This window comes from Saccopteryx bilineata, chromosome 4 (genome assembly GCF_036850765.1).
Source record: "Saccopteryx bilineata isolate mSacBil1 chromosome 4, mSacBil1_pri_phased_curated, whole genome shotgun sequence".
NCBI lineage: Eukaryota > Metazoa > Chordata > Mammalia > Chiroptera > Emballonuridae > Saccopteryx > Saccopteryx bilineata.
Window position 1 is genome coordinate 218,785,992 of NC_089493.1, and position 72,089 is coordinate 218,858,080.

Here is a 72,089-nt window from a genome sequence, read left to right on the forward strand (position 1 = left end):
AGGAAGCCTGCATGGATAGAATAAGTTTGGGAATGTGCTGAGCTTCTGCATTCTCACACTGCAGGAAGCCTTCCAACTATCTGCATTCCTCCCATGATGCAGTATTGCTGTCTGGGTAAGTAATAAGACATATTCTGCTTCTAATCAGGTAATTAGGGTGATTAAAAACTCATTTAAACTTATTAGTGAACTAGGCATGGCATCATTGAAATGCCCTGATATTTTAAAATTTAAATTCAGTACAGTCAGGCTGTAATGCTGGTGGTTGAGGCCAGACAGGTTTCCATTGAATTCGGGCAGACGGTAGAGGAACTGCGGAGCCAGAAAGCGTGGGGTCATACCCGTTTATGGGAGGCTCACAAAGACAGGCACGTGAATAAACAACACAAAGGAAAGAACTAATAAACAAAGGAAACTCTGCTATTTGTAGTGAGGACAAGGGAGCAAGGAAAACTGCACCTCATGGTGGCAGGAGAGCAATCTGGAAGAATCACCATAGCCTTCGGTAGGCTCTGCACACGTGCCTCTGCCACGTGCTCACGCACTAGCCAAGCAAAGTGCTTGCAGCCGGTACACCGGAGAGCAAGACTAACATAGCTATCCCACACAGCCTGAGAGGTTAAAATGAGATGAGTACTGTAACTTTTATTCCTAACAGGTGACACGTAACATTTTAGAATTTATAACAAAGAAAAAAATTTTAAATCTCTTTTCTTCATTTTTATTATTCCAGCATATTGTTTAGAATTGCCTAGCTTCAATAGGGTGTTTTAGTTTGACAGTTGATGTTTTAAAATTTAAAAGTAACATATTAAGTATTAAAACTTTTTTTAAATGTAGCTCAAATAATTTATTGAAAGCATTTTTTCTTTTTTTTGTTGTTGTTCAAGAAATGTGCACTATCTAGATATCTATGAGGAAAGAGGGGTAACAATGTTTTGGTGGTTCAAATCTGATATAATCCAGTTTCATTCTAAATGTAGCACACCTAATCTTTTCCCCCCCTCTACTAAGGAAAGTGTAGTGTGAAACATGTTTTTCTTTTTTTCAACACTTTTTTGATTAATTTAAACATGTATTTTGAATGGTAAATTTTTACTCTTGCTTGTAAGGTTCACTAGAGGTCAACACTGTTTGCACTGTTTGTTTCTTTAATATTGACTTAACTCTGACTGCTGTTGACATTTTTTAAGGTCTATTTCTTTTAATACCATATAATTTAAGGGAAAAAAATCAACTAATTACTTGTTAATGAGAAACACATATAATGAGAAACAAATGTAACATTAGTGTCATATACAATGTATGTCTGTGTGGTTTAAAAAGTAGGAACACAACCATTATTCAAAATTAGGGAATAAAATCATGGTAATAATTACTAGCAGATGTGTTGTAACTTGTGTTGCAAGTGAAAATTTGTCAGAACAATGTGTTGCAATGTTTGATAGTATGCCTTTGATACAATTTTTAGAGGGTTTATGTTTTTCACCAGTCTTTTTTAATCCAGCTGTCTGGCACCCTTAGGAGATTGGGATAGATTTAAGCTAATGTTTTTTTTCTCACAACTTTATTATTCTATCATCAGAACAGAGATGTTCTTTGACACATTCTGATGGCAGGTTTGATGGTGGCAGCAGTCATTGCCAGGTTGCTGTACACTCGCTGTTATGGAGCGTCTTGTGTGTTTCCCAGCTTTAAATTCACGAATTATGTATGTTTTTGCTACCAAAGACTGTCAAATTCCACGTGGTGGCTGGAATGCAATGATCTGAGGTCCTCATGAATATTCAAATACCTGAGGTTGCTGAGTTGGACTTACTAGTTCTCAGCCTCCTATGTGCAGTTCCTGTACTGTTGAGCAATGTCTTGGATTGGAGCAATAGTCTATTTCCACTTCAGGGAACACTAGGTGGAGTCAACTCTGAAACATTGTCTTTTCTGAATTATAGACTAGAAGGACTATATGTTTTGGAGGGGGTAATGTGAGGATGAGGGTGTGGAAGTTAAGTAAGGGAAGGCAGATGGTGAAACAATTTAATGTTAACCAGTGCCATTCCAATAAATTCAATTAAAAATATCACAAAGTATGAGGTTTTAACCCTTGAGCTTTTGAATGGTATAGACCTAACTAGGTTATTGTAATAACAGCAATTTTCAAAGTCCTACTCATTTATCCATCCAACAAATACTTATCAATTGTCCTCTATGTGTTGGAGCAGAAGTTAAAGTGATGGATAAAGCATAGACAGCCTCTGCTGTCATGAAACATATGTCCTAGTGAATATTAAAAATCAGTAGTGCCTATTAGAGTTACTATAGGCCACTCTTCTAAGTACTTTACATATGCTATTTCATTTAATCCTTATAAAAAATTTCATAGATTTTTCTAATTGAAAAGGCAATAACTGTTATGACATAATTAATACTAAAAGTGAAAATCACTCATCCTTATAGAAATATGTAATTATTAGAAAACTACTTTTGATTATTTCAACCAAGTGAACATTCAGGCTACTGAAATAATTGTGTAAATACTAGTATAAAAAACCGTGTGTGTATGTGTATATATTTATACTGTATTTATTGTGTTTATTTTCTCCAAAGGGAGAACAAATCTATCTCTATGTAATATTAAAATTAACTCTGATAAAACAAACTTGAAGGAAAAGGCAAACATTACAATATGTGTGGGGAGGGTGTTTTACATTTCTGTCGAAGCCAGTCACTAACTGGCTCCTAATAAAGAAGACTTTTTCCAACAAAAGTATGGTGCAGGGACACTTGCATTAGAGTCACCTCGGATGTTAGCTAAAATGGTCAGTTGGGGGGGATTTCTCTAGATTCAGTGTATATGAATAGCTGGATGAAAGGCTCAGGAATTTGCATTTTGCACCAAATCCCTAAGCAACTCTTATTCACATTAAATTTTGAGAACCACTGATGTAGAGTGTTATTTTCACAGTCTAATATCTCAGATGGTCTCTCTATTTGAAATTCTCAGACTACTGTTGTCAGCTGGTGAACATCTGTCTAGAATCCTAATATAAGCAATAATAGTGCATAATAACATACAATATCCATTAATGTTGAACAAGGGTGTCTGTTCTGTGGCATTATGAAACCCAGAATATTGCTTTTCTTTCTATGTGTGTTAGGAACCAGTAGCATAAATCTTAATGTTTGTATAATGTTATCTCTGATGGCTGTTATTTATACTATCCAATACTTTAGTTTCTTTGTTTCTTGCTATTTTATTATACCCCCAATCTCCTCTCAAGCCAATTTCTTTTTTTGTAATGTTATTTTGAAAATAATTGATTAGTAGTTAATTATCCTTATCCTTACATAAACAATCTATAATTAGGATCAATAAATTATTTAATATTTATTTTTATTGGTCAGGCTAAGAGAGGCTGAGCTATGGTAACAGATTTTAAAATCTCATGGATTAATGTGCACACACACACACAATTTATTTCTCATTTATGCTGCTAGTCTGAAAGGAGCATGTGTGGCTTTGCTTCTCACAATCATAAAGGAAGTCAGGCAAAAGGAGACTGCTTCCTGTAGCTGCACTACCTGAAACACGTGACTTCTTTGACAAAGTTTGAGAATTAAAGAGCCCCACAAAGACTTTTAAATGCTTTGTTCTGGAAGGTGCACATATTTTCTCACACAGACCATGGGCATAGCTGGTCATGTGGCTTTACCTAATAATAAGGTGGCAGGAAAATGTGAGAGATCACTTGTGTACTTTTGTCATATTTCTGATACCTTTAAGTTTCCGATTCAGTTCCACACTGCTAGCCATGAACAAAGTTGATGTGGGTTACTGTACTTCCTTTAATCAGGAGAGAGGCAGAAAGAAGACACCTCTGTTAAAAGACACTGTTACTTGTATCAGTCAGTCAGCCCATAAAAAGAAATTTTCTTACCCCTCAGATCAGGCATATAAAAACCACAAATAATAATGTAAAACACAGAAAGAAGAAAAGCATAATACAAAAGAGAAACAGAGTCTAAACAGGTGGTGGCACAGCGAATGGAGTGTCAGCCTGGGATGCTGAGGACCAAGGTTCAAATCCCCGAGGTCGCTGGCTTGAGTGCAGGCTAACCAGCTTGACCACAGCTCACCAGTTTGAGTGTGGGATCATAGACATGGCCTCATGGTCGCTGGCTTGATCCCAAAGGTCACTAGCTTGAAGCCCAAGGTCGCTGGCTCGAGCAAGGGGTTACTCGGTCTGCTGTAGCCCCACGGTCAAAGCACATATGAGAAAGCAATCAGTGAACAACTAAGGTTCCTCAATAAAGAATTGATAGTTCTCATCTCTCTCCTTTCTTGTCTGTCTTTCCCTGTCTGTCCCCACCCCTTGCTTAATAAGAAAAAAAAAGACAGAATACATGACAAAACCACAGTCAACTGGTAGTTTTTAATCTAACAAAAAGTTTTTAAAAGCGTGATACTGCTAACAAAAAGACATATTGGACAGGCACTATAGGAAACTACATAAAAATTTTTTGGTTCATATTTTTTAATTATAAATAACATATGAAAATGGACTGTTGTTAGAGCAGAAGTTACAGCAGTGAATAAGACAGACAAATTACCTGCTCTCCTGGAACTTAATTAAAGAGCATAATCATGACTAATATATATTCAGGCTTATTATTAGTACTCTTGGTACTATTTTACATACTACATTATCTTATTTAATCCTTATAACAATCTCATGACTGTAATTTAAGAAGGAGTATAGTAAGATGAACTTTAAGAAAATAGGCATCCTCTTTTAATGTTTTAACATTCCTATGAATAAGTAGTAGGCATAGAAATATTAGATTGGACCTGTAGTAAGGTACCAAAAGGGCTACAGAATTAATATTAATGTTTTAGGAACTTAAAGAACATTTTATCAATTTGGGCTAGGCGTGCAGAGACATTTTGTAAATGGGATTTCTGCACTTGTGAGATTAGCACCAACTCAGGATGGCTGATAGTATTGTATTATTATTATTTTTTAACTTTGTGACATACTTTTATTTTTTATTATTATTTTTAAATTTTTTCTCAATAAATCAGGGTACATATGTTCAAAGAAAACATGTCCAGGTTATCTTCTCAATCAATTATGTTGCATACGCATCACCCAAAGTCAGATTGTCCTCCATCACCTTCTATCTAGTTCTCTTTATGCCCCTCCCCCTCCCCCTCCCGCTTTTCCTCTCCCCCCCCCCCCCCGTAACCACCACACCCTTATCAATGTCTCTTAGTCTCGTTTTTATGTCCCACCTATGTATGAAATAATACAGTTCTCGGTTTTTTCTGATTTACTTATTTCACTTTGTATAATGTTATCAAGATCCCACCATTTTGTTGTATATGATCCGATGTCATCATTTCTTATGGCTGAGTAGTATTCCATAGTGTATATATGCCACATCTTCTTTATCCAGTCTTTTATTGAAGGGCTTTTTGGTTGTTTCCATGTTCTGGCCACTGTGAACAATGCTGCAATGAAAATGGGGCTACAGATGTCTTTAACTATCAATAATTCTGAGTTCTGGAGGTATATACCCAGTAGAGGGATTGCTGGGTCATAAGGTAGTTCTATTTTCAGTTTTTTGAGGAACCACCATACTTTCTTTCATAATGGTTGTACTACTTTACATTCCCACCAACAGTGGATGAGGGTTCCTTTTTCTCCACAGCCTCTCCGACATTTGCTATTACCTGTCTTGTTAATAATAGCTAATCTAACAGGTATGAGGTGGTATCTTATTGCAGTTTTGATTTGCATTTCTCTAATAACTAATGAAGATGAGCATCTTTTCATATATCTGTTGGCCATTTGTATTTCTTCCTGAGAGAAGTGTCTGTTCATGTCCTCTTCCCATTTTTTTTATTGGATTGTTTGTTGTTGAGTTTTATGAGTTCTTTGTATATTTTGGATATTAGGCCCTTATCTGAGCTGTTGTTTAAAAATATCATTTTCCATTTAGTTGGCTGTCTGTTTATTTTGTTATCAGTTTCTCTTGCTGAGCAAAAACTTCTTAGTCTGATATAGTCCCATTCATTTATTTTTGCCTTTACTTCCCTTGCCTTTGGAGTCAAATTCAGAAAATGCTCTTTAAAACCAAGGTCCATGAGTTTAGAACCTATGTCTTCTTCTATGTACTTTATTGTTTCAGGTCTTATATTTAGGTCTTTGATCCATTTTGAATTAATTTTAGTACAGGGGGACAAACTGTAGTCGAGTTCCATTCTTTTGCATGTGGCTTTCCAGTTTTTCCAGCACCATTTGTTGAAGAGGCTTTCTTTTCTCCATTGTGTGTTGTTGGCCCCTTTATCAAAAATTATTTGACCATATATATGTGGTTTTATTTCTGGACTTTCTATTCTGTGCCATTTGTCTGAATGTCTATTTTTCTGCCAATACCATGCTGTTTTGATTATTGTGGCTCTATAATATAGTTTGAAGTCAGGTATTATAATGCCCAGCTTTGTTCTTTTTCTTTAGGATTGCTTTGGCTATTTGGGTTTTTTTACAGTTCCATATAAATCTGATGATTTTTTTTTCCATTTCTTAAAAAAATGTCATTGGAATTTTGATGAGAATTGCATTAAATTTGTATATTGCTTTGGGTAATATGGCCATCTTGATTATATTTATTCTTCCTATTCAAGAGCAAGAAATATTCTTTCATCTCATTGTATCTTTTTTGATTTCCCTTAACAGTGGTTTGTAGTTTTCATTATATTATATAAGTTCTTTACATTCTTTGTTATGTTTATTCCTAGATATTTTATTTATTTTTTTGTTGCAATCGTGAAGGGGATTATTTTTTTGAGTTCATTCTCAAATATTTTATTGTTGGCATATAGAAAGGCTATGGACTTTTGTATGTTAATTTTGTATCCTGCGAACTTATTGTATTGGTTTATTGATTCTAGTAGTCTTTTTGTAGCTTCTTTGGAGTTTTTGATGTATAGTATCATATCATCTGCAAAAAGTGATACCTTTATTTCTTTTTTTCCGATATGGATGCCTTTTATTTCTTTGTCTTGTCTGATTGCTCTGGCTAGAACCTTTAGCAACACATTAAATAAGAGTGGAGAGAGTGGACAACCCTATTTTGTTCCTAATTTAAGGGGTAAAGCCTTCAGTTTTGTGCCATTTAATATGATGTTGGCTGCTGGTTTATCATATATGGCCTTTATCATGTTGAGATATTTTCCTTCTATACCCATTTCGTTGAGTGTCTTAAACATAAAGTTGTGTTGTATTTTTTTTTATTATTTTTTTATTTTTTTTATTGTATTTATTTTTAATGGGGTGACATCAGTAAATCAAGATACATATATTCAAAGATAATATGTCCAGGTTATCTTAAAGTTCAATTATGTTGCATACCCATCACCCAAAGTCAGATTGTCCTGTCACCCTCTATCTAGTTCTCTTTGTGCCCCTCCCCCTCCCCCTTCCCTCTCCCTCTCCCCCCTCCCCCGTAACCACCACACTCTTATCAATGTCTCTTGGTCTCACCTTTATGTCCCATCTACGTATGGAAAAATGCAGTTCCTGGTTTTTTCTGATTTACTTATTTCACTTCGTATAATGTTGTCAAGATCCCACCATTTTGCTATAAATGATCCGATGTCATCATTTCTTATGGCTGAGTAGTATTGCATAGTGTATATGTGCCACATCTTCTTTATCCAGTCATCTATTGATGGGCTTTTTGGTTGTTTCCATGTCCTGGCCACTGTGAACAATGCTGCAATGAACATGGGGCTGCATGTGTCTTTACAAGTCAATGTTTCTGAGTTTTTGGGGTATATACCCAGTAGAGGGATTGCTGGGTCATAAGGTAGTTCTATTTTCAGTTTTTTGAGGAACCACCATACTTTCTTCCATAATGGTTGTACTACTTTACATTCCCACCAACAGTGGATGAGGGTTCCTTTTTCTCCACAGCCTCTCCAACATTTGCTATTACCTGTCTTGTTAATAATAGCTAGTCTAACAGGTGTGAGGTGGTATCTCATTGCAGTTTTGATTTGCATTTCTCTAATAACTAAAGAAGATGAGCATCTTTTCATATATCTGTTGGCCATTTGTATTTCTTCCTGAGAGAAGTGTCTGTTCATATCCTCTTCCCATTTTTTTATTGGATTGTTTGTTTGTTTGTCGTTGAGTTTTATGAGTTCTTTGTATATTTTGGATATTAGGCCCTTATCTGAGCAGGTGTTTAAAAATATCATTTCCCAATTAGTTGGCTGTCTGTTTATCTTGTTATCAATTTCTCTTGCTGAACAAAAACTTCTTAGTCTGATGTAGTCTCATTCATTAATTTTTCTTTCACTTCTCTTGCCTGTGGAGTCAAATACATAAAATGCTCTTTAAAGCCCAAGTCCATGAGTTTGGTACCTATGTCTTCTTCTATGTACTTTATTGTTTCAGGTCTTATGTTTAGATCTTTGTTCCATTTTGAGTTAATTTTAGTACAGGGGGACAAACTGTAGTCCAGCTTCATTCTTTTGCATGTGGCTTTCAAGTTTTCCCAGCACCATTTGTTGAAGAGGCTTTCTTTTCTCCATTGAGTGTTGTTGGCCCCTTTATCAAAAATTATTTGACTATATATATGTGGTTTTATTTCTGGGCTTTCTATTCTGTTCCATTGGTCTGAGTGTCTATTTTTCTGCCAATACCATGTTGTTTTGATTGTCGTGGCCCTATAATAGAGTTTGAAGTCAGGTATTGTAATGCCCCCAGCTTCATTCCTTTTCTTTAGGATTGCTTTGGCTATTCGGGGCTTTATATAGTTCCATATAAATCTGATTTTTTTTGCTCCATTTCTTTAAAAAATGTCATGGGAATTTTGATGGGAATTGCATTAAATTTGTATATAGCTTTGGGTAATATGGCCATCTTGATTGTATTTATTCTACCTAACCAAGAACAAGGTATATTCTTCCATCTCATAATGTCTTTTTTGATTTCCCTTAACAATGGTTTATAGTTTTCATTGTATAAGTCCTTTACATTCTTTGTTATGTTTATTCCTAGGTATTTTATTTTTTTCGTTGCAATCGTGAAGGGGATTATTCTTTTGAGTTCATTCTCAGATGTTCATTGTTGGCATATAGAAAGGCTATTGACTTCTGTATGTTAATTTTTTATCCTGCGACCTTACTGTATTGGCTTATTTTATCTAGAAGTCTTTTTGTGGATTCTTTGGGGTTTTCGATGTATAGGATCATATCATCTGCAAAAAGTGATACCTTTATTTCTTCTTTTCCGATATGGATGCCTTTTATTTCTTTGTCTTGTCTGATTGCAGTGGCAAGAACCTCTAGTACCACATTAAATAAGAGTGGAGAGAGTGGACAACCCTGTCTTGTTCCTGATTTAAGGGGGAAAGCCTTCAGTTTTGTGCCATTTAGTATGATGTTAGCTGATGGTTTATCATATATGGCCTTTATCATGTTGAGATATTTTCCTTCTATACCCATTTTGTTGAGAGTCTTAAACATAAAATTGTGTTGTATTTTATCAAAAGCCCTTTCTGCATCTATTGATAATATCATGTGGTTCTTGTTCTTTGTTTTGTTGATATGGTGTATTAGGTAACCGTTTTACGTATGTTGAACCATCCTTGAGATTCTGGGATGAATCCCACTTGATCATGATGTATTATTTTTTTAATATGTTGTTGTATTCGATTTGCTAGTATTTTGTTTAGTACTTTAGCATCTGTATTCATTAGAGATATTGGTCTGTAGTTTTCTTTTTTTGTGCCATCCTTGCCTGGTTTTGTTATAAGGGTTATGTTTGCCTCATAAAATGTGTTTGGAAGTATTGCTTCTTCTTTAATTTTTTGGAAGACTTTCTGTAGAATAGGAATCAAGTCTTCTTTGAAGGTTTGATAAAATTCGCTGGTATAGCCATCAGGGCCTGGACATTTATTTTTGGGGAGGTTTTTAATGGTTTTTTCTATTTCTTCTCTACTAATAGGTCTGTTTAGGCTTTCTGCTTCTTCTTGACTCAGTCTAGGAAGGTTGTATTGTTCTAGGAATTTATCCATTTCTTCTAGGTTGTTGAATTTAGTGGCATAAAGTTTTTCATAGTATTCTACAATAATTCTTTGTATATCTACGATGTCCGTGGTTATTTCTCCTCTTTCATTTTGGATTTTGTTTATATGAGTTCTTTCTCTTTTTTCCTTGGTAAGTCTTGCCAAGGGTTTGTCAATTTTGTTGATTTTTTCAAAGAACCAGCTCCTTGTTCTATTAATTTTTTCTATAGTTTTTCTGTTCTCTATTTCATTTATTTCTGCTCTGATTTTTATTATCTCCTTTCTTCGGCTGGTTTTGGGTTGTCTTTGTTCTTCTTTTTCTAGTTCCTTAAGGTGTGAAGTTAAGTGGTTCACTTGGGCTCTCTCTTGTTTGTTCATATATGCCTGAAGTGATATGAACTTCCCTGTTATCACTGCTTTTGCTGCCTCCCATAGATTCTGATATGTCGTATTATCATTTTCATTTGTCTGTATATATCTTTTGATCTCTGCACTTATTTCTTCTTTGACCCATTCATTCTTTAAAAGTATGTTGTTTAGTTTCCACATTTTTGTGGGATTTTTTCCCTCTTTTTTGCTGTTGAATTCTAGTTTCAAGGCTTTATGATCAGAAAATATGCTTGGTACAACTTCAGTTTTTCTGAATTTGCTGATGTTGTTTTTGTGGCCCAGCATATGGTCAATTCTTGAGAATGATCCATGTACCCATGTACACTGGAGAAAAATGTATACTCAGTCACTTTGGGATGAAATGTCCTGTAGATGTCTATCATATCCAGGTGCTCTAGTGTTTTGTTTAAGGCCACTATGTCTTTGTTGATTCTCTGTTTGGATGACCGATCTAGAGCCGTCAGAGGTGTATTGAGGTCTCCGAGTATGATTGTATTTTTGTCAGTTTTTGTTTTAAGGTCAATAAGTAGCTGTCTTATATATTTTGGTGCTCCTTGGTTTGGTGCATATATATTAAGAATTGTTATGTCTTCTTGATTCAGTGTCCCCTTAGCCATTATGAAATGGCCATTTTTGTCTCTGAGAACTTTTGCTGTCTTGTAGTCAGCATCATCAGATATGAGTATTGCTACGCCTGCTTTTTTGTGGATGTTATTTGCTTGGAGTATTGTTTTACAGCCTTTAACTTTGAATTTGTTTTTATCCTTGTTACTTAGATGAGTTTCTTGTAGGCAGCATACAGTTGGATTTTCTTTTTTGATCCATTCTTCTACTCTGTGCCTTTTTATTGGTGAGTTTAATCTGTTTACATTTAGTGTAATTATTGACACTTGTAAGTTCCTCATTGCCATTTTATAGATTGCTTTTTGTTCGTTTTGTGCCTTGTTTGATTCTTCTCTTTCATTTTTCTATCTTTTGTTTTAATTTGGTTGTGTTCCATATATCTTTCCTTTGTTGCTATCTTTTTTAAATCATGTGCTTCTGTGGTGGCTTTTTCAATGGTGGTTACCATTAAGTAATGAAAAGGGTCCCTACCCTGTTCATTGTAGCGAACTATTTTGTGAGTACTTTTGCCCTCCATCGCCCTTTGCTACTGTTAATCTTCATCCTCTCCCCTCCTTTCTTATTGTTGTCACAGTTTAAAGTTGGTTTTGTTATGTTCTTCTTGGAGCTTTTACTTGTGGCTTTGTTGTTCTTTTTTTTTTTATTCTTTGTATCTGATTGGAGAACCCCCTTTAGTATTTCCTGGAGTGGGGGTTTTCTGGTGATAAATTCTCTCATCTTTTCTGTATCTGTGAATGTTTTTATTTCTCCTTCATATTTGAAGGTTAGCTTTGATGGGTATAGTATTCGTGGCTGAAAGTTCCTCTCTTTCAAGACTTTAAATATTGGGGTCCACTCTCTTCTAGCTTGTAGAGTTTCTGTTGAGAAATCTGATGATAATCTAATGGGCCTTCCTTTATATGTTGTATTCTTCTTTTCCCTGGCTGCCTTGAGAATTTTTTCTTTGCAGTTGGTTTGTGCCAATTTTATTATGATGTGCCTTGAAGTAGGTTTGTTGGGGTTAAGAAAACTTGGAGTTCTGTTTGCTTCTAGAATTTGAGGTTTTAGTTCTTTCCAGAGGCTTGGGAAGTTCTCATCTATTTTTTGTTTGAGTATGTTCTCCATTCCATTTTCTCTCTCTTCTCCCTCTGATATACCTATTATTCTTATGTTATTCTTTTTGATGGAGTCAGATAATTCCTGTAGGGCTATTTAATTTTTTTTAATTTTTGAATCTCTTTCTTCTTCTCTTTGTTGAGCCTCAAGTTGCTTGTCTTCTATTTCGCTGATCCTCTCTTTTATCTGGCCTGTTCTATTAGCTAAGCTTGTTACCTCATTTTTCAGCTCATGAATTGAGTTTTTCATCTCTGTTTGATTTGTTTTTATAGTTTCAATTTCCTTGGAGATATACTCTTTGTGTTCATCTAGTTGTTTTCTGAGCTCCCTAAATTGCCTTTCTGTGTTTTCTTGTATATCTCTGAGTATTTTTAGAATTTCTATTTTAAATTCTCTGTCGTTTAACTCCAAGGTTTCCAATATCTTAAATTTTTTCTCCATAGATTTTTCCTCATCTAGCTGTGTTACCTCTCTTTCTTTTGTATCCATGATATTCGATTTTCTCTTCTTTAATGGCATCTGAGGGTGGTTTTCTTGATAGTATTATTGAGATTTTATAAGGAATAAAAGGATAAAAAAATAAAAATAAAAATAAAAAATTGCGCGTTTTTTAAAAAAAATCATTAAATAAAGAAAAATAAAATAAGATAAAAATTTGAGGAAAAAAAGGGAATAATTCCTTCCCCTCCTTTTTTCCTCTCCTCTCCTCTCCCCTCTTTTTTGAGAAAATCTTGTGATGAACTGTGAATTGTATTGTATTAAATAGAACAAACAATACCTGTAGTGGAGGGCCTGAGTTGGGGAGAAGTAATATAGGGGTAAAGGAAAAAGAAAAAAAAGAAAAAAAAAGTACAAGAAAAAATTTTTTATATATAAAAAAGGGGGGAGCAGTATAGACCCACAAAAAGCAAATTAGGAAAAAATTTGGGTCAAGAATAAAATGATTTGCTTTTAGGTGTTGGCTGACTCAAAGTTATGATGGGAGGAATAAGAGGGAAACAGGAAAAAGGGGTGGAAAATTAAAAAATTACTATTGTATTTAGTGGAACAAGAACTAGATAAAATGGAGAGCCAGGGATGGGAGCACTGCTAATGTGTTAAAAAGGTGAAGTAAAAATCCTCCAAAATGCCACAAACTTAAGTTTGAGTCCCAGATAAGATAATTTGTTCGTTATTGAAGTTTGAATGAGAGAAGACGTAAAGGAGAGAGGAAGAGACTAATATAGAGGGAGAAGAGAGAGAGAGAGAGAAAAGATGGAACAACTTAAAGAAGAAAAAAGAAAAAGGAGGAGAGAGAAAGAGAGAGTTAGGGGTTTTGGATTGCAACCCTCAAAGAGAGAAAGGAGGAGGAAAGAAAAGTTAATGGGAGATGTAACACTTATGGGTAGTGTAGTTCAAAGAGAGGCGAGAGTAAGACTGAGAGAGAATTAAATGACCAAATTGGAGTAGAAAAAAAAAATCAAGAATGAAGAAAAGAGACACAGACGAACAAATATAATAGAATGGGATAGGTTATAAAATCTGCAGATTATTCTTGATTTTGAGAGGTTGTCGTCTTGCTTTTTCTTTTCTGTCTTTCTGATCGGTGACTTTGTACCCCGGGTTCTTCCCCTGTGGCACGCTCTGGAAGAGGTTTGCAGTTGATAATTCTCTATGGCAATGTCATGTATTGGGCTTCAGTCTCGTTGGCAGTCGAGGTTCATTAGTGTTTATAGGCTCCAACAGTGAGGGGATCTCTCACTGTGAGAGTGTTCCTGGAGCCTCTCTCCTAGTCTTTCCTTCCACAATTAGAAGCCTGATAATCCAGCTATGGGGTTGCTGCTGCCTCTGCCTGGATAGTAAGAGTCTCAAAGAGCTGGCAACTCCCCACTCTATTCCCACTCAGCACAGGGCTCTGAGTAAGGCTCAGTCAGTCAGACCTGCCAGCATAATCAAGCGTGGCTTCCTCTCACTGAAAGACCTCTGGCTCTGCCCCTCTGTGGGATAACTCAAGTGCCCACTCCTGAGGCGTTCGGAGGAATCTTTTGCCCACTCTCTGTGCGCACCCACCAGGATGTCAGACCAGACAGGTCACACTTCGAGTGAAATCCCTACCCACACGGAAAAGATCGAGCTTTGGAATTGGCTTTCGCTCTTTCCTCGTTCGGCTTTCCCAAGGGGCTAGGGCTGCCTGAGATTCCGCTCCTGGCCCGCTCACAGACCTGCTCCTCTGTGGGAAAAACACGGGCGCCCACCTCTGAGGAGTTCGGAGGAATCTCCTGTCCACTCTTCCTGTGTGCGCACTGACCAGATTATGAGTTTCAGGCAGGACGCCTCTCACTCCAAGAAAGCCCTCTGCCCACACGGAAAAGTTACTGGGTTGGAATTGGCTTTCGCTCTGTTCCCGTGCGGCTTTCCCAGGGCACTGGGGCTTCCGCTCCTGGCTTGCTCACAGGCCTCTGACTCTGCTCCTCTGAGGGAAAACACGGGCGCCCACCCCTGAGGAGTTCGGAGGAATCTCCTGCCCACTCTGCGTGCGTGCGCACTGACCAGATTATGAGGATCGGGCGGGACGCCTCTCGCTCCGCGAAAGCCCTCCTCCCACACAGAAAAGTTCTGCCGTTGGAGTTGGCTCCAGCTCCCTCCCTGTGCCCGGTCCCCTCAGGGCGCTGGGGCTCCTAGGAGATGCTGCTTTTTGCCCACACAGAGGCCTCTGACTCTGCTTCTCTGTGGGTTAGCACAGGCGGCGGTCACCCCTGAAGTGTTCGTAGGAATCTCTTGCCCACTAACCACGCCAACCAGGAGATACGGAAAATGGCTGCCCCACTTGTCTTTCTTTGTCTGGGTTTGGTGCGCGTGTTAGCTTGAATTGCCCAGGTTTTTCCACGGCTTGGATCTCCGTGCCACAGCCTGGTTTGGCTGTTTGTACTGCAGCCTGGAACTATTCACTCCCTATGCCCGCCTTAGTTTCTATATTGTCAGTTCTCAGTGAAAGCCATCCTGTTTGGATTAGAGAGGAAGGCGGAGCATTTCTTACTCCTTATTTTCCCTGGAGTTTGACCATATATTTAGCCAATCTTTCGCTCGATCCTACCTTCGGGTGTGTTGTGAAGCATCTGAAGACTCCAAGGATAGGTTTTTCTGTTTCTGGTTGAAGAACTTGTTGAGTTTATGGGGAGATTTTCGGTATCGCTTCCTACCGCGCCATCACTGTGACGTCTCTGTCTGTGTTGTATTTTATTGAATGCCTTTTCTGCATCTATTGATAAGATCATGTGGTTTTTTTTCTTTGTATTGTTGATATAGTGTATTACGTTAACCGTTTTACGTATGTTGAACCATCCTTGAGATTCTGGGATGAATCTCACTTGATCATGATGTATTATTTTTTTAATATGTTGTTGTATTTGATTTGCTAGTATTGTGTTTAGTATTTTAGCATCTGTGTTCATTAGAGATATTGGTCTGTAGTTTTCTTTTTTTGTGCTGTCTTTGCCCGGTTTTGGTATGAGGGTTATGTTGGCCTCATAAAATGTGTTTGAAAGTATTGCTTCTTCTTCAATTTTTTGGAAGACTTTGAGTAGAATAGGAACCAAGTCTTCTTTGAATGTTTGATAGAAATCGCTAGTAAAACTGTCCGGGCCAGGACTTTTATTTTTGAGGAGGTTTTTAATAGTTTTTTCTATTTCTTTCCTACTAATTAGTCTGTTAAGGCTTTCTGCTTCTTCTTGACTCAGTCTAGGAAGGTTGTATTGTTCTAGGAACTTATCCATTTCTTCTAGATTGTTGAATTTAGTGGCATAAAGTTTTTTATAATATTCTACAATAATTCTTTGTATATCTACGATGTCCGTGGCGATATCTTCTCTTTCATTTGGATTTTGTTTATATGAGTCCTTTCTCTTTTTTCCTTGGTAACTCTTGCCAGGGGTTTGTCAATTTTGTTGATCTTTTCAAAGAACCAGCTCCTTGTTCTATTAATTTTTTCTATAGTGTTTCTGTTCTCTATTTCATTTATTTCTGCTCTGATTTTTATTATCTCCTTTCTCTGGCTGGTTTTTGGTTGTCTTTGTTCTTTTTCAAATTCTTTAAGGTGTGAAGTTAAGTGGTTCACTTGGGCTCTCTCTTGTTTGTTCATATATGCCTGAAGTGATATGAACTTCCCTCTTAACACTGCTTTTGCTTCATCCCATAGATTCTGATATGTCATATTGTCATTTTCATTTGTCTGTATGTATCTTTTGATTTCTGCGCTCATTTCTTCTTTGACCCATTCATTTTTAAAAGTATGTTGTTTAGTTTTCACATTTTTGTGGGGCTTTTTCCCTCTTTTTTGCAGTTGAATTCTAGTTTCAAGGCTTTATGATCAGAAAATATGCTTGGTACAACTTCGATTTTTCTGAATTTTCTGATGTTGTTTTTGTGGCTCAACATATGGACAATTCTTGAGAATGATCCATGTACACTGGAGAAAAATGTATACTCTGTCACTTTGGGATGAAATGTCCTTTAGATGTCTATCATATCCAGGTGCTCTAGTGTTTTGTTTAAGGCAAATATATTTTTATTGATTCTCCATTTGACTGACCGATCTAAAGCTGTCAGCGGTGTATTGAGGTCTCGAAGTATGATTGTATTTTTGTCATTTTTTGTTTTAAGGTCAATAAGTAGCTGTCTTATATATTTTGGTGCTCCTTGGTTTGGTGCATATATATTAAGAATTGTTATGTCTTCTTGATTCAGTGTCCCCTTAGCCATTATGAAATGGCCATTTTTGTCTCTGAGAACTTTTGCTGTCTTGTAGTCAGCATCATCAGATATGAGTATTGCTACGCCTGCTTTTTTGTGGATGTTATTTGCTTGGAGTATTGTTTTCCAGCTTTTCCCTTTGAATTTGTTTTTAACCTTGTTGCTTAGATGAGTTTCTGGTAGGCAACATACAATCAGATTTTCTTTTTTAATTTATTCTGCTTCTCTGTGCCTTTTTATTGATGAGTTTAATCCATTTATATTTAGTGTAATTATTGACACTTGTGAGTTCCCTATTGCCATTTTATACATTGCTTTCTTTTAGTTTTGTGTCTTGTTTGATTCTTCTCTTTTGTTTTTCTATCTTTTGTTTTTGTTTGGTTGTATTCCATATATCTTTCCTTTGTTGCTATCTTTTTTAAATCATGTGCTTCTGTGGTGGTTTTTTCAATGGTGGTTACCATTAAGTAATGAAAAGGGTTCCTACCCTGTTCATTGTAGTGCTCTATCTTGTGAGTACTTTTGCACTCTATCGTCCTTTGCTACTATTAATCTCCGTCCTCTCCCCCCTGCCTTTTTTTTTGTTGTTGTCACAGTTAAATTTTGTTTTATTGTGTTCTTGGTGGAGATTTACTTGTGGTTTTGTTTTGTTTTGTTCTTTTTATCTGGTTGGAAAACCCCCTTTAGTAATTCATGGAGTGGGGGTTTTCTGATGATAAATTCCTTCATGTTTTCTGCATCTGTGAATGTTTTTATTTTTCCTTCATATTTGAAATGTAGCTTTGATGGTATAGTATTTGTGGCTGAAAGTTCCTCTCTTTTAGGACTTTAAATATTGGGGTCCACTCTCTTCTAGCTTGTAGAGTTTTCATTGAGAAATCTGATGATAATCTAATGGGCCTTTTTTTTATGTTGTATTCTTCTTTTCCCTGGCTGCCTTGAGAATTTTTTCTTTGTCGTTGGTTTGTGCCAATTTCATTATGATGTGCCTTGGAATAGGTTTGTTAGGGTTAAGAAAACTCGGAGTTCTGTTTGCTTATTGAATTTGAGGCTTTAGTTCTTTCCACAGGCTTGGGAACTTCTCACCCATTATTTGTTTGAATATGTTCTCCATTCCATTTTCTCTTTTCTCTCTCTGATATACCTATTATTCTTATGTTATTCTTTTTGATGGAGTCAGACAATTCCTGTAGGGCTTTCTCATTTTTAAAAATTTTTGAGTCTCTTTCTTCTTCTCTCTTGTGCCTCAAGTTGCTTGTCTTTTATTTCACTACTCCTACCTTCTATCTGGCCTGTTCTATTAGCTAAGCTTGTTACCTCATTTTTCAGCTCGTGAATTGAGTTTTTCATCTCTGTTTGATTTGTTTTTATAATTTCAGTTTCCCTGGTAATATATTCTTTGTGTTCATTGAGTTGTTTTGTGAGCTCCCTAAATTTTTTTTTCTGTGTTTTCTTGTATATCTCTAAGTATTTTTAGGATTTCTATTTTAAATTCTTTGTCATTTAGCTCCAAGGTTTCCAATATATTAATTTTTTTCCATAAATTTTTTTCATCTATCTGTGCTACCTCTCTGTCTTTGTATCCATGATATTCTATATCTTTTTCCTTAATGGCATCCGAGGGTGTTTTTGTTGATAGTATGAGAATTAATAAAGAATAAAAAGTTAAATATAAAACCCCCGAATAGCCAAAGCAATCCTTAGGAAAAAGATGAAGCTGGGGGCATTACAATACCTGACTTCAAACTATATTATAGGGCCACGACAATCAAAACAGTATGGTATTGGCAGAAAAATAGATGCTCAGACCAATGGAACAGAATAGAAAGCCTAGAAATAAAACCATATATATATGGTCAAATAATTTTGATAAAGGGGCCAACAACACACAGTGGAGAAAAGAAAGCCTCTTCAAGAAATGGTGCTGGGAAAACTGGAAAGCCACATGCAAAAGAATGAAACTCGACTACAGCTTGTCCCCGTGTACTAAAATTAATTCAAAATGGATCAAAGACCTAAATATAAGACCTGAAATAATAAAGCACCTAGAAGAAGTCATAGGTACTAAACTCATGGACCTGGGTTATAAAGAACATTTTATTAATTTGACCCCAAAGGCAAGAGATGTGAAGGAAAAGATAAACGAAAGGGACTACATCAGACTAAAATGTTTTTGCTCAGCAAGAGAAACTGACAATAAATAAACAGACAGCCTACTAAATCGGAAATGATATTTTCAAGCAACAGCTCATATAAGGGCCTAATATCCAAAATATACAAAGAACTCATAGAACTCAACAACAAACAAACAAACAAACAATCTAATAAAAAATGGGAAGAGGACATGAACAGACACTTCTCCCAAGAAGAAATACAAATGGCCAACAGATATATGAAAAGATGCTCATCTTCATTAGTTATTAGAGAAATGCAAATGGAAAGTACAATGAGATACCACTTCATGCCTGTTAGATTAGCTATTATCAACAAGACAGGTAATAGCAAGTTTGAAGCGGCTGTGGAGAAAAAGGAACTCTCATTCACTGTTTGTAGGACTATAAAATAGTATAACCATTATGAAAAAAAAGTATGGTGTTCCTCAAAAAACTGAAAATAGAACTACCTTATGACCCAGCAATCCCTCTACTGGGTATATACCCCCAAAACTCAAAAATATTGATATGTAAAGACACATGTAGCTTCATGTTCATTGCAGCATTGTTCAGCGTCCAAGACGTGGAAACAACTAAAAAGCCCTCCAATACAAGACTGGATAAAGAAGATGTGACACATATACACTATGCAATACTACTCAGCCATAAGAAATGATGACATCGGATCATTTACAATGAAATGGTGGGAACTTGATAACATTATACTGAGTGAAATAAAAAAATCAGAAAAAACCAAGAACTACATGATTCCATACATTTGTGGGACATAAAAACGAGACTAAGAGACATGGACAAGTTTGTGGTGGTTTCCAGGGGTGGGGGGAGGGAGGACATGGGACGGAAGGAGGGAGAGGGGAAGGGGGAGGGGGAGAGGCACAAAGAAAACTAGATAGAAGGTGATGGAGGACAATCTGACTCTGGGTGACGGTTTTGCAACATAATTGAATGACAAGATAACCTGGTCATGTTTTCTTTGAATATATGTACCCTGATTTATTAATGTTACTCCATTAACATTAATAAAAAATTTATTAAAAAATAAATGTTAAAAAAATAAAAATAAAAAAGAATAAAAAAATTATGATTCCTCTTCCTTTTTCTCTTCTTCTCCTCTCCTCTCCCCTCCTTGAGAAAAATCTTGTGGGGAACTGTGAATTATATTTTGTTAAATAGAACAAAAACTACCTATAATGGAGGGCTTGATTTGGGGAGGAATGATAAAGGGGCAAAAAAGGGGGTATGGACCCACAAAATGCAAAAAAGAAAAAAATTTTGGTGAAGAATAAAATGATTTGCTTTTAGGTGATGGTTGACTAAGAGATATGATGAAAAGAATAAGAGGTAAATAGGAAAAAGGGGAAAAAATAAAAATTTACTATTGTATTTAGTGGAGCAAAACTAGATAAAACGGAGAGCCAGGGTTGGGATCACTGCTGGTGAGTTAAAAAAGCAAAGTAAAAAACCCCCAAAGCGCCACAAAGAAAAATTTGAGTCCAGATAAAATAATTTGTTTGTGATTGAGGATTGAATGAGAGAAAAAGTAAAGGAGAAAAGAAGAAACTAATATAGAGAGAGAGAGAAAAAAGAAAGAGGAAAACACAAAAGAAGAAAAAAGAATAAAAGGAGAGAGAGAGAGAGAGAGTTAAGGGTTTTGGGTGCAACCCTCATAGAGAGAAAAGAAGAAAGAGAAGATAGATAATGGGAGATGTAACACTTATGGGTAGTGTAGTTCAAGGAGAGGAGAGAGTAAGACTGGCAGAGAATTAAACAACCAAGTTAGAAGAGGAAGAAAATAATCAAGACAAGAAGATAAGAGAAACAAACAAACAAATATAATAAAATGGGATAGGTTATAAAGTCTGTGGTTTATTCTTGATTTTGAGAGGTTATCTTCTTGCTTTTTCTTTTCTCTCCCTCTTCCTGGTCAGTGATTCTGTACCCTGGGTTCTGCCCCTGTGGCACGCTTAGGTAGAGGTTTGCAGTTGATAAGTCTCTATGGCGATGTCATATATTGGGCTTCAGTCTCGATGAAAATCGAGGCTCATTAGCATTATCAGGCTCTGACAATGAGAGAGTCCGTTTTCCTGGAGCCTCTCTCCTAGTCTTTCCTTCCTGAATTAGCAGCCTGATGATCCAGCTATGGGGTTACTGCTGCCTCTGCCTGGAGAGTAAGAGGCTCAAAGAGCTAGCATATCCCCACTCTATTCCCACTCAGCACAGGGCTCTGGGTAGGCTCAAACAGTCAGAGCCCCTAGCATAGTCAGGTGGGGCTTCCGCCCACACAAAGACTTCTGACTCTGTCCCTTTGTCCGGGAACACAGGCACCCACTCCTGGGGAATTCTCTTGCCCACTCTCCGTGCTCGCCGACCAGGATATTAGGCTGGCTGGCTCTCACTCCAGGTGAGGCGCCCCGCCCACACGGAAAAGTTTGAGCGTAGGAAATTTTGCTCCCACTCCCTCCTCACATGCTGCTTTTCAGAGCACAGGAGTGACCCCAAGACTCTGGTTTCATCCCACACAAGGGCCTCTGACCCTACCCCTCTGTCCGGTAATATGGGCACCCACTTCTGGGGCTCTTGGAGGAATCTCTCGCCCACTATCTGCAGGCACTGACCAGGAGATTGGGGCAGATGGCTGTCCCAAGTGCCTTTCTTTGTCTGGATTTGGCATGAGCGTTAGCTTGTGTTGACTGGGTTGCCACAAGCACAGTTTTTTCTCGGCTTGGATGTCTGTGCCACAGCCTGGTTCAGATGTTTGTGCCACAGTCTGGTTCTATTCACACCCTATGCCTGCCTTAGTTCCTATACTCTCAGTTCCCAGTGAAAGCAGCCCTTATTTAGGTTAGTGAGGAAGGCGGAGTGATTCTTCCTTTTTATTTTCTTCAGGGTTGATTATATATTTAGTCAATTTTTTTTATCGTATCTTCACATTTAGTGTGGAACTTCTGGGGGCTCGAAGGATAGATTTTTCTGTCTCTAGTTGAAGATCTTGTTGAATTTTTGGGGAGATTTATCGGTATCACTTTTTATGGCACCATTTCTCTGATGTCACTCAATATTGTATTATAAATGAAGAGGAGAAGGAGATTTAAATTCCTGTCCTTCCTTCACACCTGTAAGGAAGCAGGTAAATAGTTAGCCAGGTGCAGGAAGAGAAAGATTAAAACAAACCTTTTCTTATATTGATGGGCCATTTACAGGCATTTTATCCCCTAGTGCCATGGAAACTACGCCTCCCCTCCTGAAAGTGTATAATTAATGTATATAGCTCTAAACAAAGGAATGACAAATGAACACTAGAAAATTTAGAAATATCCTTTAATATGTAGAATGACATTTTTACTATTGTGTTACCTTATAAGTTTTAATGTGTAAAAACATTTTTTTAATGAACCCTATAGACAGATGTTATAAACTTGCTAATGATTTGTGTCTTATCCCCCTCATTCTTTTCCCCAAACCAGTATAGGTGAAAACAAAGGTTGTAAGCTTATGCCATGATGTCATGCTCTCCTCCACCCATGTGTGATCAAAGGTATCTAAACAGCTCCTGAAATATTTTTTACACACATGATTTGGGCCTTCCAGATTGCCCCATATAAGCTATATGCGGCCAGCATATTTAATAAATCTCCTCCTTTAATAAAACTCTTCAAAATTCATCTGGACATGGTGTCTCTATGTAAACCCGCAGATTTGAGGTTTGGGTACTTTACAACAGACCATATAAAATGTTTTTGTAGGTAAGAAATGATCAAATATTGGCATTTTCTTTCTTTATTTAAAATTAATTTTAGTGGGGTGATATAGATCAATCAGGGTACATAGGTTCAGAGAAAACATCTCCAGGTTATTTTGACATTTGATTATGTTGCATACCCATCACCCAAAGTCAAATTGTCTTTCATCAACTTCTATCTGGTTTTCTATGTGCCCCTCCCCTCCCCCCACTCAAATATTGGCATTTTCATAAAATTCAACTTAATAGCCAATATTTCCTGAAATTATTATCAGAACAAAATTATCATCATCCATCATCATTTTCACATTTGTTGAGTACTTTAATGTGTAAAGCATTGTACTAACATTTTGCATGCATTTTCTCATTTTATTCTAGATTAGTTTTCTATGAATCTGGCAAACAAATTACCACAGATTTTTAGTGGCTTAAAAAACCCACAAATTAATTATCTTACAATTCTGGAGGAAGTTCAAATAGGCTTCAGGGGCCTAAAATTAAGTTATTGGCAGGATTATGTTTCTTCTAGAGGCTCTAGGGGAGAATGCATTCCCTTGCTTTTCTCTGCTTCTAGAGGCTGTCTGCAATCCTTGACTTGTGACCTCTCCCTCCATCTTTAAAGACAGCAATCCTAGCACTCTGTCATAGCACTCTGACCTCTGAGTCACACCTCCTGCTCTGAAGAACCCTGTGATTACATTGGATTCATTTGGGTAGTACAATATAATCTCCATACCTCAGGTGCTTAACTTAATCACATCTGTAAAATCCCTTTGCCATATAAGGTAATATGGTCACGTGTTCCATAGATTAGGAAGTGAACATTTTGGGGGTCATTATTCTGCCTATCAGATATTCTAATACAATTCCATACAGTGAGTACTAGCATTATCCCTGTTTTATAGATGGGAGAAGAGCTGAGGCTTCGAGATGTCTGGTAATCTGCCCCCAAAGTGTCACTTGACAATGCTGGAAGTAGATTGAGAACAGAGTCATTTTACTTAAGAGATTGTACTCTACCCATTAAACCAAGATAGCAATCATGATAGTTATAGATATTTCCTTATTTCTCCACTGAAACAACTCAATCCAGCAATTTATTCTGGTAGAACAAAAGGATGGTGACTCTACTTATGTTTTCTGGTTCATATTTTTTCTTCCATGACTTAGTATGTAAAGTTCTAGGTTTTCAAGCTAACTGAGCATTTAAAAAAATTTAAAACTTTTTTTATTATTTAACTCTTCATAGATACCCTTTAGATCTATCTTTACAAAAAATTTAATGGCTTTCTGCTCAGTGGAGAGCATAATTCAGGCTCATTAAATTTAGAAACAATATCACCTCTGTTTTTGTTTTCAATCCAAATGTAATATTTTATATCAGATACCTACATCTGTATGTATATATCCCCATGACACACATTATGTATATCACACATACAAACACATGTGAATGCACACACAAACACATATCAATCTCTAGTAATAGTTTTTAGTTGTTTAAATTAAAACAGAATATTTGCCCATCAGCCCCACTCTAAAATGATCACCATCAAATTCCTACCAGAAGCATGGGTGCAATGACTGATATTTTTAAAACTCAGAACTACTTTAATTGTTATTTTCTCTGGTTCTTTAATCACTTTTTATTTAAAAATTAAATAAGAATACAACATATAACACAATAAAACCCTTAACTTTTATCATTTAAAAGACTGGAATTATAGAGAGCATTTTTATAACTTTTGTAGAACTGCTTTTTTGATTATATTCTTAATTAATTGAACATTCTTAACAGAAATATTTACAGGAAAAATTTCTCATCACTTTACTTTTTATTTTCATGTCTTCCCGGAAACTCCAAACCTAAATGTAATCAATTACAGAATTAGTTTTCTTTACCTTCTGTATGAATTCATGTTTATTTTTCATTATTAGCCACATAAGTGCATGTTTCAAGTTATTTAAGAAACATAGGCATGACCTATGTCCTAAGGAAATAAGCAATATCAAAATAATATCTAAGCTATAAATTATAATTTCTGGTGAGTACTGTTAAGCTAATGATTTATAAAAGTGATGGATTTGTGAAAGGAGGGTCATTATAACTATCTTTTGTAGTAACAAGATTGTCCCAGAAAAGCATCATGGGCACAAAAATCAGGTTGGCAGCTTGGCTTTATCCCATCAGACTGTTGATGATAGGGCACTATCTAGAATTCCACTTGTTATTTCTGTGATTTTGTCTGCCTGAAGCTGAGATAGTGAGGTGTTTAAATTAAAAATATTCAGGGAGGTAGAATGTATAATGAGGATACTGGATTGCTAAGTTTTAAAGGAGAAACTGGGTATTCATGCTTAGCCTCCTCCTCTCCTCTTTCTCTTGGAAAAGGGCTTGGCTGAAAGAAGCACCAATTCTGCTCTTCTCTTTGCCAGATAGTGAGTGAAAAGAGCCTGTCCAACTTGGCAAGGCCTATGGTTTTCTTTCACTACCTACTTGTGACTTGGGGTTGTGGGAAGTATATATCCAATTCCAGTATTTAACATTAGAAAGCCCCACAGGCCTGCAGATATGAGCCACATTCTCTCATAATAATTCTACTAGTAGTAAAGATGATATTTTGGATCCCTACCTTACTGTTGCCTTATTTCTCAAATGTTTCAGGATTCCAGTAACAAATATAATAATTCAGCAAGATTGTGAGACATACAAGTTGCATGCAAAAATCTATAGCCTTTATATATATATAGATATATATATGCCAGTGCTTCTTTTTTTTTTTTGCATTTTTTTTTTTTGCATTTTTCTGAAGCTGGAAACAGGGAGAGACAGCCAGACAGACTCCCGCATGCGCCCGGCCGGGATCCACCCGGCACGCCCACCAGGGGGCGATGCTCTGCCCATCCTGGGCGTCGCCATGTTGTGACCAGAGCCACTCTAGTGCCTGAGGCAGAGGCCACAGAGCCATCCCCAGCGCCCGGGCCATCTTTGCTCCAATGGAGCCTCGGATGCGGGAGGGGAAGAGAGAGACAGAGAGGAAGGCACGGCGGAGGGGTGGAGAAGCAAATGGGCGCTTCTCCTGTGTGCCCTGGCTGGGAATCGAACCTGTGTCCTCCGCACGCTAGGCCGACGCTATGCCAGTGCTTCTTAACTGAGGGCATCCCCTCCTCCATTTCCACCTTCTTCCAGGTGATGTGGCAGTATTTGGAGATATTTTAAGTTGTCACCACTGAGAATGTTAATGCTACTAACATCTAGTGCAGTGGTAGTCAACCAGGTCCCTACCACACACTAGTGAGTGTTCCAGCTTTTATGGAGGGCAGTAGTGGAGCAACCAAAGTATAAATAAAAAGATAAATTTAACTATAGTAAGTTGTTTTATAAAGATTTATTCTGCCAAACTTAGCAAAAATCCAACATAAAGTACTTGGTAAGTAATTATTATTATATGCTTTAACTTGCTGTAACTATGCTTTATAAATTTTATAAAGTAAAATTACTTCCCTACTTTATAAATCACCATTACTGTGGAACCGGTGGGCAGTTAGAAAATTTTACTACTAACAGAGATACAAAAGTGAGTGGTAGGTATAAAAAGGTTGACTACCCCTGATCTAGTGGGTAGAAGTCAGGGATCTGCTAAATATCTTATAGTGCATGGGACAGCCCCCCACAACAGTGTGGCTGACAGTCAAAGTTGAGATACAGTTATATATAACCTGTTAGGAAATGTAATGAGAAATCCATTTATAGAAATAACAACAACAAGAGCAACAAGATACTTAGAAATAAGCCCAAGAATAAATATACCAAAGCTATATGAAGCAAACAGTGTAACATTTTTAACTAAAACAAATTGAAAGACATCCCTCCCTCTTGGATTGGATATCTTAACCTTATCAAAATGTCAGTTCTTCCTGTTGATTTATAGGTCTAATATGTTCATAGTAAATATACGAACAAGTGCTCTTTTATGAAGTTAGACAAATTGATAGCAAAGTTTATACCAAAAAGAACATGAAAGAATAGCTAAGGCAACACTCAAGGAGGTGTGAGGAGGACCAGTTCTATTATACTTTAAGACAACCAAAAAGTCTTTTTTAGTAAAAACATTGTGGCCTGATATATAGATCAGTGGACTAAATTAAAAAGTCTAGAAATTGTCCCAGGTACATAGGGAATTTTAGTATATAAATTATTGGAGAAAGAATACTAAATGGTGTGTAGACAACTGGATAGTTATTTGGAAAAAAATTATATCATTATAACAGCCAACAAAACAAACTTAAAATAGATTGGAAATCTAATAGTAAAGAATGAATCCAATGACATCAGAGGAGTGGTGGTATGAGAGATCCCCTTGGTCTCTCCCCTTGAGGTTTCAACAACTTGAACAATTCTAATTCAACATAGGATTTCTTGCTCAACACACAAACACAACTAAGAGATCTTTACATTGAATCATCTAAAAGTAGGCAAGTGGATGCTAATTGTGGAGGTGCGCAAAGAAAAAGTTGAAATGAGTCATGGACAGTCCTGCAGCTTGAAGCTCACTGTGGGGCTCAGTTTGGAGATGGGAGGAATCAGCTGGTTGACACTCCTCTTAGCTAGAAGGAGCCAAGAGATTCAGTGAGTTTTCCTTCAGGAGTGGGTAGTATCAGCTGCTTAAGCTGAATCCAGGACTCTGAGTAGGGATTAAACAAGTAGATCCAGCCACAGTTGTCTGGCAATTAGCATTCCAAACACAAAAACATATCCACAGAGCCAGGCTGCCTCCCCTCACCCTCTCAGAGCTTGCCTCCCCTTACCCGTCATGTTAGATTACTGAGCATATCATTGGCAAACCTGAGAACTGATACTATAAAAATACTTTTTCCCCCCTAAGCAAAGGGTGCACTCTACAACTATTCCCAGGGCCAGATGAAGATGCATGGGGTACTTCACAGAAATCTGAGGTCACCATTGCTGGGAGGGTAAAGACACAAAAAATGTGGCCTAGTTACCACAGCCTACCCCACACCCCATACATAAAGAGTGTGCTGCTGGTGGTGTCTAGCTTGGGGGACATCACTGGGATTTCATGGATTTGGAGCCTCATTGCCTCCTGAGTTCCCTTGGGACCAGGACAACTGGATCACAAGGGAAGCACCCACCTTCCCAGGAAACACAGGTCACTTTCCACCATCTTGTGAAATTTGAAGAAGCCAGAAAGTTGCAAGAGAACTTAAAAACTTGTGATTAAGTGCTACCTACTGAAAAACAATAGAAAGATCTATTATCAATCTACTAGAGAAATGCTGCACATATGTACATGCCTAGACAGAGAAGAAATCCATTCAATACTATAAACAATAAAGGTAATGAGGAACCTTAGGAAAAAAAATTGGGGGAAATATATTAATGACATGAAAATATGTGATTTAAATGACAATTCAGGATTGCAATTCTGAAAAATATCAAAGAGATGCAAGAAAAATCTCAGAAAACAAAATGATGAACAAAATGAGTACTTTGACAAAGAGATTAGAACTCTAAAAAGGAACCAAATAGAAGTTCTGGAGATGAAGGACTCAGTAAAAGAGATCAGGAATGAACTAGTGAGCATAGGAAATAGAGCTGAACAGATAGAGGAAAGAAGTAGTGGTATTGAAGATAAAAATCTAGAAGTTATGTAGAAGAAAGAAGAAAAAGACTTGAACATAAAAAATGAAAATAGCTATAACAATTGTTTGATTACTTCAGAAAGAGCAACATAAGAATAATAGTTATACCAGGAGAAGAAGAAGAGAGAGAAGAGAATGGAGAACTTGTACAAACAAATTGTTGATGAGAACTTCCCAAACCTATGGAAAGAGCTAGGTTCTTGAGTTCATAAAGCAAATGAACACATAATTACCTCAGTCCAAAAGGTCTTCTCCAAGGCATATTGTATTAAACTGTCAAAGGTTAATGACATTCTCATGATGTTCAAAGAAAAGAAGAAAGTAACATGTAAAGGAAAGTTAATTAGGTTATCACTGGACTTCTCAGCAGAAACTCTGTTGAAAAAGAGAAATTACCAGTCAAGAATAATATATTCAACAAAATTATGCTTTCGGTATAAAGTAGAAATAGAGACTTTTCCAGACATACAGAAGCTGAAGGGAACCTATCACCCAAAGACCTCTATTGCATAAAGAAACTTAAGGTTTTTTTTTTCCTACCTGGAACAAATAACAAAAGGTAAAAAAACTATGAATAAAATCAAGAAATTCACAGCATAAACATGGATAATTTGAGACAGCAAAGACATAAAAAAGGGAATAAATGCCTGAATTTTCAAAGAATATGGAGATCAGGTGCATTTAAAAAAAAAAGACTACTATTATATGAAACTTTCTTTTTTACAAACTCCATACACAAAACTCCTGAAACTGAGACACATAACTTAAAATAAGATGAAACAGAGGAAAAAAGTATGGGATAACACAAACAAAAACAAGACACACAAAGCAAAAGAACCAAAGGAAGCACAGAACTGTCAGAAAACAAAAGATAAAATGGCTATAGAAAATTCACATGTATCATTGATTACCTAAGCAAGTGGATTGAGTTCACCATTAAAAAGGCAGAGTAGCAGATTGGATAAAAAACAAAACCCATCCATATTGCTACCTTCAGAGACACACTCAGCTGCAAAGACAAGATAACAGAGAGTAAAAGTGTGGAAAATTATTCTCCAATCAAATAGCACCCACAGAAAAGCATGTATAGTCATATTTATATGTGACAAAATAGATTTTAAGGTAACTAAGGTAACAAGAGATAAAGATGGACATTTTATGACAGATGGGACATTACATCAAAAAGACATAACATTTCTCAAGATATATGTGCACCCAATCAAAGAGCACTGAAATACATAAAACAACTACAAACAGAACTAAAGGGAGAAACTGAAAAAACGCAAAGTAGGCGACCTGAATACTCCATTGACATCTCTTGATAAATCACCAAACAGAAAATCAATAAAGAAATATCAACCTTAAATGACACAGACAAAATAGACATAATTGACATTTACAGAGACATTCATCTCAGAACCTCAGATTATACATTCTACTTCAGAGCACAAGAAATATTCTCAAGGATAGACCATATGTTGGGTCACAAAACTAGCCTCGACAAATTTAAAAAGATTGAAATCATACTAAGAATGTTTTCTGACTGCAATGCTTCAAATTATACATTAACTGCAAAAAAGAAGTAAAGAAACCCACAAATATGTAGAGATTAAACAACATTCTACTAAAAAATTATAGGGTCAAAAATGAAATAAAAGGTGAAATCAAATATATAGACAAATGAGAATGATAATAGAATGCAACAAAAGCAGTAATAAGATGCAGTACTTCCCAACATATTTCATGAGGCCAACATAACCCTAATACCAAAACCTGGCAACAATAACACACACAAAGAAATACAACCAACACTTCTGATGAATACAGATGAAAAATCTTAAACATAATACTAGAAAATTGATACAACAATATATTAAAAATAATAAATCATGATCAAGTTGGTCTTATTCCAGAAGCACAAGGCACCAAGGTGATTCAACATATGCAAATCAATCCATGTGTATATCAGAAGAAGAGAGGGAGAAGGGAAAGGAAAGCCTATTTATATAAATAATTAATGAGAATTTCCCAAGCTTATGGAAAGAGAGCCTCAAATTTAAGAAGCAAACAGAATGCTGAGTTATTTCAACCCAAACAGACCTACTCCAAGGCACATCATAATGAATTGTCACAAATCAATAACAGAGAAAGAATCCTCATGGCAGCTAGGGAAAAGAAGAACATAATATATAAAGGAAAGCCAATTAGGTTATCAGCAGATTTCTCAGCAGAAACTCTACAAGCCAGAAGATAGTAGACCCAAACATTCAAAGCACTGAAAGAGAGGAATTACCAACCAAGAATACTATATTCATCAAAGTTATTCTTTAGATATGAAAGAGAAATAAACACAAATATAAAGATGCTGAAATAAATTATCACAAGAAAAAACAGACTGTAGGGAATACTCAAAGGGGTTATTCAACCAAATACAAAGAACAAAACAACAAGGTCACAATAAAAACAAGAATAATCTGTGACAACAATAACATAAAAGGAGAGAGGATAAAGAACTCCAGTAGCAAAGGAGTATGAAGTGCAAAAGCACATTAGACAAAAGATTCTTGTACATATGAACATTTTTCTCTTAATACCCTAATGGTAACTACCCATGAAAAAGCCACTACTGAAATACACAGCTTAAAAAAAGAAGAAACAGGAAAAATTATGGAATACTACCAAACAAAAACAACTGACAAACAATAGAAGAACCAAACAAGACACAGAGATATCAGAAAACAAAACATAAAATTGCTGTAGGAAATCTTCAAGTATCAATAATTACCCTAACTGTAAATGGACTAAAGTTGCCAATAAAGAGGCACAGAGTAGCAGACTGGATCAAAAAGCAAAACCGAACCATATTCTACCTTCAAGGGACACATCTAAGCTGTAAGGACAAAAGTAGATACAAAGTAAAAGGTTGGAAAACAATTCTCCAAACAAATAATATCCAAAGAAAATCAGGTATAGCAATACTTACATCTGACAATGTGGACTTTAAGACAACAAAGGTAACCAAAGACAAAGATGGACATTTCATAATGATAAAGGGGACATTCTATCAAGATGACATAACATTTCTTAATATATATGCACCAAACCAGGGAGCACCAAAAAATATAAAATATCTATTAACTTATCTAAAAACATAAGCCTACAAAAACACAATCTTATTTGGAGATTTCAACAAACCATTGATGGCATTAGATAGATCATACAAACAGAAAATCAATAAAGAAATATCAGCCTTAAATGATACTCTGGACCAAATTAACATAATAGACATTTATAGGACATTTCATCCCAAAACATCAGATTATATATTTTTCTCCAGTGTGCATGGAACATTCTCAAGAACAGATTATAGTTTGGGCAAAAAAACTAACATCAACAAATTCAGGAAGATTTAAATTATACCAAGCATATTTTATGATCATAAGGCTTTGAAATTAGAATTCAACTCTAAAAAGGAAGTAAAGAAAGTCACAAAAATGTGGAAATAAATGGCATACTTCTAAAAAATGACTTGGCCAAAGAAGAAATAAAAGCAGAGATCAAAGAATATATACAGGCAAGTGAAAATGACATATCAAAATTTCTGAGATGCAGTGAAAGCAGTAATAAGAGAGGCTTATATTATTATAAGCTTAAATCAAGAAACAAGAGAGACCCCAAGTAAATAACCTAACATCACACCTTAAGGAACTAGATAAAAAGAACAACAGCACCCCAAAGTCAGCAGAAGAAAATAAAATAAAAATTAGAGCAGAACTAAATAAAATAGAGAACAAAAAAGCTATAAAAAATTAATACAACAAAAGAGCTGGTTCTTTGAAGAGATCAATAAAATTCACAAATACTCACTAGACTCACTAAGGGAAAAAGAGAAATGACTCATTTAAAGAAAATCTGAAATGAAAGAGGTGAAATTACTACAGACATCATAGATATACAAAGGATCACAGTTGAATATTATGAAAGATTATATGCCACCAAATTTAACAACCTAGAGAAAATGGATAGATTCCTCAAACTATACAGTCTTACTAGACTGAGTCACAAAGAAGTGGAAAACCTAAATAGACCTATAAGCAGGGGTGAAATAGAAACAACTATCAAAAACAAAAGTCCAGGACCAGATGGCTACACTAGTGAGTTCTACCGAACATTCAAAGAAGATTTAGTACCTATCTTTCTTATTCTTCCAAAAAGTAGAAGAAGAAACCATACACCCCAACACATTTTATGAGGCCAATAACCCTCATACCAAAACCTGGCAAAACAACAAACATACACAGAGAAAACAAACAAACAAATAAACCCTACAGACCAATATCTGTAATGAATACAGATGCAAAAATCCTAAACAAAATACTAGCAAATGGAATACAACACATTAAAAAAATAATACAAAAACATAGAAGCTCCCTGCTGGGATAAGCAAACACAGACACTTCTTGCTGGACTCAGCAAACAAACTGCAAGGAAATTAAGACTTTAAAGCAGCTCTACTAGTTAAGGAGAATTAAAATCCAAGCAACCAGCAGAGGCTGAGGAATAAAGTCCTAGAGGAGAAGCCACATTCCATAAACCAACCTTCACCCCACAATTGAAACAAGTTTGCAAACCACACACAGAAAAAATGAGAAGACAGAGGAATATAAACCATATGAATCAACAAAACAAGTCCCCAGAAAAAGAACTGAATGAGATGGAAGTAACCAAATTACTGGATACAGAGTTTAAAATAATGATAGTTAGGATGCTTAAGGGTCTCAGAGCTACTTAATGGACTTAATGAGCACCTAAATAAAGAAATTGCAAGCATCAAAAAGACACTAAAATCATAAAAAAAGAGTCAATTCGAAATGGCAATTACAATATCAGAAATGAAGACTACTATAGAAGGAATCAATAGCAGGCTGGATGAAGTAGAGGATTGAATCAGTGAATTAGAGGACAAGATAAATAAAAACACAGAAACAGAGCAGCAATAAGAAAAGAGGCTCAAAATTCTGAGGAAAGTATAAGAGAACTCTGTGACAATATGAAGAGAAATAACATCCGCATCATAGAAGTTCCTGAAAAAGAAGAGAAAGAACAAGGGATAGAGAAATTATTTGAAGAAATTATAGCTGAAAAATTACCTAAATTGATGAAGGAAAAAGTCAGACAAGTTCAAGAAGCACAGACTCCCGATAAAGAGAAACCCAATGAGGCCTACATCAAGACATATCATAATTAAAATACCAAACTTAAGAGATAAAGAAAAAATACTAAAAGTAGCAAGAAAAGTTAATTACCTAGAGAGGAGACTTCATAAGAATGACATCTGACTTTTCAACAGAAACACTTGAGATCAGAAGGGAATGGCAAGAGATGTTTAAAGTAATGCAAAGCAAGAGCCTACAACTAAGACTTCTTTATCCAGCTGGATCATTGTTTAAAATTGGAAGAGAAATAAAAAGCTTTCCAGACCAAAAACAACAACAACAAAACAAAACAAACAAAAAACAAAACTCAAGGAACTTATTACAATCAAACCAGTACTGCAGGAAAAACCAAACCAGTACTCTAGGAAATGTTAAGGGGCTTGCTGTAGAAAAAGCAAAGGAAAAAATGAATTGAGAAAAAGAGGATTATAGATCTAAAGAATAAAATGGCATTATACAACTACATAATAATAACCTTAAATATAAATGGATTAAATGCTCCAATCAAAAGACATAGGGTAGCTGCATGGATAAGAAAACAGGACCCATACATATGCTGTCAACAAGAGACCCACCTTAGAACAAAAGATACACATAGACTGAGAGTAAAGGGGTGGAAAAAATATTTCATGTAAAAGGAAAGGAATATAAAACTGGGTTAGTAATACTAATATCTAAAAAAATAAACTTTAAAACAAAGGCTATAGTAAGAGATAAAAAAAGTCACTACATAATGATAAAAGGAGCATTACAACGGGAAGATATAACAATTATAAATATAAGTGTGACTAATATAGGAGCACCTAAATATATAAAACAGATTTTGATGGACAAAAAAGGCAAGATACTAGGGAATTTTAATACCCCACTAACATCAATGGATAGAACCTCCAGACAGAAAATTAACAAAGAAACAGTGGCCTTAAATGATATACTAGATCAACTGGATTTAATAGATAACTTTAGAACCTTTCACCCCAAAGTAGCAGAATATAAATTTTTTTTCAAGTGCTCATGGTACATTCTCTAGGATAGACCACATGTTAGGACACAAAATAAGTCTTAATAAATTTAAGAAGATTAAAATCACATTAAGCACCTTCTCTGACCACAGTGGCATGAAACTAGAAATCAACTACAAAAGAAAAACTTAAAAAAAATACATCACAATTAAGTGGGTTTTATTCCAGGAGCACTAGGATGGTTCAACATACCAAATTGATCAATGTAACACACCACATCAACAAAACAAAAAAACAAAAATCATATGATCCTATAAATAGATGCAGAAAAATCATTTGATAAGATACAACATTACTTTATATTTAAAACACTCAATAAAATCAGAATAGAAATGACCTCTACATACTTTTTTACTGATTTTAATTTATTGTGTTTCTATAGATTCTAGTGTCGACGTGAATGCATCCCCTCACCCCCGTATTCCCCTGAATATCTCCCTTTCCCCCCTCTCCATAGTGCCCTACCTCCTTCCCTTCAGGTTTATCCCATTCTATCATTTCCTTTCCCTCTGTTCTCTTTTCCTCTGGTCCCTTTGATCTCTCTTCTGCCTCAATTCCATTTCTCAGTTCACATTGTTCATTGGATTTTTCAAATGAGTGAGGTCATATGATATTTTTTTCTTTCTGCCTGGCTTATTTCACTTAACATAATAATTTCCAGGTCCAACCATAGAACAGCTCGAAAAGGAGAAATGCACCCCCATGTTTGTGGCAGCATTGTTCACAATAGCGAAGATCTGGAAACAACCCAAGTGTCCGTCAGAGGACGAGTGGATTAAAAAGCTTTGGTACATATATACTATGGAGTACTACTCAGCCATAAGAAATGATGACATCGGATCCTTTACAATAACATGGATGGACCTTGATAACATTATACAAGTGAAATAAGTAAATCAGAAAAAAACTAAGAACTACATGAATCCATACATAGAAGGGACATAAAAATGAGACTCAGAGACATGAAAAAGAATGTGATGGCAATAGGGGTGGGGGTGGGGGTGGGGGGTGGGGGGAGGGAGGAGGGGGTGAAGAAGGAGAGAGGGGTTGGGGGAGGGGAGGGGCACAAAGAAAACCAGATAGAAGGTGACAGAAGACAATTTAACTTTTGGGGGAGGGGTATACAGAACAATCAAATGTCAAAATAATCTAGAGATGTTTTATCTCAACATATGTACCCTGATTTATCAATGTCACTGCATTAAATTTAATAAATAAATTAAAAAAAAATTTCCAGGTCCATCCATGTTGTCACAAAAGAAAAGATTTCCTTCTTTTTCAGAACCCCATAGTATTCCAGGGTATATATCAGAGGTCTCCAAACTTTTTACACAGGAGGCCAGTTCACTGTCCCTCAGACCGTTGGAGGGCTGGACTATAAAAAAAAACTATGAACAAATCCCTATGCACACTGCACATATCTTATTTTAAGGTAAAAAATAAAACGGGAACAAATGCAATATTTAAAATAAAGAACAAGTAAATTTAAATCAACAAACTGACCAGTATTTCAATGGGAACTATGGGCCTGCTTTTGGCTAATGAGATGGTCAATGTGCTCCTCTCACTGACCACCAATGAAACAGGTGCCCCTTCTGGAAGTGCGGTGGGGGCCAGATAAGTGGCCTCGGGGGGCCACATGCGTAGTTAGGGGACCCCTGGAATACACACACACACACACACACACACACACCACTGCTTTTTAATCCATTCGTTCACTGATAGACACTTGGGCTGTTTCCAGATCTTCGCTCTTGTTAACAATGCTGCCATAAACATGGGGTGCATTTCTTCTTTTGAAACAGTGCTATGGTGTTCTTAGGGTATATTCCTAAAAGTGGGATGGCTGGGTCAAAGGGCAGCTCGATTTTTAATTTTTTGAGAAATCTTCATACTGTTTTCCACAGTGGCTGCACCAGTCTGCATTCCCACCAGCAGAGCAGGAGGGTTCCCTTTTCTCCACATCCTCACCAGCACTTATTCTGTGTTGTTTTGTTGATGAGAGCCATTCTGACTGGTGTGAGGTGATATCTCATTGTGGTTTTAATTTGCATTTCTCTAATGATTAGTGATGTTGAACATTTTTTCATCTGCCTATTGGCCATCTGTATGTCCTCTTTGGAGAAGTGTCTATTCATTTATTTTACTCTTTTTTGATTAAATTGTTTATCTTCCTGGTGTTGAGTTTTAGAAGTTCTTTATAAATTTTGGTTATTAACCCCTTATCAGCTGTATTGTTGAATATGTTCTCTCATTGTGTGGTTTGTCTTTTTATTCTGTTCATATTGTCCTTAGTTGTGCTAAACTTTTTAGTTTGATATAGTCCCATTTGCTTATCCTGTCTTTTATTTCACTTGCCTGTGAAGATAAATCAGCAAATATATTGCTGCGAGAGATGTCGGAGAGCTTACTGCCTGTTTTCTTCTAAGATGCTTATGGTTTCATGGCTTACAATTTAGTCTTTTATCTATTTTGTATTTATTTTTGTGAATGGTATAAGTTAATGGTCTAGTTTCAGGAGAAGGAAAACTTCCAAGATCATTTTATGAGGTGAACATAATTCTGATTCCAAAACCAGGCAAAGACTACACAAAAAAAGAAAATTATAGGCCAATATCCCTGATGAATTTAGATGCTAAAATCCTCAACAAAATATTAGCAAACTGGATCCAGCAATACATGAAAAAAATCATACACCATGATCAAGTGATATTTATTCTTGGGAGGCAAAGCCGGTACAATATTTGCAAATCAATCAATGTAATTTATCACATAAACAAAAGGAAGGGGAAAAAACACATGATAATTTTAACAGATGCAGAAAAAGCATTTGATAAAATCCAGCACCCATGTATGATCAAAACTCTCACCAAGGTGGGAATACAGGGAACATACTTCAACATGATAAAGGCCATCTATGACAAACCCACAGCCAACATCATACTCAATGGGCAAAAATTAAAAATAATCCCCTTAAGATCAGGAACAAGTCAGGGTGTCCCCTTTCACCACTCTTATTTAACATAGTTCTGGATGTCCTAGCCACAGCAATCACATAAGAAGAAGAAATGAAAGGCATCCAAATTGGAAAAGAAGAAGTAAAACTATCATTATTTGCAGATGATATGACATTGTATATAGAAAACCCTAATGTCTTAGTCAAAAAACTACTGGACCTGATAAATGAATTCAGCAAGGTGTCAGGATATAAAATTAATACTCAAAAATTAGAGGCATTTTATATACCAACAAAGATCTGTCTGAAAGAGAAAACATGGAAATAGTCCTCTTTATTATTGCAACCAAAAAAATAAAGTACCTAGGAATAAATTTAACCAAGGAGATTAAAGGCTTGTACTCGAAAAATTATAAAACATTGATAAAAAAAATCAAGAAAGACACAGACAAGTGGAAGCATATACTATGTTCATGTATAGGAAAAATAAACATCATTAAAATGTCTATATTACCCAAAGCAATCTATAAATTCAATGCAATACCAATTAAAATAACAATGACATACTTCAAAGATATAGAACACATATTCCAAAAATTCATATGGAAACAAAAAAGAACATGAATAGCCTCAGCAATCTTGAAAAGGAAGAATAAAGTGGGAGGTATCACACTTTCTGATATCAAGTTATTCTACATGGCCATTGTACTCAAAAGAGCTTGATACTGGCATAAGAATAGGCATATAAATCAATGGAACAGAACAGAGAACTCAGAAATAAACCCCACACCTTTATGGACAACTGATATTTGACAAAGGAGGTAAAAGCATACAATGGAGTAAAGACAGCCTCTTCAACAAATGGTGTTGGGAAAATGGATAGCTACCTGCAAAAAAATGAACTAGTACCTCTACATACTAAAGGCCATAAATGACAAACCATCAGCTAATATCATACTAAATGGGAAAAAAATAAATGTTTATTTTTCTTTTCTTTTTTTTTGTTGTATCATTTTATTTATTAAAGAATAAAAGTTTCCTTCTAGTTTATTCTGCCCAACTATGAATTTCATTTAAAATCTTTTAGAGAGAGTAAATCCAACTTTTAAAAAAAGTGCTGAGTAGTTATGATACTCTGGTTCCCAAGTTTTAAAAAATGAGGCAAGATTATATAGTGAGAGTAGAGAAAGCGAGATGAAGTGAAATCAACCCATGACAATCTGTCATATTCACCACTATGCATTTCAACATCTGCAACTGAAAAGTCACAGAAGTCAAAAAATAAAAACAAAAAATGACTTCCAAGAAACACAAACTGCCTGATGATGTTGCTAGAATATTTAGCCCTATGTCCATTTCATGTAAAAAATAAATTAAGTATAAATAAGGAGGTGAGGGGGCTGGTGTGTACTTGGGTGTGTTCACGGGTGTGTTCACAGGTGTGTACTCAGAGGGGACATGAGAATGGGGCCAAGTGCCTTTCCTCTCCCACATTTGCTACACAAAACTCTCCTCCATGTTGCTGCAGAGTAAGAAAGAGTCCACAAGCCGAGGTTGGACCAGTTGCTGGTAGCAGAGCTCAATGAGGCGGGACATACAGCTCAGCCTCACGGCCTCCCGTGCCACATCCGGGTCTCGGCTGAGTCGGGCCAGGGTCACTGCCGCCTTCTGCTGGACTCTCTCGCAGGCCGCCACCTCAGCAGGGGTCCCAGATCGTGGCTTCTCAGACAGCATGCCCATGATAAGCTGGACACCATTCTCCTGAATGATGTCAGAAGCACACTGTTCTAAAACAGACATGTTCGCCAAGATGGTCACAATCTTCCCGCTTCCCCACTAACCAGATGCTGAAAAGGAAGCTGCATCTTGGGTTGCTGTGGCCCCTGTGCGCCTCAGCCCCTCTGCACAGAGGCCTGGCTGGGGACCATGACCCCGGCTGGCTGCCAGGGGAGAGGCAGGAGAATCTCCCTATTTTTCTTTATTGTCAGGAATAAGACAAGGCTGACCACTCTCTCCACTTTTATTCAATATAGTTCTGGAAGTTTTAGCCAGAGCAATCAAACAAGGGAAATAAAGAAAAGGCATCCATTTCGGGAAAGAAGAAGTAAAGGTATTACTTTTTGCAGATGACACAATTCTGTATATATAAAAACTAAAAGAATCCACTGAAAAACTATTTAAAACAATAAACAAATACAGTGGTACCTTGAGATATGAGCAGACCAAAATACAATTTTTTTTTTTTTAAGATATGAGTTACGACTCAGTCTGTATTTTTGTTCGAGATCTGAGTGAAATTCTGAGATACGAGTCGTGATTTGGGAAGCTGCCATAGTTGGTGTGTTGACGCATGGTTCCAGTATCGGCAGTTTGATATACAAGTTGACTGACTTACAAACTTGGCTACAGAATGAATTAAATTCGTATCTCAAGGTACCACTGTACAGTAAAGTCACAGGATGCAAAATTAATATATAAAACTCCACTGTTTTCTTATATGCCAATTATAAAACATCAGAAAATGAACTAAAATAATTTCTTTATAATTGCTACAACAACAAAAACAATAAAATACCTAGGAATAAACTTAACAAGGATGTGAAGGATTTATATACTGAAAACTTCAAAACCTTAATGAAAGAAATTTAAGAAGACATAATGAAATGGAAAAATATTTTGTGTTCATAGATTGGAAGAATTGAAAAAGTTAAAATGGTCATATTTCCCAAAGCAATATACAAATTTAAGGCAATCCTCATCAAAATCCCAATGTCATTTTTTAAAGAAATAAAAAATTTCCAGGTTTGTATAGAAGCATAAAAACCCAGAACAGCCAAAACAATCCTGAGAAAAAAGAATGAAGCCAGAGGTATCAAACTATCTCACTTTAAATTATACTAGTGCCAAGATAAGGAAGACAGCATGGTATTGAAAGAAAAACAGACATACAGAACAATGGAACAGAATTCAGAACTCAGAAATAAATCAACATATATATGGATAAATCATCTTTGACAAAGGAGACAAAAAAGGCAATGGAGAAAAGAAAGCTTCTTCAATTAATGGTGCTGGGAAAACTGTAAAGCTCTACAGGCATACCTTAAGAAGAAAGAAAAAGGCAAAATAAACCTAATTCTGCACTTAAAAGAACTAGAAAATCAACAACAAATAAAGCCCAGAGGAAGTAGAAGAAAGGAAATAATAAAAATCAGAGTGGAATAAATGACATAGAGGCTAAAAAAAAGTATAAAAGATCAATGAAACCAAGAGCTGGTTCTTTGAAAAGATAAACAAGATTGACAAACCTTTAACCAAACTCATCAAGAAAAAAAAGAGAGAGAACTCTAATAAGTTAAATTAGAAATGAAAGTGAAGAAGTAACAATCAACATCACAGAAATACAAAATAGTCTAGGAAAATACTATGAAGATCTATGTGCCAAAATTTTGGACAACCTAGGAGAAATGGATAAATTGCTAGAAATATACAATCTTTAAAAACTCAATCTAGAAGAATCAGAAACCCTAAACAGACCAATTACAACAAATGAATTTGAAACAGTTATCAAGAAATTCACAGCAAACAAAAGTTCTGGACCAGATGGTTTCAGAGGCTAATTTTCCCAAACATTCAAAGAAGAATTAACATCTATAATTCTCAAGCTATTCCAAAATACTCAAGAAGAGGGAAGATTCTAAGTTCATTTTATGAAGCAAGCATTATCCTCATTACAAAACTGGGTAAAGACACTACAAAGAAAAAAAACTATAGGCCAATATCCCTGATGTACATAGATGCTAAAATTCTCAACAAAATATTAGTAAACCAGATTCAGCAATACATCAAAAAGATTATACATCATGATCAAATGGGATTTATTCTGGGGAGGCAACACTTTTACAATAATTGCAAATCAATAAATGTGATTCATTACATAAATAAAATGAAGGCTAAAAATCACATGATCATATCAATAGATGCAGAGAAAGCATTTGATAAAATTCAGCACCCATTTATGATTAAAACTCTGAGAAAAGTGTGAATACAGGGAATATACCATAACATAATAAAGGCCATATACGACAAACCAACAACTGATATCATATTCAATTGGCAAAAATTAAAACAACCCCTTCAAGATTATGAACAAGGCAAGAGTGCCCCATTTTACCACTCTTATTCAACATAGTTCTGAAAGTTTTAGCTATAGCAATCAGACAAGAAGAAGAAACAAAAGGCATTCAAATTGGAAAAGAAGAAGTAAAAATGTCACTATTTGCTGATGACGTGATACTGTTCATAGAAAATTTTAGAGCCTCATTTAAAAAAATGACCTGATAAATGAATTTGGCAAGGTGGCAGGATATAAAATTAATATTCAGAAATCAGTGGCATTTTTATACACCAACAAGAAAGAGAAATTAAGAAAACATCCCCCTTTACTATGGCAACAAAAGAAATTAAGTACCTAGAAATAAGTTAAACTAAGACGGCAAAAAACTTGTGCTTGGAAAATTGTAAGACATTGAAAAAAAAAATCAAGAAAGATACAAACAAGTGGAAGCATATATTGTGTTCATGGATAGGAAGAATTAACATCATTAAAGAATCTATATTACCCAAAGCAATCTGTAGATTCAATGCAATTCCTATTAAAATACCAATGGCATACTTCACAGATCTAGAACAAATATTCCAAAAATTTATATGGACCAAAAATAAAAACAAAATCAAGAATAGCCTCAGCAATCTTGAAAATGAAGAATAAAGTGGGAGATATCACACTTCCTGATATAAAGTTGTATCACATGCCCATTGTAATCAAAACAGTGTGGTACTGGGATAATAGCAGGCATATAGATCAATGGAATGGAACAGAGAACCCAGAAATAAACCCACACCTTTATGGTCAATTTATATTTGACAAAGAAGACAAGAGTATACAATGGAGTAAAGACAATCTCTTTAATAAATGGACTTGAGAAAAATGGAATGGTACTTGAAAAAATGAAACTAGGCCACCAACTTACACCATTCACAAAATCAAACTCAAAATGAATAAAAAACTTAAATGTATGTTGTGATACCATAAAAATCTTGGAAGAAAACACAGGCAGTAAACTTCCGATATCTCTTATAGCAATATTTTTGCCAATATACCTTCATGGTTAAATCAAATAAAGGACAAAACAAACAAATGGGACTATATAAAACTAAAAAGCTTTTGCACATCAAGAGACAGCATTGACAAAATAAAAAGATAACCCACACAATGGGAGAATATATTCACTGATATGTCTGATAAGGGGATAATAATAAAAATTTATAAAGGACTTCTAAAACTCAATATCAGGAAGATAAAGAATCCAATAAATAGGCAAAGGAGCTGAATAGACACTTCTTCAAAGAGGACATACAGATGGCCAATAGGCATATGAAAAAATGTTCAACATCACTAATTATCAGAAAAATGCAAATTAAAACCACAATGAGATACTACCTCACACCTGTCAGAATGGTGCTCATTAACAAATCAATACACAATAAGTGCTGGTGAGGATGTGGAGAAAGGGGAACCCTCCTGCACTGCTGGTGGGACTGCAGACTGGTGCAGCCACTGTGGAAAACAGTATGGCATTTCCTCAAAAAAATTAAAAATGGAACTGCCTTTTGACCCAGTTATCCCACTTTTAGTAATGTATCCTAAGAATTTCAATACACGAATTCAAAAGAAGATATGCACCCCCATGTTTATTGCAGCATTGTTTACAATAGCCGAGATCTTGAAAGAGCCCAAATGCCCATCAGTGGACAAGTGGATAAAAAGCTGTGGTACATACACACAATGAAATACTATGCGGCTGTGAAAAAGAAGAAAATCTTACATTTTGCAATGGCATGGATAGACCTGGAGATTATTATGCTAAGTGAAATAAGCCAGGCAGAGAATGACAAATTTTATATAATCCTCATTTATATGTGGATTCTAATGAACACAGAAGAACTGAGGGACAGCATAGAGGCAGAGGTGGGGTCATGGGGAGCAGAGGGAAAGGGGATGAGGGGACAGGTAAGAACAGGTGAAGAGATTAGTCAAATTATATATACAAAACACATAGATACAGATAACAGGACAGGAAATCCCAGAGGGAAGGAGAGGAGATAGTTTGGAGGGGGCAAAGGCAAAGGGGTGTAATGGGGGGCATGTTTTTGTTGGTGAGGGTGTAAAATTGAGTGGAACATTTGAATCTATGTTAACACAATACATTAAAACAATAAAAATTGGCCTGACCTGTGGTGGCGCAGTGGATAAAGCGTCAACCTGGAAATGCTGAGGTCGTCAGTTCGAAACCCTTGGCTTGCCTGGTCAAGGCACATATGGGAGTTGGTGCTTCCAGCTCCTCCCCCTTCTCTCTCTCTCGCTCCCTCTCTCTCTCCTCTCTAAAAATTAATAAATAAAAAAAATTAATTAAAAAAATAAAACTTAAAAAAGAAAAATAATATTTGGCTTCTGGTCAAGATGGTGGTGTCAGTAAACGCAGTACTCACTTCCTCCAACAATCACATCAAAAATACAACTAGGCCCTGTCCGGTTGGCTCAGCGGTAGAGCGTCGGCCTGGCGTGCAGGAGTCCCGGGTTCGATTTCCGGCCAGGGCACACAGGAGAAGCGCCCATCTGCTTCTCCACCCCTCTCCCTCTCCTTCCTTTCTGTCTCTCTCTTTCCCTCCCGCAGCCGAGGCTCCACTGGAGCAAAGATGGCCCGGGCGCTGGGGATGGCTCTGTGGCCTCTGCCTCAGATGCTAGAATGGCTCTGGATGCAACAGAGGGACGCCCCAGAGGGGCAGAGCATCGCCCCCTGGTGGGCATGCTGGGTGGATCCCAGTCGGGCGCATGCAGGGAGTCTGACTGCCTCCCCGTTTCCAGCTTCAAAAAAAAAAATACAACTAAACTATGGAACAACCATCCTACAGAACCATCTGAAATATAACTGAATAGTAGTCCTACGACTGAGGATATAAAAAAAAAACACTGGTTCCACACACATGTGTGGCAGATTAAAATTGGGAGGGGTTTCTTGCTGTGGAAGTCTTCCTGAGGAGTGAGAGGTCCCAAACCCACACCAGCCCCAACCCAGAATTTTAGTGCTGGGAAGAGAAGTCCCCGTAATTTCTGGCTATAAAACCAGTGGGAATTGAGGCTGAGTGAGGGCTCCTGGAATTCCAGAGAAGTTTCTCTTAGAAGGCACACACACAGACTTACTTTGACTTACTCCCTCTGAGCTCCAGCACTGGTACAGCAGCTCGAAAGGCACCAAAGACAGAAAGGGGAGGAAATGAAATGCTTGGCATTAGAGCAAATCTCCTTTCAGAAAAAAGTGCTGGCAGAGACCATCGTTCCCCTTATAAGCCCTTCACACACACACTACTGCCAACTTTTGGGCCCTTTCCAGCTGTTTCCATGACTTTTACATATGAATGTTCTGCCTTGCTTAAGGTTTTCCTAAAATCATTCAAACAAGCAACATCTGGCCTCAATGTGCCCATACCTCTCATTCACTGGTCCCAGGCCCTGCACTAGTATCAGCTCGTCTTGGTTTGCAGATTGACATTTTCTGGACACTCCAAGCCTATCCCAAGTAACAGCCATCTGAAGATTGCTTTGTAGCTCATGCTGGGTGGCCCCAGGCAAAACACTGGCAGTCACTGACCTTGAAGTGCACCTCTCAGGAAGGCCCCAGAGCTGGTGGACCCAGTGGAAAATCAGGCCACATCAAAGTACCACCCAACCATTTCCATAAGCTATATACTCAAGGGACTCAGTGGGCACCAGAACTCTGCAGAAGTCCTGCTCCATGTGGTGGACCCTTGCACAGCTGATCTTCCATGGTAGTCAGAGCTGGTTTTAAGTAGCTCATTGGCCTGGGCATAAATCCCTCACATTAGCATGCCAACAGAAATCAAAGCTCAACTACAACAGGAGGGTGTACATAGTCCATACCAGGAAGTGGGGAGAGTGTTCCTGGAATGCGCAGCTTGGGTAAACAGGGAGGCTGTGCCATTGGGCCCTACAGAACATCTATTATATTAGATCACTCTACCAAGGCTGGGAGACATAGCAGCTCTACCTAACGCACAGAAACAAATACAGGGAGACTGCTAAAGTGAGAGAAAAAGAAACATGTCCCAAATGAAAGTACAAAACAAAATTCCAAAAAGGAATTAAACAAAGAGGAGATGAGCAGAGTTCAAAACACTGGTTGTAAGGATGCCCAGTGAACTTAGGGGAAGAATAGATTGACTTAGAACTTCAATAGCAGAAAAAAGGACATGGAACCCATGAAGAAGAAGACAGAAATGAAGGGTAGACTGACTGAAATGAAGAAAAATTTACAGGTAATCAACAGTAGAGTAGATGAATCCAAGAATCAAAACAGCAATTTGAAATATAAGGAAGCGAAAACACCCAATCAGAACAGCAAAAAGAAAAAAGAATCCAAAATATGAGCATAGTGTAAAGAGCATATGCGGCAACTTCAATTGTACCAACATTTGCATTGGAGGGGGCGTGCCAGAAGGAGGAGAGAGAGCAAGAAATTGAAAACCTGTTTGAAAAAATAATGACAGAAATATTCCCTAACCTGGTGAATTAAATAGACATACAAGTTCAGGAGGCACAGAGAGTTCCAAATAATATGAACCCAAAAATGCCTACACCAGGATACCTTATAGTTAAAATGCAAAATGTTAAAGAAAAGAATCTTAAAAACAGCAAGAAATTGGCAATTACTTACCTATAAGGGAGTAGCAATAAGACTTTCAGCTGACTTCTGAAAAGAAACTTTGCAGGCCAGAAGGATTGACAAGAAATATTTAAATTGATGAAAAGCAAGGACCTACAACTAATATTACTGTCCCCAGTAAAATTATAATTTAGAATCAAAGGACATATAAAGAGCTTTCCAGACAAGAGAAAACTGAAGGAGTTTATTACCACCAAATAAGTATTATGTGAAATATTACAGTGTCTTAAGAAGAAGAAAATTTAAAAAAATCAAAGATATGAACAATACATGTAAATAAAGACATATCTATCAAGAATTGAATCTAAAAAAACCCCACAAAAATGAACAAGCAGAATGGAAACAGACTCATAGATACAGAGAACAGTTTGATGATTGCCAGATGGGAGGGAGGTTGGGGGAATGGTTAAAAAAGGTGAAAGGATTCAGAAGTACAAATTGGTAGTTACAGAATAGTCATGGGGATATAAAGTACAGCATAAGGAATAGAGTCAATAATATTCTAATAACTATGTAAATTGTGTCAGAGCAGTATGAAATTTATCAGGATGATGACTTAGTAATGATCAATTACATAATGTTAGTCACTGGGGTATACATCAGAAACTAACATAATATTGTATTTCAACTATAACTAAAAAATTAAAAATGATAAAAAATGATATTTAATTACAGTTGTGAAAAGTGTCATGAAGAAAAAATATAGTTAGAAGGGAAGCAGAGTGACCAGAACGATGGTTGCCTTAATATTCAGAATTTACAGAATAGAAATCATAGCAATCCCTTATGATAGATGATGCTCATAGCTGAAGGAAGGGAAGTGGGAATGGAGGGACCCAATGTTTATTGAGCCTTTAGTGTGTGCTATGCATATTATTTTTTTCATAATTATTCTGTCATACACTTTGCATTGTTTAATTTAATTTTGCTAACAGCTCTGAGATAAATAATTATTCCCATTAGCACAAGAAGATACTGGGATACAGAGAAATCAATTTTTCTTCATTCTCTCCCACTAACTGCGCAGGACTGAGCTCAGACTCCGCTCACCCCATCATGCAACTTGTAGCTTACATAGCGCTTCTAGTAGATTCTTTACATTAAACTGTAGCCTTCCTGTGCCAGCACACTTTGGGAGTATTTTTGTAAAAATATTAGAAAGTGTTATCACACAGATCAGAGTTTCCTCTCTTCATGTGAAGCTTTCAAAGGCAATGGAAAATGAAATATAATTTGTGTGTCTTAAGTGACTAGAAGAAAGGTAATATCCTTATAATCACTTGAAATAATTCTGCTTGAAAAATGTCTATAGGTGGTCAGGAAAACTAACCTTGTAAAAACAGCGGTAACCCAGGTGTGTGGTTTCTTTGGTGTTTACCAGGGAAAATGGCCAATTCAATGAGTAATGTTTTAGTTACATGTTTTTATGCCTTTAAATTAGATTTTACAAAGTCTGGCTTTTAAGAAAATATTAAATTAAATGAAAAAATATTTCAAAGTAATGCAAGCTTGTGAGGCTGAACTATTACATATACACATATGCATATACATATATATGAGTATATACCATATTTTTAGTTCCATAAGATGCACTTTTTCCCCCCACAAAAGTGAAGGGGAAAATGCCCATGCATCTGATGGAATGAATGTTCATTTTTTTTAGCTGCTGCGGGGTGCTGCACTGGTAAATGTGTAGAATGAGCACCAGTGGAAGCGTAATCATACCCACTGTGGAGGCATGCAGAACCCTGTCATCTGCTGAGTGATCTCCTGGACAACTAGAAGAGTATTTGAACATCAGAGTCTCTTCTCATTTGTTAATAACAGTGCTAATGGTTGTTAATACTGCTGTTGAGTTTACATTGTTGAAATACTATTGTGGTATATTTTATTAAATATTTTAACACACCATTTGGTTCAAAATAGTTTTTTTCTTATTTTCTCCCTTAAAACCCTAGGTGCGTCTTATGGTGAGGTATGTCTTATGGAGCGAAAAATAAGGTATGTATAAAATACGAGCTTTTATTCACGTAATATCCTCTATTTATATAGAAATGATTCACAAAGTAGAAAAGACTGACACAAACAAGAAAGGAGAAAAAACCGCTTTCAGGTGCAGAATGTTGAATGCATAATTTAATAGTTAAAAAGAATAACTTTATGGCCAGCTGATCAGTTAATATTATTTATGGCTTCTTGTGGTTAAATGATATAGCTAATTCCATTCTCTTTCATGGGCCACAAACAACATTTATTTGCTGATAGAGAATTAAGCTGACACACTCAGCAAATGGGTCTAAAAAACAACTAATAAAAGTGGAAGTTTGTGAATATTAGCCTATCAGTGTCAGTTTCAGGCTTCACACAAAACAGCAAGCCTACTTCCCAGAAATCTCTATTCCACTGGTATTCATTTGGTATTATTGTACATTAGTTATTTACTTATAAAATATGTACTCATTTTAAAGGTCTGTGAGTGCAGTTGCATTAATTATTCATCCAAAGAATCTGAAACATGTTGGAGGATTTGAAAGGTAATTTCAGCCACTGATGGGAAATGTTCCACATGAGAGCCCATCAGCAAGGTTTCAGGAAGTAGGTTATAGATTTAAAAGGTAACATCCAATCATGCACGTTTATCATTTCCCTAAAAATTCTCCACCATTTAGAAAAATAGAAGAGATAATTAGGAAATTTGATACCTACTTTTTTCCTTTGAAAACTAAATACATTAGAAATATGTCAAAGTACATAAATTTATATCTTTTTTCTCTGATCTCCTTCTCCATCCTTTGAGTGACTGTAGACTAAGAATTGCAGTATCATAAAATTATAGAAATCACATTTACTATTTTCATTGTTACAATAGAATAAGGGTGTGCCACACTTTAAGTATAGCATATATTGATGTAGAACTCCAGGCATACAGACAGAAAAATAAGAAGATTTTAATTCATTTTAAGAAATGTTTTACTTCTAAATGTTTAATATTATTTTTCATGGTACTTGTTTAAGTATTGAGATCTCAATGTCTTAAAATTATCTATTTTTTTTTGGAAATTTAACTTTTACCCTAACATATTCTAAAAATATTAGTTGCTGATGTTACCTAAAACATAAATATATATAACTGTTAAACACTCAAACTATACAGAACTATATTCAAAACAATATGGAAACTTTCTTTTATTTTTTCCACTGCCATTTACTTCCTGAGAGGTAAAACTGTCAACAATTTTATGACCTTCTTTTATCTTCCCTTTCTATTCATTTGTGTATTAATACACATATATATGCACATATATTTCTTTTTTAAAAAATGGGATACAGTACTTTTAAAAATTAAATTATTGGAAATGTGTTAGAATAATCTTTTACATGAAGCAATGATTATTTTTATAATCATTATTAACTCATTTTTCTTTTGATTTTATTTACCTAGTGTAAATTTGTAGAGGTCGTTCATTAATGATAAATCTTAAATCTTTTGTTCCATGGTATCAAATGCAAAGTACTTGGAATATATTACTGGTTTAAATTTTTCCTTGTAATTAACAGTAAAGATACATTTACATTTTCTGATTAGATAATCGGTGAGGGCATAGTTTAAAAATAGAGGCAAGTACATAAATACATAGTGTTTGTTTTTCAATGAGATGAAAGGAAACATATAATAAGAAATCTCTAACTTCCTTGTGAAACTCAGTGAACTAAAAGTGAACCCTGGTATTTAAGGAAGGTTATAGAAATACCTGTTGTTAAAGATACAGAGATGCTACTTTACATGTAAGGGGGAAATGTGGAAGGGGAAAAGGAGTAGGTTTTAACAACTTTATTTTTCCAGAAGATATTTAAATTATTTTTTTCTTATGCTAAACTTTTCCTTCTTTTAAAATTTCAAATGTTATTTATACACATGGATAAAATACTTCAAAGAGTGCTGAAAAGCACTAAATATATAAAGCAAACCCTCTGACCTTGACCCTATGGCCAGTATCAATCCCACTCCAAGAGGTACTTTTTAAAGTGTTTCTTTATCCCCTCAGTCCCAACTTTAGAAGCTAATTCTTTTTATTTTATTAAAGCTGAATTTGATGAAAACCAAAAGGAAGAGATTCTTTATTCTCTAACAATAGGGCCCTGTGATTTAAAGATTTTTGAAACCCCAACTGTAAGTTGGGGATTTTTTCAATTGTTAGAATACTTCTGAAGTTCTGACTGTTAGAGATGGGGGTATGTCCATGGTAATGGATGCAGATAACAAAGGGTTACCTATATCTTTCTGTTCCTGTGCTTCTGTGAGCATGTCTGTGACGAAAAAATAAGTGGGTGAAATGTTCACTCAACAAATATTTATTGAGCACCTATTATATGAAGTCCTATGAAGACATGTCCTAGGGTTTTGATGATACAAATATGAACTAAACAAAGTTCTTATAAAACTTACATTTTTAATAGGGTATATTAAAAATAAACAAGAACAAATAAATCTATAATGTAATGTGGTGTAGTGATAAGTTCTATAAAAATTATAATATATAACAGTATATATTTTATATAGAGTGTCAAGGAGGTCTTTATGAGTACCTAATTTTGAATAGAAACCATAATAAAACCAGGAATGAGTCATTAGGAAAAGCACTCCTAGCAGGGGAAATGTCAAGTGCAAAGGTCCTGTGGCAGAAGCATAGTGTTTTTTAGGGAATTGCATAAAGGCTAGTGTGCTAGAGTGGAATGAGTAAAGGGGTGAATAGTAGGACTTCAAGTAAGAGACTAGAAATGTGAACAAACCAGATGGGATTTAGAAGCCATGGAAAGAACTTTTAGTTTATTTGATATGATGGAAAACAATTAAAGGGATTGAGCAAGAGATGATATCATCTGTTTTACATTTTAAAAAATTGAGTGCTGTGTGTTTATTTATGTGGTATGGTTGGAAATCTTGGTCTAGAAAGCACTGCATAAGGGGTAAATATAGACTTTGGAAATGTAGGCAAATATTAGATTCATGCTGGAATATTCTATGTGAAACTCTTTGTAAGTTTTTCATAGCCCAGGATGTTTTTTCTCAACTATTAAAGCTGGTCAAGGAGGAAGAGTGGAAGCTAAAGGCAAGCTGGCACAGCAGCAAAGGCATGTCTTAGAAAGCATGCACTCTGCTAACACATTTAGGCCTTGAGGCAAGAGTTTAAAAGGAAGATAAAATACAATATTTCTAAATATTAAAAAGTTATTTATCAAGCTAAAAATGCATTCTATACTCATACTTTGATTGCTATTCCTTCAAATTACCTGGAAGCCAAAATTTAAATTTAATATTTTTGGACTTAGAGTTCTGTGATTAAACATGGTGCTATAGGGTTGTCCTGTTCTTGACCCAGGGCCCATCTTTTTTCTTTTACTAGTATATCTACATGCCTCACATTCATATGTGCTTATCCTACAGCCCTCTGTCCAAGCACAATCCACACCCTCTACAGATAGCCATTTCTTGGCAACCACTAAGGACTATGTTGTGCACATGGTGGGCACAGTGTGATATTCATGGCAATGGACTACTCAGCAATCCCTTCCAGGAAGGACTGTGGTCTCAGAGCTAGGAGGTGTTGTTGGCAGTGGACTCTACCTCTCATATCTGGGAGAGATATTTTTCACTGTTTGAGTTTCATTTGGATTACCTTAACTATTCCTAAACTATATATTTAAAAAATAATAGATATATTCACAGGCAAGATTGCTTTAGCATTAGATTAATGAACATGCATTAGTATGTGAACAGCTCAAAAGGTTAAAGGAGAAAGACTCTATAATCATTTCAATAACAGAAAATAAATATAAATATTTAATAAAATTGTTTCCATTTATAGTAAAAAAATCTTAGCAGCATGGAGCAGAAGGAAATTTTTAACCTCATGAAGAATATATACAAAAACTTACAATAAATATAATATTTAATGATGAAATATTAAAAGCATTTTCTTTAACACCATGCACAGATCAGGAAACCTGACTATTTCTATTCAGCACAAGGCTGAAGGCCCTATTCTGTGCAATTAGACTAGGGATGGAAGAAGAATTTCTAATTATTGGAGAAAAAAATAATTAAAACTGTGATATCCTATATGACATGATTAGCTGTAAAATAGTACTCATTATTTAAATAAATAGGCTGGTATGTTGACTTTACACAATAATCGTTTATAAAATATAAAGGCAGTTTATAATAGCAGAAAGATAAAATATCTATAAAAATATTACAAAATATGTACAGGCTCTTGGGGAGAAAATGATGAACTCTATTGACAGAAATAATAAAATATAAATAAATACAGAGTTATCTCATAGTTATATATCAAAGATAATTGTGAAGATGTCAGTTCTCCTCCAAATAATTTTTAGACTTAATAAGTTGCTTTCAGATTTCCATTTTTTTTCTGTTAGGAATGTTTCAAATCTAAAATAATGTTTTTATAAAAGAGCAAGAGGCTAAGAGTAACAAAAACACACTAGAAGTTGGATGAAGTGGGGAAAATGGAGAATTGTTTTGCCAAATTCTAAAACTTATGATAAATCTATATAGAATAAAATGTAAAGGAACAGTGACAATTGGAGCAACAAAATAGAATAGTGGAGACAGATATGCACATGCATCAGTGGAAATTTGATTAACAAGAGAACAGGCATTGTTTTTTAGTGGAAAGATAGGCTCTTTAATAAATGGTGCTCTGACAATTGGTTGTCAATACAGAAAAAAACTTTATTCCTTTATCACTTCTTAGGCAAAAAGCTTGTTCTTATATAAAAGAAATAAAAATAAAAATGGTAAAGTAAACTTAACATAGAAAATATATTTAATAAAAAGACAAAAAGAAAAAATAAGTTAATGATTACTATATTCAATTATATTATATAAGATTATTTCCTCATCAGAGGGCAGCAAGGTGGCGATGGAGTAGATGGACGTTCCAACTTCCATCTCCCAAAACCAAAGTGGATTACAACTTAATTTTAAGAACAATCATCTGGAAAAACCAACTTTGGGCTAAACTAAGAGAAGTTGATAACCAAAGATCACCAAAGAAGGCACACTGAGACTGGAAGGAAAAGTGGAAACGCAGAGAGGGCTGCTCAGCTCCTAGGAGCAAGCGGCAGCCAAAGGGACTTGAGTGGTGGTGGGGCTTTACCAGAGAGGGGAAGGTCCTGGGCCCCAGGACTGAAGCCCCAGCCTGCAGCCTCCGAGCCTAAAAGAGGCATACAGACAGTATTTAGCTACAAAACAAGTTAGGATACTATTTGTGAGAAAGAGACACATTTCTCAGACCCTGGATTTGTCTTTACAGGACTATACAGAAAACCTCTTTCACAACCACTCACCCGGGGATCTGGGGGACGAAGAAAGCTGAGAAGACTGGAGTAGCAGGAAGAGAGTGTAATCTAGGAGGCACAAGGAGAAACACTGAGGTACAGCCACCCTAACCCTGGGCTGAGTCACTACCCAAATCTAAAGTGAATATTTTCCTGGAACCAGCCATATCAGCAAAGGGAAGCAGGTCACCAGACAAATGGAAGCTCTCCTGCTACACTCAGAGTAGAGTTGCTTTAAAGCAGGAAGCCTGTCAGGGATATAGTATTGGGTGCTGAGGTCTGAACTACAATGCCACCCCCACACTGCTGAGTGCTCGCCAGAGGGCGGGCAGGCGGGATGTGGGAGCATGGTCCTGTCCATGGGAGTGGAAGCCAGGAGCTGGCCATGGATGCAGCCCAAGCATGTGAACACAGTCCCACCTGCAGGGGTGGGGTGGAAGCTGGGGAACCTGCCAAGCTTGCACTGCCGGCAAGCCAAAACAGTCCACAGGGGTGAGGCAAAGGCCAGAGAACTGGCCCAGGCTTGCCACCCGGACATGCAAAAGCAGTCCTGCCTGCAGATGCGGGGCGTAGGCCTGAAGCCCGCCGAGGTTTGCAGCCCAGATGCGTGAATGCAGTCCCGCCTGTGGGGGTAGGGTAGAGGCCTGGGGCTGGCCAAGGCTTGCAGACTGGGCACACATGTGCAGTCCTATCTGTGAAGGCAAGGCAGAAGCCGCAGTGACCACAGCGGTGGGCCAGCACCAGCAACATTATGCCTGAATGCCAGAGGCAGCAGCAGCTATGGTGGTGGGCCTGTGGAGAGCCTGCATCTCAGGGATCACAAAGGCCACACCCATTGAACTCCTGTAGCCACACCCTTCTGAGGGCTGAAAAGAAAGAAAAATATAAAATAAAGTAAAATAAAATAAAAACGAAGGTTGAATAGAATGACACCTGAGGCTAAAGGACAAGCCACATCCAATACCTTACCTAACCTTTGATTTATAGTTCTGAGCCCAACAAATAGCCACCAAGAAGAGGCGGCAGAAAGCGAATCTCAAAAAACCCTGAACATTTAAATGAACATCTTCCAGGCCAAAAGTAGATAAAAGCCAGCTTAAGTAGATATTAGCAATGGCACCTGGCTCAGCAGAGGCAGCCACAGGATCTAGATCACCTGTTGCTCTAAAAACATAGATAAGGGCCAGTCATAAGCAGCGACCCTCACTGGTCTGGGCCAGGCTCCGGCCAAGAAAGTCCAGGGAGGGCACATCCAGAGGCCAGATACGGAGAGCATCAGTTCAGGACCTAACAACCCTTGTTGGAGTGACATCTTAAAGAAGGGCTTCTCACATCTGACCTAGTTAAGATATAGAAAACGGAAAAGCGGCTCTACTAGTTCAAGGAGACCATAACTGAACAAGCCTGCAAACCACAAACAGAAACAATGGGAGGACAGAGACAGAGGATTGTAAGCCATATGAATCACCAAGAAAAATCTTCAGAAAAAGATCTGGATGAAAGGGAAGTTATCAAATTACCGGATGCAGAGTTTAAAATAATGATTGTTAGGATGCTTAAAGATATCAAAGCTACAATGGATGGACATAATGAGTACCTAAATAAAGAAACTGTAAGCATCAAAAAGGACACTGGACACAAATCATAAAAAAAAATCAGACAGAAATGACAAACATAATATCAAAAAAGAAGACTACAGTAGTGGAATTAAAAGCAGGCTGGATGAAGCAGAGGATTGAATTAGCGACTTAGAGGACAAGATAAATGAAAGCATGGAAGGAGAACAGCAAAAAGTAAAGAGGAACAAAAAGTCTGAGGAAACTCTAAGAGAGCTCTTCCTAAAGGAGAAGAGAAAGAACAAGGGATAGACACCTGTTTGAAGAAATTATAGCCAAAAATTTCCCTAAATTGATGCAGAAAAGAGTTATACAGGTTCAAGAAGCAGAAAGACCTCCATTAAAAAAGAACCCAAAGAGATCTACACCAAAAAACATTATAATCAAAATACCAAAGCTAAGAGATAAAAAAAGAATACTAAAAGTTGCAAGAGAAAAACAGTCAGTCACCTAGAAAGGAGCCCCCATAAGGATGACATCCAACTTTTCAACAGAAATACTAGAAGCCAGCAGGGAATGACAGGAAACATTCAAACTAATGCAGAATAAAAGCCTACACCAAAACTTCTTTATCCAGCAAGGCTATCATTTAAAATTGAAGGGGAAATTAAAAACTTTCCAGACCAAAAAAAAAAAAAAAAACCAAATAAAACTCAAGGAACTCATCACAACCAACCCAATGCTGCAAGAAATGTTAAGGGGCCTGCTGTAGACAGAACAAAGTGGGAAAAATCTAGTAAAAGAGGAATGTAGATTTAAAGAAAAAAATGACAATGAACAATTATATATCAATAAATATCAATAATAACCTTAAATATAAATGGATTAAATGCTCCAATCAAAAGCCATAGGGTAGCTGAATGGATAAAAAACAGGACCCATACATAGCTGTCTACAAGAGACTCATTTCAAAACAAAAGATACACATAGACTGAAAGTAAAAGGATGGAAAAAAAATATTTCATGCAAATGCAAATAAAAAAAAGCTGGAGTAGCAATACTTATATCTGACAAAATAAATTTTAAAACAAAGACTATAGTAAGGGATCAAAAAGGTCACTACAATGATAAAGGGAGCAATTCCACAGGAAGAGATAACCATTATAAATATATATGCACCTAACATAGGAGCACCTAAATATATAAAGCAGACTCTGATGGATATAAAGGGCAAGATCAACAGCAACACTATAATAGTAGAGAATTTCAATACCCCACTAACATCACTAGACAGATCCTCAAGAAAAAAAAATTAACAAAGAAACAGCAAAATTAAAGGACACACTAGATCAACTGGAATAAATAGGTATCTACAGAATCTTTCACCCAAGAGCAGCAGAATATACATTCTTTTCAAGAGCTTATGATACATTCTCTAGGATAGACCACATGTTAGGTCATAAAATGAGCCTCAACAAATTTAAGAAGATTGAAATCATATTAAGCATCTTTTCTGACCACAATGTCATGAAACTAGAACTCAACCACAATAGAAAGACTGAAAAATCTCAAATACTTGGAAACTAAACAGCATGTTATTAAATAACAAATGGGTCAACAATGAGATCAAGGAAGAAATAAAAAAATTTTCTTGAATCAAATGAAAATAAACATACAACAACTCAAAATTTGTAGGACACAGCAAAAGCAATCCTGAGAGTGAAGTTCATAACATTTCAGGCATACCTTAAGAAGCTAGAAAAAGCTCAACACCAGCACCTAAAAGAAAAAGAACAGCAAGTGAAGCATAGAGGAAGTAGAAGGAGGAAATAATAAAGTTCACAGTGGAAATAAATGACACAGAGTCTAAAAAAATATAGAGGATCAATGAAACCAAGAGCTGGTTCTTTGAAAAGGTAAACAGAATAGATGAACCTTTAACCAGACTCACCAAGAAAAAAAGAGAAAGGACTCAAATAAATAAAATTAGAAATGAGAGTAGAGAAGTAACAACTGACACAGCAGAAATACAAAGGATTGTAGAAAATACTATAAAGAGCTATATGCAAAAAGATTAAACAACTGACATGAATTGGACAAATTCCTTGAAAAATATAATCTCTCAAAAATCAATCTAGAAGACTCAGAAAACCTGAATAAACTGATTACAACAAATGAGATTGAAACTGTTATCAAGTCTCCCAACAAAAAAAAGCCCTGGTCCAGATGGTTTCACAGGCGAATTCTACCAAACATTCAAAGAAGAACTAACTCCTATCTTTCTCAAGCTATTTCAAAAAATTCAAGAGGAGGGAGAACTTCCAAGCTCCTTTGATGAGGCGAGCATTATCTCATTCCAAAACCAGGCAAAGACACTACAAAGAAAGAAAACTATAGGCCAATATCCTTGATAAATTTAGATGCTAAAATTCTCAACAAAATATTAGCAAACTGGATCCAGCAATACATGAAAAAAATCATACATCATGATCAAGTGGGATTTATTCTGGGGAGGCAAGGCTGGCACAATATTCGCAAATCAATCAATGTGATTCATGACATAAACAAAAGGAGGAAGAAAAAGCACATGATAATATCAATAAATGCAGAAAAAGCATTTGATAAAACCCACCAGCCATTTATGATTAAAACCCTCAGCAAAGTGGAAATACAGGGAACATACCTTAACATGATAAAGTCCATCTATGACAAACACATGGCCAACATCATATTCAATGGACAAAAATTAAAAGCAACCCCTTTAAGATCAGAAACAAGGCACCACTCTTATTTAACATAGTTCTGGAAGTCCTAGCCACAGCAATCAGACAAGAAAAAGAAAGAAAAAGCATCCAAATTGGAAAAGAAGAAGTAAAACTATCATTATTTGCTGATGATATGATACTGTACATAGAAAACCCTAAAGTATCAGTAAAAAAACTACTGAACCTGATAAATGAATTAAGCAAGGTGTCAGGATATAAAATTAATGTTCATAAATCAGTGGCATTTTTATATACCAACAATGATCTGTCTGAAAGAGAAGTTAGAAAACAATCCCCTTTACTATTATAACAACAAAAAAATAAAGTACCTAGGAATAAATTTAACCAAGGAGGTGAAAGACTTGTACTCAGAAAATTATAAAACATTGCTAAACGAAATCAAGGAAGATACAAACAAGTGGAAGCATATACCGTGTTCATGGATAGGAAGAATAAACATCATTAAAATTTCTATGTTACCCAAAGCAATTTATAAATTCAATGCAATACCAATTAAAATACCAATGACATACTTCAAGGATATAGAACAAGTATTTTGAAAATTCATATGGAACCAAAAAAAGAACACGAATAGGCTTAGCAATTTTGAAAAAGAAGAATAAAGTGAGTGGTATCACACTTTCTGATATCAACTTATACTATAAGGCCATTGTACTCAAAACACCCTGGTACTGGCATAAGAACAAGCATATGGATCAATGGAACAGAACAAAGAACCCAGAAATAAAATCGCACCTTTACAGATATTTGATTAACATACAATGAAGTAAAGACAGTCTCTTTAACAAATAGTGATGGGAACATTGGACAGGTACCTCCTAAAAATGAAACTAGACCACCAACTTACACCATTCACAAAAATAAACTCAAAATTCATAAAAGACTTAAATTTAAGTCATGAAACCATAAGCATCTTAGAAGAAAACATAGACAGTAAGCTCTCTGACATCACTCATAGCAATATATTTGCTGATTTATCTCCACAGGCAAGGGAAATAAAGGACAGGATAAAGAAATGGGACTATATCAAATTAAAATCTTTTGTACAGCTAAAGACAATATGAACAGAACAAAAAGACAAACCACACAACAGGAGAAGTTATTCGACAATATATCTGATAAGGGGTTAATAACAAAAATTTATAAAAAACTTGTAAAAGTCAACACCAGGATGGTAAACAATTCAATAAAAAATGAGTGAAATAAATGAATAGACACTTCTCCAAAGAGGACATGCAGATGGCCAACAGGCAGATGAAAAAATGCTCAACATCACTAATTATTAGAAACGTGCAAATTAAAACCACAATGAGAGATAACTTCACACCAGTTAGAGTGGCGTTCATTAACAAAACAACACACGATAGTTGCTGGTGAGGATGTGGAGAAAGGGGAACCCTCCTGCAATGTTGGTGGGAATGCAGACTGGTTTAGCCACTGTTGAAAACAGAATGCAGATTCCTCAAAAAATTAAAAATGGATATGCCTTTTGACCCTGCCATCCCACTTTTAGGAATATATCCCCAGAACACCACATCAATGATGCAAAAGAAGAAATGCAACCCCATGTTTACAGCAGCATTGTTTACAATTGCTAATATCTGTGGTACATATACACAATGAAATACTATGGGGACATTAAAAAGATTGAAATATTACTTTTTGCGACAACAATAATGGACCTGGAAACTATTATGTTAAGTGAAATAAGCCATGCAGAGAAAGAGAAATATCATATGACCTCACTCATTTGAGGAATCCAATAAACAATATGAACTGAGGAACATAATAGAGACAGAGGCTAAATCAAAGGGTCCATAGGGAAAGCAGATAGAGGGAAAGGGATGATAGGAAGGGATCAGAAAATGGAAAGAAATTGGTGAAATTATACACACATAACACAACGTTATAGAGAGCAGAAAAGCAAATTTTAGAGGGAAAGGAGGAGGGCATTGCAGGGAGGGGGGAAATGAGGATGTTGTGGGAAACACGGGGGAGGGGGGATGCATTCGGGGGGACACTAGAATCTATGTAAACACAATAAATTAAAAAGAAAAGATTATTTCCTCATCAAAAGATATACTACAAATTATGAAAAGGTAGTTGAAATATATACAACTATCAAAATTATTTCTCCAACTATATGAATACAAAAAATGGAAAAATAACCTAATAGAAAAGTGGACAGAAAACATGAATGAATCACAGGGGAAAAAGAGAAATAAAACATAAAAATATGAAATATTTTACAATCTCACAAAAATCAAGGAAATGTAACACTATAATGATATACTACTTTATAACCACCAGATATGCAAAAACTTAAAATGGGAGATTACCAATTTTGAAGAGGATGTGGAGCACTAAGATTCATATATGCTGAAGTGTGTGTAAATTGGTATGGTCAGTTTGAAAAAGAGCATTTCTAGTAAAGGTAAGTGTATCTACCCTATGATACAGCCAGTCCACCTGTAGGCATATACCACAGAGGAGCTCTTACACATGAGCATTGGTGTACAAGAGTATTCAGAGCACTATTGTTTGTAACAACAGAATAGCTAGAGAGGCAATACCAATAATAATGACAACAACAACATAATAACCTGGACACAGTTGAAGTTTGTAATAACAGTAGAGTAGATACATAAAATAGAGCACATTCATTCATATCCACCTTTTGGTTCAAATTTGCTAAAATTTTCTGGTTTACTGATTGTTCCAATTTCTACTTTCTGTAGTTTCATGGTCTATTCCCTTTTATTTATATTTCTATTATTTTAATGTGAGTTTAGGGAGGAGGGGAAATGAATGTGTACAACCTGCCATCTTGAACTATAAATATTTAAAAAGATGTGAAGAATCAAATTGTACTTTCCAAAAAATTAAAAAAAAATTCATGTATGTGGTTTAGATGTACTTAAATTTGAAGATGTAAATGATTTGGTGAGTCTGCAGCTAGGTGTTATGTTTAAGTTATGTTCTGATGTCATACAAATATTGTAGGTGCATGAATTAATTTTATTTTTCAGAAAAGGTTTGGCTTTACTCTTTGCATAATTTAGTTTAAGATATCCCAATTATGTGCCTCAAATTTAGAGTTCTTCAGGAACAGATTATGTTTTAATTATTGCATTTCAGAGTCACAAAATAGTCATGTTACCACTAGAATGTGTTCCATAAGGAAATGAAATCTAAACTGAAGTACTGTTCCTTTTGTTGTTAAGTGAAAAATGTTCTTAAAAGACTTACTTAATAGAGCTGAATTTGCAGACTATATTCTAAGTGGCTCACCTCACAGCCATTATTGACTTTAATAACTTAATATAAGAAACTATTTCTTTAGCCCTGGCTGGTTGGCTCAGTGGTAGAGCGTCGGCCTGGCGTGCAGAAGTCCCAGGTTCGATTCCCGGCCAGGGCACACAGGAGAAGCGCCCATCTGCTTCTCCACCCCTCCCCCTCTCCTTCCTCTCTGTCTCTCTCTTCCCCTCCCGCAGCCGAGGCTCCATTGGGGCAAAGATGGCCCGGGCACTGGGGATGGCTCCTCGGCCTCTGCCCCAGGCACTAGAGTGGCTCTGGTCGCAAGAGAGCGACGCCCCCGGAGGGACAGAGCATCGCCACCTGGTGGGCAGAGCGTTGCCCCCTGGTGGGCGTGCCCGGTGGATCCCGGTGCGGCGCATGCGGGAGTCTGTCTGACTGTCTCTCTCCGTTTCCGGCTTCAGAAAAATACAGAAAAAAAAAAAAAAAAGAAAAGAAAAACTATTTCTTTATAGATTACGGTTGTAAGATTTATTAGTGACTAAAACATGTAATTACCATAAATAAGCCAGTTCTGGGGTAGATTTTCCAAGGCAAAAGGGCTCACGTGACATTTTTCATTTGGGTACAGAATGGCCATTTGGGTTTACAGGATCATTGAGTCTACATTTCTAGTAGTTGCCACTGATCCATTCAAAGTCTATAAAATATAGGAGATGCCTCAGATGCCTTTAATTTTTAAAATAAATAATTCAGACACCTTATAAATTGTTGCCTGCAGGCTCTTTGAAACTAAGAGGAAAAAAACTCAGTCAGAACTTAGATGGGAAATACTTGAATAAAGAATAAAGCAAAGGATGTTTAATGTGCAAGTATTTCCTCCACTCCCCATATTTTTATAATTTTCATGGAACAATTTCTGGTATAGTGTTAATATTATTTTGATGTGAGTAGTAGTTTGTCACTACTTGGGGATTTTTAGTTCTTAGATCACAGTAATAATAATAAAAAAAAGCTGCCTGAACACAAACTATTTAATCTTTATAGTTAGACTAAAATAGCCTGCATAGAATTAATGGAAACATTTCTAAATCTTGGTAGAATGGTGTTTCTTTTCCTTTAGAAATTGCACTTTAATATTTTACCCCACTTTTCTTTTTTTTTCCGTAAGTCTCAGATTAGTTAAGAAATGGATTAATGCATATTCTAAACATTTTAAATATGAAAGTGTAACATATTCTGTACTGTTTACACATATATTTTTATATAGGTTCAGCTAGTTCTTCAACAGTGGGGTAAATTTTTATATGTTGCAAAATGTAATACTCGGAATGCCTCAAATTCATTTTGCAAAATGGTGGGATGTAAACCAATACAATGATAGTATCTGAGATTTTTATTTAGTTGGTACTCATAGTGGAGAAAATTATCACTACATATGTGCTATGTGACTGTAGGTGGGAATAGAGTAACACTAGCCATTTCCTGTCTTGCCCTTTTTGTTTTGTGCATCTGATCACATGTGATAGAGACATGATAATATTAGATTTTATTTACTGTTGTTTTCCAATATCATGTATCCATGTATACTTTTACCATTTCATAATCTTAGATATAGTTTTATAGGAATAATGCAATGGACTAAGTCTAATGTGTTGGTCTCAAGGAAGTTCTCATTCTCATGGCTTTTGAAACATATAGTAATGGTTCTTAGTCCTATCTCCAAGCATGACATTTCTCCTGAGCTCCAAATTTCTAAGTCCATATTCAATTGCTTTTAATATATGAGAAGTACTTTAAAAATCTGCTTGTTTAGGATCCAGCTAACTTCAAAGGAATTTGGGAAACATGGCACACTGGTATGACTAAACGGCATAAGAATATGGATTTGGTGGAGTTATCAGTTTCAGATAAAGTGCCCCACCTCTTATAACCTTAAATTTAGTCATTGGTTTTCTTTCTTCATAGTTTCCAAAGTTAGAAATCTTGGATATATTATAAATTGTTTCCACTCTTTCCACAATTATTCAAAATTGGTCACCAAAATCTTACCTTCCTCTCATCAATCCTGGTCCTCCTTCCACACTGATGCAGCAGTTATACTAATCAAAAATTAAATATGAGGAGATCATCTTCACTGATTTTAAGAAAAGACCTAATGACTTATTGAGTGTAAAATTTAAACAAAATTAGATTGGTCTATGTTGCTCCTTGCAATCTGATCTTCACCTCACACTTGTGCTTTATTAATACTGAACTCTGTTTATTTATTGAATATATTATGCCCTTCATGTCATCATGAATGCTGTTTCTTCTGTCAGCAATACCCTTTTCCAAGTGGACAAGTGCCTACTTACACATATTTCAAATGTTGGCAAGTATTCTCTTATGTTCCTTTGTAGCTACTATCACATTTTTACTTATTTGTGAATAACATTGCTCATGTTACTTGGCAATTTGTTTGTATGTATGCATAATATGTTAATATTTAGCACAGTGACTGGAATGTTACAGATGCTCTGTAAATGTTTACTGAAATTAATAAATCACTTTAAATTGGTACAATAAGTCCTTACTTAACATCATCAATAGGTTCTTGATTGTGTTGTGAAGCCATATATAGAAAATCCAATTTTACCATAGGCTAATTGATATAAATAAGAGTTAAGCAGGGGTGGATTTATTGGTGGGCACACCGGGTTCATGCCTTGGGTCCCGACTTCTGAACGGCCCTGCAAAACCCTAACTTTACACTTTTTTCTAATGACACCAAGTTTGGTTTTAGATGTGCAATTTTAACATTAATATATAGTACATAATATTTTTTATTTATTAAAAAATGTGGTTAACATGTATTTTTATTTTCCCTGTTTTTCTCTCTTTTTTTTAAGGGCCCAATATATTTTTCTGCGCCCACCTGAGGTATCAACTGACCTTAATCCACCTCTGGAGTTAAAGTTCCTAGAGTATTCCATCAACATTATAATAAAACAACTTTAAACAAAATGATGCCATTTGAGGACATTGTGTATTGCCATGAACTCATCATTGGTACGTATTGTATGCTATCTCAAGGTTTATAACAGCCAGAGGATTAAATAAAATTCTCAGTTTTCAATACCATTGTTTTACTCACTTCTCCTATTTAATTTCTGATATATGAATCAACATATATCACCCCCAAATCTTCTAGAGAGGGTGATTATTGAGAAAACCCACAGTTATGCCAATTGAGAGTGCAAATAACTCTGGCCATGCTGCATTCTCTTATGATTCATAGTAGTATCAATCCATGTGGCTTTTAATCAAATCTTTCTAGGTGCCAGAAATAGTAATGCATTAAAAGGAGATTTTTTTTTTTTTAATTTGAGGCAATGATCCCATGATTGTTCATAATTAGGGTTGATTTGTTTAGGCCATCTGGTTGCATCTATTTAATGCTTGTGAACCCCTAGCCCTCTTCATTTTCTTCAAATGGGATCAAGGGGGCACATGGGGAACCCTATTGATACCTCTAAATGGAAATATACCTTCAGTTGGTGAGACCTGTTTTTCTTTTTTCTATTATCTTATTCTTTTTTATTTTTTAGGGCCTTTTTGGGAGAGAGGAGGAGATAAAGGAGAGGGTGAGAAAGAGAGAGGAGGGGGCAAGAGTGTGAGAATGAGACCTTATTTTTCAATATTTAGCATTCAACAGCAATTTAAAAAGACTGCAAAGAACATCCTCTTTTTTAGAACCACAATATCCTGTTTCCTACAGTAGTCTTTATTAAACCTCTGAATTCTCAGGTTCTGAAGCCTGTCTTTCTAGTCCTACCTTCCTGATTTTTTGACTTCCTGGTACTTTTAATTGATGTTATTTCTCTATTTTCTTGCTTATTGGGCTTTATTGCTGGCCCTTATAACTGTCCCTGCTATTACATAAAATTCCAGGATACCTGTTAATATATTTATATATAGTTACCTACAGTAACTTTTGTCTCCACCCATCTACAATAGACTGCCTTGAAAATATAGTTTTTTAAAGATTTATTCATTATAGAGAGGGGGGAGAGAGAGAGAGAGAGAGAGAGAGAGAGAGAGAGAGAGAGAAGGGGGGAGGAGCAGAAAGCATCAACTCCCATATATGCCTTGACCAGGCAAGCCCAGGGTTTCGAACCGGCAACCTCAGCATTTCCAGGTTGACGCTTTATCCACTGCGCCACCACAGGTCAGGCTGAAAATAATTTTTAATTTCATTGGATCTAAATAAAAAGAAAGGAAGAAAGTATGGAATGGATCAGAAGCCAAGAAATATTCTCAGTTTTGCTAGCAATACATGAATTGCTATATTTCCATTTGGCTTTAGAGGATTGGCCAGAACAAAACACAATATAGCACTTATCTTTTCAGATAGTGTAATTTACTTAAATAACATATCATTTTATTAAAAATGATGATATTTTATCTATTCAGTGAAAAATATGTAATTTTCTATTTATTGTGTCCTTGGGGAGGAATATTCATTCTTCATTCTTGCTCACTGTAACCCAGGTGGACTGAACTCAGCATGGCTCCAGTATGACCATGGGAACCAAGTCTTGGCAACCAGTTACCACACACCCTAGGACAGAACAAACAATTCAAAGCTGGGTGTGTTACTCAAGCTGAATCCAAGTCAGTTTTGTGACTTTAGCAGAAACTACTGGAAAAGAGAGATGACCTTTTCATTTGTGCTACTAAACTGATAGAAAGTCCTCTTGAATGCCTGACTGTGGTGGAGCAGTGGATAAGGTGTCAACCTGGAATGCTGAAGTCACTGGTTCAAGGCCCCAGGCTTTCTTTGTCAAGGCACATTTGAGAAGCAGCTATGAGTTGATGTTTCCTGATCTTCCTCCCTGCCTTTCTCTCTCTCTAAAATCAATAAATAAAATCTAAAAAAAACCCCAGAAAAAACAAAACAAAACAAAAGTCCTCTTGGAACTATTAGTGGCATAGGGAAGGCATTTTTGACAATAAAAACGACACAGAGCCAAAACAGATACACTTTATTTTTGTATTTCTCTGAATTTGGAAACGGGGAGGCAGACAGACTCCTGCATGTGCCTGACCAGGATCCACCCGGCATGCCCACCAGGGGGCGATGCTCTGCCCATCTGGAGCATTGCTCTGTTGTGACCAGATCCATTCTAGCACCTGAGGCAGAGGCCATGGAGCCATCCTCAATGCCCAGGACAACTTTGCTCCAATGGAGCCTTGGCTGCAGGAGGGGAAGAGAGAGACAGAGAGGAAGGAGAGGGGGAGGGGTGGAGAAGCAGATGGGCGTTTCTCCTGTGTGCCCTGGCCGGGAATCGAACCCAAGACTCCCGCACGCTAGGCCGACGCTCTACCACTGAGCCAAGCAGCCAGGGTCTGTGAACACACTTTTAAGTTGTTTGTTTATTTTTTGAGACAGGCAGGGAGAGAGAGACAGGAATATTAATCTGCTCAGTGGTGGGATTCAAATAATTTAACAACTGGTTCTCTGCCCTAATGACTATTTTAAGTAAAATAATTGATATACCAAAAGGTAGTCTATTATTTCATGTGTTTAATATTTAAATAAGAAAAATAAAAGAGGTACAAAAAGTAAATTGTTACAGGAATTTAAAAATATTAATAAAATATTAAATAATACCTGAGAAAAAACAATAAAACTGTTATTTAAGATATTCCATATTGCTTTTTTTAAAAGATTTTATTTATGCATTTTTAGAGAGAGAGTAGAAAGAAAGAGAGAGAGAGAGGAAGAAGGGGAAAAGCAGGAAGCATCAACTCCCTTATGTGCCTTGACCAGGCAAGCCCAGGGTTTTGAACCAGTGACCTCAGCATGCCGTGTTGTCACTTTATCCACTGCGTCATGGCAGGTCAGGCCCATATTGCTTCTTTTTTTTTTTTTTAATTATTTTTATTTTATTTATTTTAGAGGGGGGAGAGAGAGAGAGAGAGAGAAGGGGGGGAGGAGCAGGAAGCTTCAACTCCCATATGTGCCTTGACCAGGCAAGGCCAGGGTTTTGAACCGGCAACCTTAGCATTCCAGGTCAACACTTTATCCACTGCGCCACCACAGGTCAGGCCCATATTGCTTCTTGATTGACATCCTCACTTGCAATTTTTTTCATCTATGGATGAAATGAACTCTAGATGGGAACTTAGAATAAATACACTGATGTGCAGATGAATGTTAAAAAAGAGTAAGGAATATAGGGCTGCTGCCAAGGCATCCACTTTAGAGAGAGCCAATATTTCAAGTGCCATTTTAACAACTGATTTGCCGAACTCAACAAAAAAATTAGATATTGGTTCTACCAAACCAGTGTCAACTGGCTGAATCCCAGCACTGGAGCTGCTCCTTTTTTGTACCTGACTGGGGAATTGAACCAGCAACTTCTACACTCCAACCAACTGCTCCAACCAACTGAGCTATCTGGCCAGTACTTAATTTCTTTCTTTCTTTCTTTCTTTCTTTCTTTCTTTCTTTCTTTCTTTCTTTCTTTCTTTCTTTCTTTCTTTCTTTCTTTCTTTCTTTCTTTCTTTCTTTCTTTCTTTGTTGTTGCAGTTTTCTGAAGTTAGAAGCGGGGAGGCATTCAGATGGACTCCCGCATGTGTCTGACCAGGATCCACCCAGCATGCCCACTATGGGGCAATGCTCTGCCCATCTGGGGTGTTGCTCCATTGTGGCTGGAGCCAGTCTAGCACCTGAGGCAGAGGCCATGGAGCCATCCTCAGTACCCGGGCCAACTTTGCTCCAATGGAGCCTTGGCTGCAGGAGGGGGAGAGAGAGAGAGAGAGAGAAAGGAGAAGGGGAAGGGTGGTGGAGAAGCAGATGGGCGCTTCTCCTGTGTGCCCTGGCTGGGAATGGAACCTGGGGCTTCCTTCACATGCCGGGTTGAAGCTCTACCACGAGCCAACTGTCCAGGGCCCTGTTTTTTTTTTTTTTGTTTGTTTGTTTTTTTTTAGAGATAGAGAAAGGAAGGGAGAGATTGGGGATGAAGAAGGGAAGCATCCCTTTGTTTTTCCACTCAGTTGTGCATTCATTGGTTGCTTCCTGTGTGTGCCTTGACCGGGAATTGAACTGCAACCTTGTTGTTTCTGGATGACTTTGTTAACCTACTGAGCTAACTAGTGAGGGCCTTGTTTTAAGCTGGTTTGAGATGAGTTTTTGTCCTTTAACTAAAAGAAGCTTGACTAATTAAGTCTGATAGTTGAATATAGCTTTTAGATAAGTTTTAACAGTTTTGTAAATAATATGTGTACTTTTCTTGTTGGAAATAATGTAAGGGTTTAAAGCCATTTTTCCTTGTTTTTCTTATATAATATGAAGTCTGTCTTAAAAGACAAAACTGTGCTAACAAGACAATTGATTCCATATTGCTAAAAATTTAAAATATGGTAGTTCTCAGGCAAATTTGAAGACAAATTAATTACATTGTTTTCTACATGGGCTCTGTGGATCATAAACATCTATTTTTCCTTTTTTAGAATTAAATTTATTGGGGTGGGATTGGTTAATAAGATCATCTAGGTTTCAAGAGCACATTTCTATGATACATAGTCTGTATATTGCATTGTGTGTCCACCACCCAAAGTCAAACCATACTCTGTCACCACATATTTGGCTTCCTTTACCTTTTAATATCCCCACCCTCTTCCATCTTTTCTTATGGCTGAGTAGTACTCTATAGTCTTTTTTATCTTTTCTTATGGCTGAGTAGTACTTTATAGTCTTTATATTCCATAACTTTGTTATCTAACCCTCATTCAAAGGACACTTCAGTTGTCTTCATGTCTTGGCCACTGTGAATAATGCTGTGCTAAACATGGGGGTTCATATATCTTTGCAGATAAATGTTTTGGAGTTTTTTGGGTAAGTGCTCAGAAGAGGGATTTTACTGGGTCATATGGTAACTCTGATTTTAATTTTTTGAGGAACTAGCAGAATGTTTTTTCCATATAGTGGCTGTACCAGTTTATATTCCCATCAGCAGTGAATAAGGGTTCCTTTTTCTTCACAACATTTCTCCAACACTTATTACTTGTTTTGTTGATAACAGTATTCTATCACCGTGAGTTGGTATCTCATTGTAGTTGTGATTTGCATTTTCTTAATCGCTAGTGCTGTTGAGCATCTTTTCAAAAATCTGTTGGCCATTGCATATCTTCTTGGGAGAAGTTTCTGTTCAGGTCCTCTGCCCTTTTTTTTTTTAACTGGATTGTTTGTTTGGTGTGAATTGTATGTATTCTCTATATATTTTTTATATTAACCCATCGTTGAAGCTGTTGTTGTAAATATTTCTCATTCAGTTGGTTGCCTATTTGTTTTGTTGGTGATTTCTTCTGCTGTGCTGAAGCTTTTTAGTTTGATTAGTCCCATTTGTTTATTTTTGCTTTTATCTCCCTGTCCTTTGGGGTCAAATTTACAAAATCTTCTCTAAGACCAAAGTACATAAGTTTAGTACCTATATTTTTTTCTATGTAATTTATTGTTTCACAACTATAAGTTGATACTTCTCATCTTCCTTCCTGTCTCTTCTCTTGAGATATATATACATATATATATATATATATATATATATATTTTATTTATTTTATTTTTTTAATTTTTTTTCCCCTTCAGATTTTATATTTAGATCTTTGGTCCAATTTAAATTAACTTTTTTACATGGAGACAAACTGTAGTCTAGTTTTGTTCTCTATGATGTGGCTTTCCGATTGTCTCAGTACCATTTATTGAAGAGGCTTTTTTTTCTCCATTATTTTTTTTTGGCTTCTTTGTCAAAAATTATTTGCCCATATACAAGTGGTCTTATTTCTAGGATTTCAATTCTGTTCCATTGGTCTGTGTGTCTGCTTTTCTGCTAATACCATGCTGTTTTATTTATATTTATCTGCAATATACTTTGAAGTTACGGATTGAAATTTTTTTTGGCTTCTTTCTTTATTCTGAGGATTGCTTTGTTTATTCAGGGTCTTTTGTGATTCCATACAAATCTGATAATTTTTTATACTATTTCTTTAAAAAATGACATTGGTATTTTGATGGGAATTGCATTAAATTTGTATAATGCTTTGGGTATTGTGGACATTTTAACTGTGTTGATTCTTCCAATCCATGGACACAAATATCTTTCCATTTCACTGCATCTTTTTCACTCTTTTGAAATAATGCTTTCTAGTTTTCAGTATATAGGTCCTTCATATCCTTTGTTACATTTATTCCTGGGTATTTTGTTGTTGTTGCAATTGCAAAAGGAATTGGTTTTTTAAAATTTCTTTTTATTTTATTTTATTGATTTTTAGAGAGAGAGTAGTGAGAGAGAAAGAGAGAGAGAGAGAGAGAGAGAGAGAAGAAGGGAGAAGCAGGAAACATCAACTCCCATATGTGCCTTGACCAGGCAAGCCCAAGGTTTCAAACCGGTGACCTCAATGTTCCAGGTCGACGCTTTATCCCACTGCGCCACCACAGGTCAGGCTAAAATTTCTTTTTCTGAAATTTTATTGTGAATATATAAGAATGCAGTGGATTTTTGTACATTGATTTTGTATCTCATATCTTTACTAAATTTTTAAAATTGTTTTTAATAATATTTTTTGGAGAAGCTTTTAGGGTTTTCTGTATTAAGAATCATGTTATCTGCAAACAGTGACACTTTTACTTCTTCATTTCCAATTTGGATGCCTTTTATTTCTTTCTCTTGCCTGAATGCTCTGGCTAAAACTTCTAGTACTATGTTGAATAAGAGTGGTGAGAGTGGGCATCCTTGTCTTGTTCCTGATATTAGAGGAAAAGCTTTTAGTTTTTCACCATTAAATATATTAGCTGAGAGTCTGTCATATATGGCCTTTTTTATGTTGAGTACATTCCTTCTATACTCAATTTATTGAGTGTTTTAAACATAAATTATGTTGATATTATCAAATACTTTTTCTGCATCTATTGATAAGATCATATGATTTTATCCTTTGTTTTGTTAATATGGTATATTACATTGATTGACTTGCATATGTTGAACTATCCTTGTGCCACTGGAATGAATCTCAATCATGATGTATTATTTTTTAAATTTAGTGTTATATATTCAATTTGCTGGAAGTTTGTTTGGGATTTTTGCATCTGTAATTACTAAGAATATTAGTCTGTAGAGTTTTTTTTCTCTTGTGTTATCTTTGACAGCTTTTGGGAGTAGGGTTATGTTGACCTCATAAAATGTATTAGGAAGTAGGCCCTGGCTAGTGGCTCAGTGGATAGAGCATTGTTCCAGCATGCAGACGTCTTGGGTTCAATTGTTGGTCAAGGCACACAGAAGAGGCCACCATCTGCTTCTCTCCTCCTCCTTCTCTTGTCTCACTTCCCACAGCCAGTGGCTCAATTGCTTCAAACATTGGCTTGGGCTCTGAGGATTGTTCTGTTGATTTGAGCATTGGCCCCAGATGGGGTTAATGATGGTACCCCAGTGAGGGCTCATGTGGAAATCTGCCTCACTATCTCCCCTACTCTTACATTAAAAACAAGTATTAAGAAGTATTACCTCTTTTACAATTTTTTGGAAGAGTTTGATAAGGCTAGGTATCAATCCTTTTTTGAATTCTCTCTTGAAGTCTTCTGGTTCTGTATTTTTATGA